General features: G+C 46.3%; 3 protein-coding genes and 1 long non-coding RNA gene across 4 annotated transcripts; 3 read left to right on the top strand and 1 right to left on the bottom strand.

The window, feature by feature from the left end:
* Window positions 1-5135: 5135 nt before the first annotated feature.
* On the top strand, window positions 5136-5900 carry LOC147967574 (uncharacterized). Its single transcript, XM_087523181.1, has one exon. The coding sequence runs from the start codon at window positions 5136-5138 to the stop codon at window positions 5898-5900; it is 765 nt and encodes a 254-aa protein (XP_087379307.1).
* Window positions 5901-8867: 2967 nt separating this feature from the next.
* On the top strand, window positions 8868-9846 carry LOC125507018 (alpha-amylase/trypsin inhibitor). The gene has a single exon (XM_048671719.2). The coding sequence runs from the start codon at window positions 8930-8932 to the stop codon at window positions 9635-9637; it is 708 nt and encodes a 235-aa protein (XP_048527676.1). The 5' UTR covers window positions 8868-8929; the 3' UTR covers window positions 9638-9846.
* Window positions 9847-23892: 14046 nt separating this feature from the next.
* On the bottom strand, window positions 23893-27217 carry LOC147967573 (uncharacterized). Its single transcript, XR_015603177.1, has 5 exons — window positions 26958-27217; window positions 26757-26884; window positions 26440-26541; window positions 25220-25430; window positions 23893-24349 (listed from the first exon to the last, which is right to left on the bottom strand). It is a non-coding gene; the product is annotated as an uncharacterized LOC147967573 (long non-coding RNA).
* Window positions 27218-27838: 621 nt separating this feature from the next.
* On the top strand, window positions 27839-28783 carry LOC125507020 (alpha-amylase/trypsin inhibitor). The gene has a single exon (XM_048671722.2). The coding sequence runs from the start codon at window positions 27939-27941 to the stop codon at window positions 28614-28616; it is 678 nt and encodes a 225-aa protein (XP_048527679.2). The 5' UTR covers window positions 27839-27938; the 3' UTR covers window positions 28617-28783.
* The last annotated feature ends 33595 nt before the right edge of the window (window positions 28784-62378 follow it).

Here is a 62378-nt window from a genome sequence, read left to right as displayed (position 1 = left end):
CGCGGGTGGCAAGGAAGTGCTTATTAAATCTGTTGCCCAGGCGATTCCTACATATTCCATGTCTTGTTTCAAATTGCCACGGGGCTTATGTCAGCATATCAATGGCTTGTTGAGGAAATTTTGGTGGGTATCAAAGAAAGGGGAAAGAAAGACTGTCTGGGTCTCCTGGGAGGTCATGTCACAACCAAAGTGTATGGGAGGTATGGGTTTCCGAGATATTGAGCTCTTCAACTTGGCGCTACTTGCCCGGCAAGCCTGGCGCCTCCTGACTCAGCCTGCCTCTCTCAGCGCTCGGATACTTAAAGCAGTATACTTCCCGTCCACATCAATCCTTGAAGCATAAGTGGGTAAGAACCCATCACAGGTCTGGCGTTCTATAATTGAAGGGCGTGATGCACTAAAGCTTGGCCTTGTGAAACGCATTGGATCGGAAGAAGACACCAACATCTGGCACGACAATTGGATTCCCCGTGATTTCAAGCTGCAACCGGTGTGCCCTAAATCTCCGGATCCTCCTCAACAGGTTTCAGAACTAATAAACCCTGTCACTTTTACTTGGGATCGCGCACTGCTTCAGGAACATCTATACCCGATGGATATCGAGGAAATCCTCAACATCCCGCTCAGCAGCAACATTGTAACGCCCTCGATGCGTCTATATCTCCTACGTGTCGAAGCACGACTTAGAGGCATAACCGCATTGAAAGCAATGTCGCAAGTTAGGCAATCTTCACAACATCCCATGTAATATAAATAATAAAAGGGGAAGGAACATAGTTGGCTTACACTCGCCACGTCAAACAAAGTACATAAATAGCATTACATCATTCAATCACTCATGGCCCGACTACGATGCCAAAATTAAAAGATCAACCCAACGTGCGACACGGTCCCGATCGCCCCAACTGGGCACCACTACTGATCATCAGGGAAAGACACATAGTAACGGCGTGAGTCCTCGTCGAACTCCCACTTGAGCTCAAGCGCGTCATCTGGAACGGAGTCATCAGGCCCTGCATCTGGTTTGGAAGTAATCTGTGAGCCACAGGGACTCGGCAATCTCGCACCCTCGCGATCAAGACTATTTAAGCTTATAGGTAAGGCAATGTAAATATGTGGAGCTGCAGCAAGCGACTAGCATATATGGTGGCTAACCTATTCGCAAATGAGAGCGAAAAGAGAAGGCAATGCACGATCGAATAACTAGAGAACAACCTGCGGCAAGCATTACTCCAACACCGTGTTCGCTTCCCGGACTCCGCCGAGAAGAGACCATCACGGTAACTCACACAGTTGATTCATTTTAATTAAGTTAAGGTTCAAGTTATCTACAACCGGACATTAACAAATTCCCATCTGCCCATAACCACGGGCACGGCTTTCGAAAGTTCAAATCCCTGCAGGGGAGTCCCAACTTAGCCCATGACAAGCTCTCATGGTCAACGAAGGATATACCTTCTCCCGAGACGTTCCGATCAGACTCGGTATCCCGGTTCTACAAGACAACCTGACAAGTTAAAACCAATCCAGCAACACCGCCCGAATGTGCTGATAAATCCCGATAGGAGCTGCACATATCTCGTTCTTAGGGCACACTCAGATGAGCGCTCCATACATCTAAAACCAAACCTCGAGTTTCCCCGAGGGGGCGCTGCACAGGACTCTAGTTTGGACCAACACTCAGAGGAGCACTGGCCCAGGGGGGTTAAATAAGATGACCCTCGGGCTCCGGAAACCCAAGGGAAAAAGAGGCTAGGTGGAAAACGGTAAAACCAAGGTTGGGAATTGCTGGAGAATTTTTATTCAAGGCGATTTGTCAAGGGGTTCCCATTGTTACCCAACCGCGTAAGGAACGCAAAATCCGGGAACATAACATCGATATGACGGAAACTAGGGCGGCAAGAGTGGAACAAAACACTAGGCGAGAGGCCGAGCCTTCCACCCTTTACCAACTATATAGATGCATTAAGATAACAAGATAATATAATGATATCCCAACAAGAAAATAATGTTCCAACAAGGAACGGTCTCCAATCTTCACCTGCAACTAGCAACGCTATAAGAGGGGCTGAGCAAAGCGGTAACATAGCCAGTCAACGGTTTGCTAGGACATGGTGGGTTAGAGGCTTGACATGGCAATTTTGGAGGCATGATAAGCAAGTGGTAGGCATCGTAGCAGAGGCATAGTAAAAGGGCGAGCATCTAGCAAAGCAAAGATAGAAGTGATTTCGAGGGTATGATCATCTTGCCTGCAAAGTTGTCAGAGTTGACCGGATCCTCGAAAGCAAACTCAACGGTCTCCTCGTTAGAGAACTCGTCTCCCGGCTCTACCCAAAAAAGACAAACAAGCAAACGGAACACAATCAACCACGTGCAAAGCTCAAACAACAAGATGCAAACATGGTATGCTATGCGGGATGCGATATGTGATGCATATGCAAGATTTGACAAGGAATGAATGAACCTGGCCTCAACTTGGAAATCCAAGTGTGCAACTGGAAAGGTGAGGTGATTTCGGTTGAAATCGATATAAAGAACGCCGGAATCGGATGCATGGTTTGGAAATGGCAAGCAATTCAAATATGGCAACGGTCTGCAATAAACAGCAAGTGGCCATCTAAATGCAACAAGGCAAACATGCTACAGCACCCAAACATGGCAACAAAATACATGGCAGGGATCCATTCATGATGCTTAACAAAAGATGAACACTGAGCTATGGCCAATTCATCCATTAACAGGTTCAAACAAGCATGGCAAAAGTGCAATTGGTAAACAGATTTCAGACTTAGTGAAATTAACACTTGTCTGGAATTTCAGATCAGGTAGCACACTTTGGAGCATGAAAACTAGATGCTACAGGAACTTAACATGGCTAAGAAAGGCATGGCATGGAGCTACTCAAAGAGCTTAACAAAAGTCCCTTAGTGACCTTGAGCCAAAAGGGATCAGAAAATACAATTGCAAGCATGTGAACATGGCAAAAACATAATCAGATCACAGACTTCGTGAAAAACTGGAGCATGCAAATCAGATATCAAGTAGGCATGTTTACGAACTCGATGCACTCACTACAGAGCATGTCATGACAATCTAAGCATACACCCATCAAGAATACACATTATACAAGCTAGACATGGCAAGAACAATAACATAGCATGCACGGATCAACTACAACATCCTCGGCAAAATCGCTAACAAGTAGACAATCTGCCCAGATTCATGAAATAGCAAAAGTAGAGCTTGATTGGCTCAAGCTAGGGTGCTCCATAATTACAAAAAAAAATACATGGATGGATAGAGCACTACAATATTAACAACTCATCCTTACTGATCATCCTCAAAAGAGGCACGGATCACTAGGAAACAACATGAACATATGGCATATTGATAAAGACAAACTAAGGACTTAGTGGAATTGCCAAGTCCCTGAAATTAGCAGTAACAAATGCACCACTTTGCAAGCTTGTGCTAGTCACCACCCACATCAAAAAAATACATGGATTGCACCTCTGGAGAGATGGCAAAGCATATAACAAAACATATGTAGAGCTCATGGGCATAGCATGCACACAATAATCATGGCAAAAATGACAAATAGCTATTTGGTGCAGCAGATCTGACAATTAACTCAAATAGCACTCTTCCAACAGCATTTCGGGCATCAAGATGAACTCAAATGAAACTGATTCAATGAGATGAAATGATGTGCTCTCTGAGGTGAACATTTTGATATGCTATATGCCCAAAACGGATCTACGGATGCAAAGTTACGGCAGATGAACATAGCAAAATAATTAGGGTTTGGGACAAAAAAGTCAACCCCGAGATTTCGGATCTCAGATCCAGATCGGGATCTCGCTGAGTTACTGTTCATGCGCGGAAGCCGAGGACATCGGAGCTTTGCCGGAGAAGAAGGAGACCGGCCGGAGGGGGTGCGGGCGTGGAGGAGGAGGCCGGAGTGGGGCGGTGCCGGACGTGGTTGGCGGCGGGGCGGCGGCGCTCGACGGCGCGGGACGGCGGCCGGCCCGGTGCGGCGGCGCTCGCCGGCGCGGGGAGGCGGCCGCTGAGGGAGGCCGGCTGCGTGGCGGAGCCGGCCGATGGCGGCGCACGGCCGAGCGAGGCGCGGGCCTCGGCGACGGCTTTGGGCCGGGGGGCCGGCGATGGGCTCTCCGGGCCCGGCGGATCCGGCGAAGTGGGCACCCGGGTGGACGAATAGGAGACCGCCACGTGGCGGCGGCGGGACGAAACGGACACGTCCAGCCCGAGCGGACGCGTCCGGCGGCGAGAGGTGGGAGACGACTAGGGTTTCGGGAGAGGAAAACGAGAATTTCGGAGGGGTCTTTAAATAGGCATAGGAGGAGCTAGGAGATTCCAAATGAGGTGCAGTTTTCGGCCACGCGATCGTGATCGAACGCTCTAGATGATGGAGAGGGTTTTGGGCCAAATTGGAAGGGTGTTGGGCTGCAACACACACGAGGCCTTTTCGGTCCCTCGGTTAACCGTTGGAGCATCAAACGAAGTCCAAATGGTACAAAACTTGACAGGCGGTCTACCGGTAGTAAACCAAGGCTGCTTGGTAAGTCTCGATCCAATCCGTAAATGTTTAATCCCCACAAACGAAAGAAAGGTAGAAATGACCACCGGAGGAGAACGGAGCGCCGGAATGCAAAACGGACAACGGGGAAAATGCCCGGATACAGGAGACGAACACGTATGCAAATGCAATGCACATGATGACATGATATGAGATGCATGACAACGACAACAACACAGGGAGACAAAAACCCGAACCCGAGAAAATAAAATAACTTAACGCCGGAAACGGCAAGAGTTGGATTACATATTAGGTAAATCATATCCGGGGTGTTACAAACATGCGGGAGGATTTTTGGTCGTGGCATTATGACCTTAAGGGGATTTTCACAGTGAGCTCAGCGTACAGGCTACTCGCCTCGACAAAGCAGCAGCGGACAGATTGGCTTGAACACAATGATGGGCACTCTAACGCCAAAGCAGACAGCCGTTCATGGGCTAAGTTATGGTGAACACATGTTCCCTCAAAGGTGCGGGTTTTTGCTTGGCGACTAGCGAAAACTTCGATTCCAACAAGGGCCGTTCGTAAGCACAGAAGCATGGCTGACTCTGCTGAATGCTCGCTATGCCATGCGGAGGTGGACACTTGGCGCCATTCTCTTTTTGATTGCCATATGGCGCGCTGCGTATGGGCACTTGTGGATGAGGAGATCACAGATACAATCATCTCCAACCGGACGGAGGACGCCAAGCTGTGGATGTTCTGGTTGGTTGATACCCTACCGACGGCAGCCCTCGCGCGTGTGCTCGTAACAATGTGGGCAATCTGGTGGGCGAGACGCCGAGCTATTCATGATGACCAGTTCCAGAGCCCGCTTAGTACCCATGTCTTTGTAAACAAATTTATGGCAGAGCTGGACCAAATCCCAGAGAGAGGGGCACGTACAAAGGATCTGCACACGCACTCAAGGGACTTGCATGCTATTCCCAGGGGCCTGCATGCAACGCCGAAGGACCAGCATGTAATTTCAGGACAAAAAGCGGGGCAGCTACCGCAGCCCGCATGGCTTTCGCCGGATGCTCACGACGCCAAGATAAATGCAGATGGCGGCCTGTCAAAAATTGGGGACAAGGGTGCCTCTGCTATAGTCTGTCGAGACAAGCGCGGAAACTATCTAGGGGCCTCTGCCATCATCTTTGAGGGCCTCTTAGACCCAGCAATTCTCAAGGCTCAAGCATGCAGCGAGGCACTAGCACTCGCCACAGATCTTCACATCCAGTCCGTATGTGTGGCCTCTGATTGTCTCGAAGTTGTAACAAGGATAGCTGACGATTCTCCATGCAGTTTCTACCCAATCCTGTAAGATATCAAGCAACAGCGGAAGAACTTTAGTGATGTTAAATTCATTCACGAGAATAGGAGACACAATGGGGAGGCTCATGCCTTAGCTAAGGCTGCTGCATCTCTCCCTCCCGGGCGCCATGTGTGGCTTTCCTCTTTGCCCAACATTATCTGTATTCCCATGTCTTTGAACGTCTAATAAAGGATACAGATTCCGCTCAAAAAAAAAGATGGACATGCCACGATGGCAAGTTAGTGGACAGAGACGGCAATTTTCTGTGAAAAATAAACTGAAGCACAAAGTTGTAATGCTGTCAACTAAAGTTGTCGTTCTCGCGTCAGTAAACTTGCAATCGAAAATGTTCTATTTGTCATGTGCTCGTACCTGACATTCAGGCGTTCTCAGATTCCTTAATGAATGATAGCCCCGTTAATCCACAGAAAACATTTTTTTTCTCAAGAGGTAAGTAGTTGCTAAGTTTCCAATGAGCCCTACCCTGACGGGTGGGCCACCCTTCGCTGGTCAAGGGCTCGCTAACATGTGCAATACTTGGACTCTATTGTCATGGAGTTTTAAGACCCGGTCAACTAAATAATGTTTCAACGACAGTCTAGTACTTGTGGTATGAGTGTCGTAAATGGAGACACGGAGAAGAAACACAACACGCTGCTCAAATTAATATGGCGGTAAGATATTTAGAAGCTAACTATATTATCGCATACAGTCCTAAAAGGCCAAAGTGAGATCAGACACTATGTTGAAACCAAGATATGGCTACGTTAAAGGTAAACATGTATGCGGCTTTTGATGTCGACATGCTCCAGGGGACAGTTGTAGCTGCAAATGACATGGTTGATCTTTGCTTTGACTCATTCACGACGGAGGCAGTTGAGTGACGTTTGGAATAAATTAACCTTGCACGTATGGTATGATGCAGTAAGATCAAAGTAAAGTCTGATAGTATAGAGATTATTGCTGCCCTAATTGATGGTTACTCTTCTTAAATTCTACTATCTTTGATGACTGTTATCTTATGTCGCTTCACTTTACTCATATCATCTATGATGATTGTAATAGAGAAAGGAAACAAGTAGCTCATGAGCTGGCTGGGATAACTAGATTTTCTTCTATAACCATCTAGATGGACACCGGCCCGGATGTGGTTATTCCTCCTATTGTAAGTGATGCTACTATCCTTGTGAGTGAATAAAGGAGGTGATAATTTTTTTTAAAAGTTTCTGGTAGTTTTTTTCTAAACGCTAATGTTTCAGGTAGTGATTCACTGATTCTGACCTTCTAGCACCTTACATTATAATCATATTAATTGCATGATGCAAACGCCGCCGTGGAAAATGTCTAACTACGCAAGCTGGCCTGGATTTCGACACGCCACCAAACCAGCATACAACAGGACGTCATCTACGTATATTATCATAACGGTTTGACCGATAAAGATCTTCGTACAATATGTACAAGCCAATATGGGCATCCAGATTCTGCTATTGGTTATTGACGGGAGAGGTGTCTCGGTCATGACTACATAGTTCTCGAACCCGTAGGGTCCGCACGCTTAACGTTCGTTGACGATATAGTGTTATCACTATATGCGTTACATGTTTTGATGACCGAATGTTGGTCGGAGTCCCGGATGAGACCACGGACATGACGAGGAGTCTCGAAATGGTCTAGAGGTAAAGATTGATATATAGGACGATGGTATTTAGACACCAAAAATGTTTCGGAATGTACCGGAAAGGAATCGGGTCACCGGAAGGGGTTACGGGCACCCCCCCCCCCCCCACCCCCCGGCAAGTTATGGGCGTTATGGGCCAAAGGAGGGGACAGACCAGCCCGTAAGGGGGCTGGTGCGCCTCCTGCCTTGTTTGGCCAGCCCTAGGGAATGAAAAGGGGAAGGGCTAGCCCCTCCTGCCTTTCCCTCTCATGGGAGAAAGGAAAGGGGGGGGGGGGGGGGCGACCCTCCACTGCCTTTCCCCGCACTCCAAATAAGAAAAGAGGGGCGCGGCTTGGGAGGGACCCCAAGTAGGATTCCTCCTACTTGGGCGCCTTCTTTGGCTGCTCCTCCCTCCCTCCCATCTATATATGTGTGTGTGGGGGGGGGGGGGGAGGCTCCTAGCACATATCAGATCAATTGTTAGCCGTGTGCGGCACCCCCTCCATCGTTTACACCCCTGGTCATAATTTTGTAGTGCTTAGGCGAAGCCCTGCGGAGATCACTTCATCATCACCGTCACCATACCGTCGTGCTGACAGAACTCATCTACTACCTCGACGTCTTGCTGGATCAAGAAGGCGAAGGATGTCACCGAACTGAACGTGCGTAGAGCGCGGAGGTGCCGTGCGTTCGGTACTTGATCGGTTGAAGCACGAAGAAATTCGACTACATCAATCGCGTTGAGAAACGCTTCCGCTTATGGTCTACGAGGGTATGTAGACACACTCTCCCCCTTTGTTGCTATGCATCTCCATCGATAGATCATTGCGTGTGCGTAGAATTTTTTTTGTTTTCCATGCAACATTTCCTAATAGTGGCATCATGAGCCAGGTCTATGCATAGATAATATGCACGAGTAAAATACAAAGAGTTGTGAACGGTGATAGTCATACTGCTTACCACTAATGTTTTATTTTGAATCGGCGGTATTGTGTGATGAAGCGACCTGGACCAACTTTACATGTCCACGCACATAAGACCGGTTCCACCGACTGACACACAATTTATTTTGCATAAAGATGGCTGGCGTGTGTCTGTTATGGGTGGCGTTTTTTTTTTCTAAACGCTATTGTTTCTGGTAGTGATTCACTGATTCTGGCCTTCTAGCACCTTACACTATAATACGTATCATATTATTTGCATGATGCAAATGCAGCCGTGGAAAATGTCAAGGCTAGCTGGCCTGGATTTGGACACGCCACCAAACCAGCCTATAGCAGCTTATGGACGCGCGGCAATAAATACCTCCATTGCCGCACACCGCCAAACCACCAGTCAGAATCGCCGCATCACGTAAACAACAACAACGGCAGCAGCCATGGCGTGCTCTCGCGTCGTCCACCTCGTCGCCCTCGTCCTCGCCGTCGTCGCCGCGGCCAACGCGACCACCATAACCGTGGTGAACCGGTGCTCGTACACGATATGGCCGGGCGCACTCCCAGGCGGCGGCGCGCGCCTCGACCCGGGCCAGTCGTGGCGGCTCAACATGCCCGCAGGCACCGCGGGCGCGAGGGTGTGGCCGCGCACAGGGTGCACCTTCGACGGCAGCGGCCGCGGCCACTGCATCACCGGAGACTGCGCGGGTGCGCTCTCCTGCCGCGTGTCCGGCGAGCAGCCCGCCACGCTAGCCGAGTACACGCTGGGGCAGGGCGGGAGCCAGGACTTCTTCGACCTGTCGGTCATCGACGGCTTCAATACGCCCATGAGCTTCCAGCCCGTCGGCGGCGCGCCGTGCCGTGCGGCGACCTGCGCCGTGGACATCACCAGAGAGTGCCTGCCGGAGCTGCAGGTGCCCGGAGGGTGCGCGAGCGCGTGCGGCAAGTTCGGCGGCGACACCTACTGCTGCCGGGGCCAGTTCGAGCACAACTGCCCGCCGACCAACTACTCGAGGTTCTTCAAGGGCAAGTGCCCCGACGCCTACAGCTACGCCAAGGACGACCAGACCAGCACCTTCACGTGCCCAGCCGGAACCAACTACCAGATCGTCCTCTGCCCCGCCCGAAATGATTTGCACATGGATCAGTAAGTAGAGGATGTATTACTCCTAGTAGTCTTCCTCTTACTTATTATGATCATCCATCATTCTGCGTGTGCCCATATTATATACTCCGTATATAATGTCACATATGTGCGTGCGTGCATGGCCGGTGCGTGCCATTCAGCGAATAAATGTATAAATAAAATGGAAGTGTAATTTCTACGGTTATGTGGAGTCAACTCTGTTTTATTTTCTTATCTTTTTATGCCATGAATATTGCTACATCTATATATGGAAAATTTCTTACGCACAGAATTCCCTGAATGAGGTGTTTGACTCATAGTGAAAGAGAAAAAAAACAATTTTAACATAGTCCCTCTTACATCCTCTTTGCTTACTCCTGTATCATAGGCATCGGGGTCAGTTGACCCAATGAATTTCGAAAATCTTTCCCTAATTCAGTGCTAGTCACTAACATTTATAGAAGGATGAACCCACTGCCATATACATGACCCCATCAAACATTTTTTCTAGCTTTATCCCTGCTCATTCCGTAGATCAAACCCATATATAATCATGCTCGTGCAAGTTTAGCATTTTCGTTGTGCCACCTTCCATCTTCATCTCTGGTATATCATGTCGTTTAGCCGCATATGCACCTACTATTACACTTAGTCTAGAGAGGTTTTTTAACATGCTCCTAGTCTAGACGAATCACAATATATCATGTCCTTAATTTAATCGCACTTCATCTCTTTTTATCCGGTTTGATCTACCTTTTGTGTATCTTTTGTAGCTAAGACAAAGAGGTAGCTGCACGTTGCTATCCTAGAATTAATTCTGCTCGCCGTCGTGCACGGTGCACCACAGACATCCACGATGGAGGCGGTCACCTAATTATCTTATCCACAATCAAGTTAATCAGCAATGTGCTTGCCTTTTCTCTCTCGACACAACTGAAGATCACGGTAGGTCCACTAACCTTGAACACTTGATGATAGAGCTCAAGAGTCATTAATAGCTAGGACCATGAAACAAGATGAGAATAGTCCACGGAACTTGATTATATAGCTGAAGTCATTATTAGGAGCACTTCAAGAGTGAGTCACAACATCTCCCCCCCCCCCCCCCCCCCCCCCCTTCTTGACAACCACATTGCTATGTCAACAGAAAACATTTAAGAAAATAAACAGCCAGGTGCCGACCAGTGAATGGCTACCTCTTTTAATGTGCTAGATTTAGGACCTGTTTGACAGCAAAGTATTTAAATTTTTTTACTACTACAGTTTAATTTACTATGAGGTGTTTGGCTACCATTAAAAACTTAGATATTAATTCCAGAGTATTTTCTCTGTCTAAAAAAAGAACCTTTGACCGGACACCGAGTACAGCCCGAGCTCAAATGAACTTAGATGAACAGTAAAAATGAAAACAATTAAAAAATATTTTTTATGACAAATGTTCTAAGAGCTTGCAAAATTTCATCATGGAATCACATTCCTGAAAGGCATGGCAAAAAAATTGATATGCTAACACGAGTTCCACAAATGTGACTCCATGATGAAATTTTGCAAGCTCTTAAAACATTTGTCAATGTTTATCATAAAAAACAGTTCTTTTGATTTTTTTTAAAAATTTGATTTATTGTTCACCTGAGCTCATTTGAGCTCAGGCTGAGAAAGGTGACTTTCCCCTTTGACCTCTTTTTCAGATGTCGAGCCGGTGAAAAGAACGAGCCATCAGGGCATGTGCATTGGTTTAGACACCTGCCGTCTATACTAAGCCTCCACATCACCTATAGACAGCCATGAAAACACCCTTTACAATAGGTTGTCTTTTAGGCTATCTGTAGCACCACAAATTGCTAAATTAAGCTGATCAATTAGTACAAATTACTCTTAAACTTAATCATCTCCGGCTGCACTGAACACGAGCGTCCGCCAGTCATCCACGATGAACACAACACCATTATGGCAAGCATACGTGAAGATCGATTGCTTCTGAACGCACAAGTTTTGATATGTACAACGTTCACGTAACGTAAGCTAGCTAGATAGATCACTATCGCTTGATCGATTTATGATTAATTGACGACCCGTAGTCTAGCACCTGCGCTGCTCGTCGGCTTGCAGAGTTGCGGTGGTTCCATGTCCATCCAAGCAGCGCGGCGGCCGGTACGGAGGATCGGAAGGCTAGATCCACCGGTAGAGGAGTTAGTTGCAGACTACCGCGATACAACGCTAGAAAGCTGTCGGTAACGACCGAAATTTTAGCGCTACACACGATCTGCAATTTTATCGACGGGCTTCCTCTCTCTCTCTTCGTTCTCTCTCTTCCACGTCATAAAAAGTCTGAATTGGCAGCTCTTATAGACAGCTGAGTCAGTACCGTTGTACATGCCCTCACACGTTATTATTTCTTTGTCAGTTACCGCAAAAATTCATGCCTCGCTTCCACGCCGCCACGGTTGCCGTAGTGTGCTCCCTAGAGATACCCCGTCCAGCGTAGCTCCGCCGCCTGGTGAGCCGCTGGCTATGCCCGTGTTGCAGAGCATCCTCATTGGCAAGCTACAAACCTTGAGCATCATATACATTGACCATGTGCCAAGAGGCACATGCTACAGTACCAAAAGTACCCTTTGGAGCTGGAGCTCAAATGAGCTCGGATGAATAGTAAAATAAGTAATGAAAAATAATTCAAAAAAATCTTTTTTTATTGTGGTAAACTTTGACAAATGTCCTAAGTGTCTGCAGATTTTCATCATGAGATCACATTCATGGAATGCGTGACAAAAAAACAAAATCAGTGCTCCAAAATGCTTCGGACGTTGAATTTTTGGAGCATCAATTTTGTTTTTTGTCACAACTTCCACAAATGTGATCTAATAATGAAAATTTGCAAGCACCTACAACATTTGTCAAAGTTTACCACCAAAAATATTCGGAATTTTTTATTTTACTGTTCATCCGAGCTCATTTGAGCTCGAGCTAGATACGTGTCCCTACAATTCTATCAGCGGCCTGCAGTTCAGCCGCATCAGCGCGAGTGGATGGACACGGGCGCAGGGTGGTTACGCTGTTTGGCATCATGGTGGCGTCTACGGTAGTTGGGCCTGACAAATCATTGCGTTGATCCCTCCTGAAGATGGGACGACTGAAGATGGCGATGGCAGATTCTAGAGCGTGTGAATGCGGTGCACGCTGAAGATCTGCTTGACAGGTTGGTGTTCTCGGCTCATCGTGGGACGGCTTGGCGAGGCCATCGGTTGAGATGGAGTGTGTTGGTGCAAGGTCATGCCACATCGTCAAGTTTATAGGTGTAGCGACATAGGTTGTCAGGAAGATGGCTTTGAGTTGATCAATGTATTTGTTTTGTTAAACTTTGTTGAATAATATAATAAAGGCGACTCTGAGGCCACGGATTTAACCTCATTTTTGAAGAAAAAACCCAGTTGTGCAATTGCCATTGCAATGAATTATTAGAATCCCCTTTGTCCACCCAAGTTTTTTCAATCCTTGTGTTCTGTTATCCACTTGTATCTACCTTTTGTCTATCTTTTGTAGCTAACTTGAAGAGACATATAGCTGCACGCAGAGAGGCGATATGGTGGACGAGCTCGCATACTCATCCTACGTGGACCAGTGAAAGAGCGCGATGTTGGAGGTGGCATTTACTGTTCGGTAACGGAGAGTTGACGAAGCCGTGAGTGAACATCTCTCGTGGGCTGCACATGCCGGGATGTATAGTACGGTGGACCCTCCTATTTTGTGGATTTCTTTTTCATGAGTAAAAAGGGCCAGCAACATATACTTCCTCTAAACCAGAAAAAGTTAGCTACCCACTTTGAAAATATGCTAGTGGAGTAAACACCCATTATTTTATTTTATTTCTTTTCTTTTCGGTTATCTTTAAATTTTATTTTCACTTTGCTATTCTTTTGGGTAAAATACACGAGCTAAAAATATTAATGTGTTCACGTAGATCAAAAAAATGTTCTGGGATATAGAAAAAGTTCATGTGTATTAGAAAAATACTATACATGTGTTCAAAAATATTCATCATGCTAAAAAATCATCACATATTTTTTAAAATTTGTAATTTGAAATCTTTTCTTTTGTGCACCAATTTTTCTTCATAGCGTAATTCAAACATGTTTATCGTGTAATATGGAATGTTCATAATGCGTAAACACTTTTTATAGTTACACATGGATTTTTTTTTAATTGTGTGAACACTTTTTAAAAAGTGTTCATCCTGTATTAAAAAAATGTTCATCAGAGAACTCAAAAATTGTTCCTCGTGTATTTAGAAAATTCGTTGTGTTTTTCAAAATTATCCGTAGTGTAATTCAATACATTTAACCATATATTGATAAGTGTTCATTCTGTATTAAAAATGTTCAACATATATTTAGAAAATATTCACCATGTATTAAAAATGTGCATTCTATATCTTTAAAAAACATAGTGTACTAAAATATACCTGTCATGCATTTAAAAAAAAGAATCATCATGGATTAAAAGTTTATTCATTGTGTACTATAATTTCATCATTTATGTATCATAAATTGTTTGTATTTTTTGGGAAAGAAAAATAATAATCATGTGTTTAAAAATGATCGTTATGTTTGTAAAAGAATTAAATATATATCAAACGAAATGTTCAATAAATTTTAAAAATGTTCATCATGCATTCAGAGTATCTTCGACGCGCTTAAAAGAAGTGTGTTCAAAACGTTTTCACAATGTATTTTAAAAATGTCGGCGTGTACTTTAGGAAATGATCAACACATTTTAAAAAAATATCCACCTTGTATTTAGAAAAAAAAATTGACATGTTTTTGAAAAATGTTCAATGTGTGTTTAAAAAATATCACTGTGTATTTTAAAAATGACAAGCAGTTCGGCGTGCAACCGTAGTTGCGCGTGACCACTTGACATGCAGTTGTGCGTCAGTACACGGACATGCAACTTCAGTTGCTCACGCTAGGCGACTTGTTGCACGGGTGTGGATAAAATCAAAAGATACTCAAAATGGAAAAAATAAAAAATAAATCAATCAAACGGGAAAAATTCTTATAAATCTTCACGTAGAATCAGATGGCATACGAGTTGCATAGACTTTGTTAATTCAGAGACCAACATGCAGCAAGGATAACGTGTGCAAGCGAGGACTTCGTAGCTGCACGTTGCTATTGTACAAATAATTCTCCTCGCCGTCGTGCGCCACGGACATCCAGGATGGAGATGGTCACCTAATTTTCTTATCTACAATGAAGTTATTAGTAGCTTGCTGTTCTTTTTCTCTCCACACAAGTCAAGATTAGTTAGCATGCACATCACGGTAGGCCAGCTAAACTTGAATACTTGATGACAGAGCTCAACATTCTTTACTAGCTAGGACCATCAAACAAGATGAGACTAGTCCACGGAGCTTGATGGTATTATTATGGCTATCAGTCACTACTAGGAGCACTAAGCAAAATGATACTTCCTCTGTAAACTAATATAAGAGTGTTTAAATCACTATTTTAGTATTCTAAACGCTCTTATATTAATTTACGGAGGGAGTACATCTCAAGAGTCATTGAGCCACAGTACCGCCCTTCCCTCCCCACTTGACATTCACACTGTTTTTCTTTTTTTAGATATGAAGGAGGACCCCAGGCCTCTGCATCTGGATGATGTATGCAGCCACTTTATTAATTATTCATATAAGACCTTACAAAGTCATACAATAGTAAGACTAAAGCCACCGTCTAAGCAACATCTGTCGTTACTCCTATCCAGTTGATGAATGGATGCTGATAGTCTGGGCCTAATACCAAACAGACCTCGCAGCCAAACCTAACATCTAAGACCTAAGGTCCCAACCAGGACGCCTGTCGGGTATGGGACACCACCAGTCCGGCGCACTCCTCAACCAGGACGCTTGCCGGGTATGAAGCCGCTGCAGTCACCTGCCACCAATCCATCTTCAGTGATGTACTGCTGCATCTACATTGCCCGTTTTAGCTGCCGTCGACGCCACCACGACGCCAGACAGCGTCACCCTCCTGCACGAGTCCATCATCGCATATCAGACGCCTAATCTCCAGAGCGCCAAGCCATCAAGATCTGTCACCATCAATGTGCATGATGAAGCACCGCTCCACCAAACACGTCGTCCGCCGGTCCCTCGAGCCCGCGTACACCTCCAAGAAAGACGCCCCCAAGGGGGAAACGACACAAACGTGCCGCCGTCTTCTGATCTATCGATTTAGGGTTTCCCCAGAGGTAGCAGATCATAGTCTAGAACTTCTCCACGGCGATGCCTTCAAGAAGGAAACGACACCGTAGAGCGCCGCCATCGCCGGCTTTGGCATCTAGCCAAGAGCAGGTTTTCATCCAGATCTGTTCGAAGAACTCCATCCGCTTCTTGTGTTCGGACCGCCGCCTTCTCTGTCGAAGACTAGACCAAGGGTCCAGCCGTCGCCGCCAGATCCATGTAGCCAACATCGGGAGATGATGACTATCTCCCTGTACCGGATCTAACACAAACCGAAGCAGATTGAGTCGGAGACGATGATGCCCCTAGATCTCCGGCAGACCAGCGAGCCGCCGGCCCAACCGCATCCAGATCGCCGTCCACGCCGGGCCGCCGCCACCCCCGCATCGTCTGGGTCGGAGAGGGAGTCGTCGACCGCGCACAGGGGCCGCCGCCGCCTGCACACGTCGAAGCGCCGCCGCGAGCCCAGCGCCCGCCACCACTTGCCGAGGCCCGCCGCCGCGCGCCCCACGCCCCGCCACCGCTCGCCGAGTGCGAGCAGGAACACCGCCAAGCTCCAGGGGCGCCGCCCCGGCATCCGGTCGCCGCGAGAACCGGTCGCTGCTCCCAGCCGCAGCTGCCAGCCTCCAGCATCGTTGAAGGTGACCCCGGCATGCGAGGTAAGGCACAGGACCACGCCCTGCTCCTAGGCCTGCACCGCCGACGTACACGCATCAGTTGCCGCCGATCGAGATCCGTCGAGGTGCGCGAGAGAAGACAGCACCGCCGCCGCCGCCGTGCGGGCTTTTGCCCGCGGCGCCCTATGGCAGTGGCGAGGTGGGGGAGGAGGCGGGAGGGAGCCGGCCGCGGCGACGTGCAGGTCCGCCCGAGCCGCTCCTGGGAGAGCGGCGCGGGGGCGAGATCGGCTCCCAAACAGTTCTAGGCTAGGTGCCAACATAAAACATGGGAAAAACCGGCAAGGTGCCGACTAGTCAATGCCTCACTGAAATGATATATCTCAGTGGACGTGCTAGGGTGGTTATGGGCATCCCTAGCCAGGTAGCTACCGATAGCCATTTATTTTGTTTGGTTGGGTTGGTGAGGTTAGCCCATATTTTGTTTGGTTCTAAGGATGAGAGATGGTTGCACATCGCCATTCAAGTGTTTGGTTTGAGAGATTAGTGATGGATAGGGTTTGTGGTGGCCTTTTTAACTAGTATACGTACTAGTAAAATTATTTAAGCATAAAAAAAGGTTCCTGCATTGACCATGAAGGATTTTAACCGAATAATTTCACATCATAGACCACCGCACAATACTTGGAGAGGAGCAGGCTGAGGTGGAGATAGAAGGTTGTCGCTGGAGAGAAAGCATGACGTAGTTTCAGACCAGCACGCGCCCCTTGGTTTGCTGGCCCCTCAGTCAACACCGCCCCGTCGCGCTACTGTAGTCGATGCATGCCCCTATAGCCTTTGCTGCCCCGAGCCTTAAGCCACCGCCGGCGGAACCCACGATCCGCACGGCCTCATTGCTTGAGGTACAGATCGAGGAAGCGCAAACCTGCTCGCCCTGTGGAGAGATGCACAAGCTTGAGAGGCGCGCGAGAGGCTTGATGAGCCTACATGTCATGCAGTCGTTATCCATCTGCCATCGCCGCCTTGTGCAACTGTCGCGCCATCTTCTTGTCCCCGCCGCCGACATGTCAGAGAAAATGTGATCCACTCCGCAGCTTCTGTTTCAGGGGAGAGTGCGATGTAGAGGAAAAACGATTCGGGAGCAAGGGTGGCTGACGATGTCCCTGACTTTTCGGCGTACGAGCGGAGCCAGAATTTTGGCGAATATTCTAGTAATCTGGTTATCCATATCCATGCCAGAAATTTGAGGCATATTATTTTTTCTGCAATTTTCCATTTGATTATAGTCTTTTGCGTTCATAATTTTGGCTACCCTATTATCTAACTAATAATTTATTGCTATAAGCATTTTAATTAAAAATACTTTAACAGACTGGGTTTGCCAAAGACATGCGCGGGCCCAAATGTCCAAAATTCAAAAGTGCTTGACAGCACATTTGGATTGAGAAGTAAATATACGTTCGTGTGTCTTTGTTCTTCTTATTTGAGGAATTAATTGTCAAAATGTCCACTAGTTGCACACACATAATGATGACAGCGAGTCACTTGGCCGGCCCAATTTTTAGCCCGTTATGTTGTATAGGTATTCTGGTTATGTGAATATTTTAGATCTTGTTTTAGGGTTTTAGAACCTTCTAGATGTTTTGTTTGGGTTCTTCTTTATCTATTAGTTTTCTTTATTGGCCTTTTCGGCTTTCTTTACACTTTTTACTTCCTTTTTTTATATTTTCATATTCTTTTTATTTTTCTATGTTTTCCTAAAAATTAGAAATGGTTCACTATCAGAAACACTGTAATTTCTAAATTGTTTGTGTTCTCTAAAAATCGTTCAAAAGTTACTATACTCACTCTTATTTCATAATTTATTTGGAAATTAAGAATTTTATTAAAATTTCAAAAAAATCAAAAAATATGTAGAATTTAAAATTTGTTCTGGAGATTTAAATTTAATTACTAGTTTTTTAAAATGTTCAAATTTCTAAGGATGTTCATAATTTTAAAATTGTTTTCTTATGATAAGAAACCAAGTTTTAAAATTAGTACTGTATTTTTGAAATGAATTCCTACTTTGTCAGAAAAAATGAAATTTTTTCGAGCCATAAAAAATGTTCAAAAATATATGGGAAACTAATAATTTTTCAAATATTGCTCAGATTTTGAAAAGAAAAGATTCACAATTTTTCAAAAAATGTGCACAAAATTTGAAAAATAATCATGATGTTCCCTACACCAAATAGAACCAAAAACTAGAAAAACAGCTGCTTAAGTAGTCATCCTGCTACATGGTAGGCTACCACCTACAATACACCCCTTGGTCAGTCCAGTCGTGCCGCAAAGAGTGCGGCACATAGGAACTCCCTGGGAAATCCTATCCGTCGTTTGTTGCAACAGATGGCGAATCATATTCCGCGCGTAGGTCGCTTCGTTCACACTTCGTGCGTGTGGTCCTCTTCTGGGCTGGCCTTTTCCGAGTTCTTCCCCATAGCGGTTTTGGGAAGGCTCTTGAACCTTCCTTGAACAAGATTTTGATTCTTCCAGTGTTTTCTTCCGCTTTTCTCTTTTTAGTTTTCTATTTTATTTTGCTTTTTCATGTTGCAAACATCTTTTAAAATTGGTGAACTTTTTTTTGAAATACATAAACAAAATTTTGAAATTGTCAATATTTTTCAAATTCATGACCATTTATCGAAATCGCAAACATTTTTTATGAAGCTGTGAACATTTCTTGAATTGAAAAATATTTTTAAATAATGAAAATTTTGCGAACTTATGTTTTTTGCAATTATGTGCATTTTTCTGTACCGATGACACTTTATTGAATTGATGAATAATTTTTCGAAACGGGAATTTTTTTTGACCCTGTGAGAATTTTTTGAATCCATGAACATTATTTTTGAAATTCACTATCTTTTTTTGCGAACATTTGCAAAAAATGGTGAGCATGTTTATAATTCGCATTTTTTTTTCAAATTGTGGAATATATTGCAATACACGAATATTTTTTTTACAATTTTAATGGTTTCGGGATCATTTTTCCAAAATTCATTATTTTAAAGTTTATAACTTTTTTGAAGTCTCAAATTATTTTAAAGTTGCAAAAATAAAATAAACGAAATGAAAGAAACAAGCTGGTTGTCCCCGTCCGCTAATGGACCGGCCCAATATGAATGCGCGGGAGGGGACAACTAGCCTGTTTTTTGTTTGGTTTACAAAAATGTTAGCGTTTTCCAATATTCACGTATTTAAAAAATGTTCGTGTAATCGAAATATGCTTGGGATTTTTAAATTTTTCTCCGTTACTAAATTTTGTTAATAATTTCAAAAATATTCATGTTCTTCTTTTTTCATAAATTCAAGAAATATTCTGAAACTTTGAAAAATGTTTGCATTTTCTCAATATTGTTCAGAACTTTAGTACAATTTCCTGCTTTCAGTTTTTGTTCGCAAATATAAAAAATGTTCAGGATTTTTTAAATTTCTTCACTTTTCATAAAATGTTTGTAAATTTTGAATGTTGTTCATAATTTCAAAAATGTATCTGCAACTTTGTAATTTGTTATTTGTGTGCAGGTGTTGTTTACGTAGTGTTGTTTGGTTCTTCTATTGGTTCGATAATCTTGGTCTCATCACTGAGGAAATACCTACCTTCGCTGTGCTGCATCATCCCTTTCTCTTTGGGGAAATACCGACGTAGTCTAGCAGACATCAATGAGTTCCAGCAGCATGATGGCATCGTGACAGTGATGGTGAAGTGATCTCCGTAGGGCTTCGCATAAACACTACAAAAATATGACCGGGGGTGTAAACGATGAAGGAAGCGCCGCACACGGCTAGGCAATTATCTGTTGTGTGCTAGGAGCAACCAAAGGAGGCGCCCAAGTAGGAGGAATCCTACTTGGGGTCCCTCCCAAGCCGCGCCCCATTTCCTTATTTGGAGTGCGGGAAACGCATGGGAGGGTGGCCGGCGCCCCCCTTTCCTTCTTCCCATGAGAGGGAAAGGCAGGAGGGGCTAGCCCTCTCCTTTTTCCTTCTCTAGGGCTGGCCAAACAAGGAAGGGGGCGCACCAGCCCCCTTGTGGGCTGGTCGGTCCCCTCCTTTGGCCCATAACTTGCCCGGGAGGGGGGAGGTGCCTGGAACCCCTTGCGGTGACCCGATTCCTTCCCGATACGTTCCAAAGCACTTTTGGTGTCTAAATACCATCATCCTATATATTAATCTTTACCTCTCGATCATTTTGAGACTCCTCGTAATGTCTGTGATCTCATCCGGGACTCCGAAAAACATTCCGTCACCAAAACATATAACTCATATAACACTATATCGTCAACGAACGTTAAGCGTGCGGACCCTACGGGTTCGAGAACTATGTATACATGACCGAGACACCTCTCCGGTCAATAACCAATAGCGGAATCTGGATGCCCATATTGGCTCCTACATATTCTACGAAGATCTTTATCGGTCGGACCGTTATGACAACATATGTAATTCCCTTTGTCCATCGGTATGTTACTTGCCCGAGATTCGATCAGTATGAGCCGGCCAGGACTCTGCAAGCCGCCGGGCATCTACCTGTATATAAAGGGGTGACCCGGCAGCGGGTTAACTCAAGAAACAACTCATCAAGAACTAGGTCAAGCGTATTCGCTCCCTGGTAATCGGAACCCAAGAAATACAACCTAAAGCATGAGTAGGCTTTTACCTCGTTGAGAGGGGCCGAACGTGGGTAAACTCTCTGTGTCCTTTGTCCCGTTTAATCCCTTCAAGCTGACCTAGCTGCAATGACTCCACACGTAAGTCCTTTCTCTAGGGCATCTGCCGTGTTAAGTCCACGACAGTTGGCGTCCACCGTGGGGCCAACACATGGTGGTTTCGAGTTCTTGAAAGGCAACTTCGCAGGGATCAAGGGATACGCCGTCGGCCGGATGACTAAAAGCCGCCGCGGTAAGCTCTAAATCGACGACACTGTCTGGGGCCCCGAGGCCGGCTCAATCGAGTACGGGTACCGGGTCCCCTTTGGTGGAACCCACGTCTTCATCGACAAGATCGGTGAGTCGGAGCCTGAGCTGGACATCTGCACCGACATCGTCAAGACGGCTCAGCGTGCACGACCCGCCAAGGTTCAAGCCGCCGTAAAGCACGTTTTTGTGGGTTTTACTCAAGGAGTGGATCTTGAGGAAGGATCTGCGTCCGGTGGAGAGGCGGTCATCTATTCTGGTGATGAGTCCTCAACCGACGAGACCGATTCCATATATCAATCGCAAGATGGTGTGCTTGGGGGCTGTTCCGATGGTGACAGTATTCCGGACCCCTACGAGCCGCTGAACAGAGTTGCAATCTTCATGGACGGCACACAACCAGTGCTCAACTCGACGACTGTTGCGGCTATGACCTCCAGTTCAACGTCCGCGGCGACAACTGGGGCTAGCGGCTCTGCGCGCCCGCCGGCTCAAGTGTTATCCGAGCTCTTGGAGGCTTTGGCGACCTTATTGACTGCAGAGGTGACACCAGAGAATCAAGCACAACATAAGGTGGATGTGGCGAAATTGCGAGATGAGGTGGCTCAAGCCAAGGAGGAATTTAATGCTGAGAATGCTAGGATGGCAACGGAGCGAGCTGCTTTGGACGCCGAGACACAACGGATTCAGGCAGAGTTGTTCCGGCTTACCTTGGAATAGAACGCTTCAAACGCCATTATGAGGAGGAGGCATCAGACCCGTCTACCCACAGAGTTTGAGGCTAGGAACCTCTTCAATACACCTAGGGCAGGAACCAGTGACCCGCCCATGGTAAACCGTGTTGCTGAGGCACCCGTGACCGGAGCGCCGGTTCAACCACGTGCTGTAGACCCACCTCGTTTGAATTTGACTCCGCCTCAACATGTTCCGACACTGCCGGGTCATTATTCTAACCCCCTGGATAATACGATTGCTGCTGCTATGCGATTGGCAGCTCTCCCAGTTGTAGGCGAGTCTCCAGCCGTGATGGAAATACGAAGGGTTGGAGAGCTTCTTCAGACATCGGTGGCTCAACAGGCGGCTTACTCATACAGTCGTGGAGCGCACGTGGGTGACTCTGTCATTATGTGTTTGCACATGGTTTGTGGTAATCACCTCCTTAATCTCCTTCACTTAGTCTCTCATTTTTTGCACAACCGTGCTTCAATTCGAGATAAGTTGTACACGAAAAAGATGTACCACAATATTCTGATTCCATTCAGATGATTAGATCGTGTTTCGTTCACTGTATATGCTTGAATTTGGTGTTCATATTTGGATCCTTTTTAGAAGAATTTCGATAAATTCGTGCCACACGGTCGGCCGCTTGAAGTTTCCTTTAATGAGTAGCTTCACCTTGTTGTGACACGACTTTCGGGTTCTGAATCATCGATGAGTAGATCTACATATGACCAGTGTACTGTAATATGCATGTCACCCACGTAATCTTTTTCACCTCTAATCCCGTTCACTAGTCTCTTCTAATCTATACAACCGTTCTTCAATTGGAGATAAGTTGTACATGAAAAGGATGCAAGGTGACATTGTGGTTCCATTCAGACGATTGGTTTGTGGTTTCATTGAATGTAGATGTTCAATTTTGTCTTTATGCTTGAAGCTAAATTTTGATAAATTCATCAAGCACAGTTCACAATGTGAGTTTCCTTTGACGAGTAGCTTCAGTTGTCCCTTACACTCGACTTCCGTGTTGTATGTATTCTATTTCAATGGCCGTAGACAAATATGTATACATCTCAGTAGTTCCTTCTAATTTCCCCAGTGTACGGTACACCGGTGCTTCGAACTTATGAGAGTGTTGTCACGCTGTGTGCTGTTCATTGCGAGCGCTTCTTTGCGAACGTGTGGGTGTGCTGGCACGTATGCGTGTGTTGTTCATGTAAATGTGTGTGTGTGTTGTCATGCGTGCATTCTAGTGTAATCTCTGTGTTCAAGTGTAGTTGTTAACTCCTAATCGCCATGCATATGTGCAACCAAACATCAACTGGAAATTGCTTCCACAATGCAGAGACGCCATATATAGTCAACCAAACAACATGCAAACGTCATATTTTGCCCTGTATCTTCTGGGGACAACTACTAGAAAACAGCCTTGTGATAGAAAAATAGAAAAATCCATCCTGGACCGTCAGATGGAAGATGGATGGCCCATATTCTAGTGGAGACATCCCAGTCCACTTCATGGACATTTTATGGAAACCCCCCTGCTAATATGTAGATATAAAACACATTTTTTACAATAATCACCTCAACTTTCTCATATTCAATCATTTTGTCCTCAATAAATAAGACTAATTTTCAAATCCTCTCAACGCTGAGGCCCCATCTTTGCACATATCTGTTGCATGTATACTGAGTACAAATAGTGGCTTCTACAAGCAAAAATTGAACATGTTGGCCCCTAAATTTTGCCAATATCCATCACAATATTTGTAAACATGTGAAATTTAAGCCATCTCATTCAAGTATATGTCAAACTGAACCAATCCCAGACACAAATAGTTGAGCACACGTCAAGTTAGACCATCCCAGGCATGAAGATCTGAGTACATGTGAAACTGGACCACCCCACACATAAATAGTTGAGCACACGTCTAGTTAGACCATCTCAGGCATAAAGATCTGAGTTCATGTGAAACCATCTCAGGCACAAATATTTTAGTACATGTCACTCTGGTCCATCTCACTCACTAATTCTGAGTACATTATCAATATCGAGCAGCAGAAGATACACACGAGACATGCAATACATAACATGGCATGAACATTTAATTCTAGTGTTGTGCTATCTTGAACGCAGAGAATATAAAAGTTGTAGCGCTTGCCTCCGGTGCTCGTGCTTCTTGCTGATCGAGGTTTATGTGCTGGAAAGATGACACCAAACATATAGGAATCAGTTTGAGCACAAGACGTCACACATCCGTACTTAAAATATTTGCTCCCGAGCTAATCTAATGAGTATGCATTAATAATATCATTTGACTAGCAGGAAGAGAACTGTACGCTGCATAGTCATTTGTACACTTCACTTAATTAATATCATCACTAAACTTGCAATAATAATTTGGTCAGGTATAAATTCTGCCAGGGGAGATGAAATTTCTCGAATATGTGAATGGAAAGATGATTCGAATGCAATATAACCATGCTAAATCATTTGGATATATTTACTATCTAGAATAAATATGACATGTATTCCTAGGCAATTCATTTCTGCAAGGGTCAAACTAACGTACAATTGGTACTAGACAAACTAGCTAGGATACTTGATCGGGATGCCTGATGTGGTAGTAGACATAGTTCGAGGGTTTAGAATGCATCAAAGAAAGAAAGGGGAAAATACCCATATTTTCATATAATATTTCTTCATCAAACAGAGACCATATAAATTGCTTCCTGAATTTGAGACTGCCAAACCATGATTATACATGTTAACTAGCATGGAGCCACATTTCATTTAATAATAAATCTGTGTTTGTTCAAGGTCTGATTATGTTGACTGATCTAACATATTTTAGGGCGGGAATCTCATATCGCAGGAAATTTTGTGAGCCTAGAGCAAAATGACATTGCTTATACAAGTCGAGATGTTCAATGAAGAGTGGTATGTTTGATGAGATCCCATTTCATTCTTACTCCAAAGTAATAGTTTCCCACATATAAATAACAAAGCAATAAACAGAATATTAGTTAATGACAAGATATTCTTGCCTTTTGGGACCATGTGTTCTTACCTGATAGTGTTGGTATACAGTTTGTGATTATTGGAACAGTCGGCTCTCCTAAAGGTGATGTTGCACTACTTCCCCCCATTTCAGATCGAGATGCACCAACAGAATGGTGGGGGCGAGTTTAGTACTAGTCAACAAACTCCGATCTATCCATCATACCAAAAGTAGACATTGTGTTCTATGCCAAATTCCAAACAACTGATTGTTTGGTCACCTTGAATATAACAAAATGAGAAATCAGCTCCAATTCCAAGACTGCAAAGTTAAGGTTGCAAACTAAAAAGATACACACAAAGAGCTTATTTTTTGCATACAAAAAGGTACAATTTTTGCAGTTTTTTTTACAATCAGAGTGTTATTACAACCAAATGAGGAAAGAGCAAAAAGCTAACAAAATTGTTTCACTCAAGCAAAACGATGCCCGACGACGACGGCGCACCACAGAAGGTAGCACCTCCTTGTCCCTCTGCTCACTCACCTCCTAATCTTCTCGCGGGGCTACTGCTAATCTTTGAATGGTTGCTGTTTGTTCGCTAGTTACACGGCTCACTGTTTTGCTAAGGGCCCATTAGGTAGAGGTAGCTAGATGTGCACGTGTTGGTGCTCATGGACTCGCTGCTTAGCATGTTGTGGGTTGATTTGGCAGAAAGAATTATTGTCCTTGTTTTGATTTCCTTGCTGTCAAGTTCATCCTTGAGTACTAATACTAGTACATCAGATTAACAGACGAAAATAAAGCCCAATCATCAAATTCCTCAAGCAATGGATCGGCAACATATTGTTTTACAACAACAACAACAATAATACATCGAACGATCTGACCTATTTACATGTTGAGGAACAAAGAGGATATATACTTGCTTCTGTTCTGTTGTTGGGGCAGGCACGCAACAAGTGATAGCAGAATATTTGAATGGCTGCTACACAAGCCAGGTGCTCTGCTGCTAGTTAAACTACAGAGGTCAGGGCTAGCTACAAACGGAGTCGACGAGTGTGGCGTTGGGGAGTGAGGCTGCGGTACAATCATTGTACTATCCTCGGCTACAGGCAATAGAAGAAAGAATATGCAGCAGCATTTTTTGGTTCAAGCAAACTGAAAATATTTTCTTTCTTTTTGTTCATGTATGATGAAAACTTAACACTCTCTCTCTCTCTCAGCAAAATATAGAAAGCTGTCTGGGAATAAGAAAAAATAACCATAGATCCAACTGGAAGATACTTACCATTGGGTGATCATTTATTCCCAAAAATGGTACTCCATTGTATTAGTTCTTACGCTCTTTTCATCTACATTCGATCACATGTGTGAGGGGTCTCCAGACGTCCTGAAAATAATGAAGTGTGATTCTCTCATCGCAACAACTAGAATGGGTCAGTAATAATGTTTTCTACAATTTCATATAATGGATCATGCTTAATAAGGTGGGGACCAACGCTCAAGATACTTATATGATGGAACAAGAAAAAAGGCAATGTGGCTGATTGTACTGTTTTCCTAATTTCATCTCAATTGAAATAACCATTTTGGCGCATGGGAAACCTGTATTCCTGAAGACTCGAGGTATGTTCTCTGCCGTCAGTAGATGTCCTAGCTAGGCATGGGGGTAGGGGGGCTACCTGTGGAGAATGGCCGGATGGGGCAAGAAAAATAGTAGATCGAGGAGCCACCTGTGGACATTGACTGGATGGGGTAAGACAAATGGTAGATCGAGGTTGTCCTCTAGACGCCGGAGAACGATACCTGGAGATTTGCTCGCCCAGCGTTGCAGTGCAGCACAGAAGAGGTCCGCCCGGGCAGCCCGACCGCCAACGACGAGACGACCTAGATTCGTCGGGGCGGAGATGGAACGGTGCCTACAGTGGCCAAGATCGCCGATCTAGGTACATGATCTACACCGCCGTTGTCATTGGCAAGCTAGAGGGAGATGGGCTCGCCATTAGGATTGGGGATTCTTTTCGAGCCTCGGCCGCCGCTGCTCGCATCAGAAGGAAGGAGAAGGAGATGACAGGTCAAAAGAAGAGAGCAGATCGAAGCAAAAAAGGCTAGAAATGAGGGACTATTCTGCAAAGAAGAGCCCATAGACCCACCACTAGAATATGAGCCATCCATGTTCGATCGGACGGTCCAGGACAGTTTTTTCTACTTTTCTACCACAAGGCTGTTTTCTATTGTAGTTGCTCCCGTATCTTCTCAATCTGGCTCCACTCAGTATGATCCCTTTTTTCATTCAACCTCTAAAAATCAATGCAGATAACCAAACACGCCCCAGGTAATTATGAAGCATAACAGATGACATCACCTGGGACTGATGCCGATCCAACGGCCAAAAACACTTGGCACACAGATCTTCATTTTGATCGTCCTTTCATTAGGCCTCTACTAGTAAGAAGTGATATAGCCGTTCAAACATTTGACTCACATCTGGTGCATTGTACACTGCTGCAAGCATACATGAGGTGGCACAATTTGGATTCTACTAGAATCATACATGCCATATTGCATGCTGCCAAACGCGACCGTGGAAAACGTCGAGCCAGCCAGCAGCTTTGGACTGAGCACGACGCGCATGCAACCTAACTTTATATACTAGCAACAGGCAGCATTGCGGCTATAAATACCTCCGCGCGGGCGAGAGCAGCAAGCCACAATTCACCACCGCGGTACGCACACAAGCTACCGTCACAAGTCGTACTCCCGGGAACAACAAGAGCGGCATCATCCATGGCGTCCACTCGCGTCCTCCACCTCATCGCCCTCGTCCTCGCCGTCGCCACCGCCGCAGATGCGGCCACCATCACCGTCGTCAACCGTTGCTCCTACACGGTGTGGCCGGGCGCGCTCCCAGGCGGCGGCGTGCGTCTCGACCCGGGCCAGTCTTGGGCGCTGAACATGCCCGCCGGCACCGCGGGCGCCAGGGTGTGGCCGCGCACCGGGTGCACCTTCGACGGCAGCGGCCGGGGCCGGTGCATCACGGGCGACTGCGGCGGCACGCTGGCCTGCAGGGTGTCCGGCCAGCAGCCCACCACGCTGGCCGAGTACACCCTGGGCCAGGGCGGGAACAAGGACTTCTTCGACCTGTCCGTCATCGACGGGTTCAACGTGCCCATGAACTTCGAGCCCGTCGGCGGTTCGTGCCGCGCCGCGCGCTGCGCCACGGACATCACCAAGGAGTGCCTCAAGGAGCTGCAGGTGCCCGGTGGGTGCGCGAGCGCGTGCGGCAAGTTCGGCGGCGACACCTACTGCTGCCGGGGCCAGTTCGAGCACAACTGCCCGCCGACCAACTACTCGAAGTTCTTCAAGGGGAAGTGCCCAGACGCCTACAGCTACGCCAAGGACGACCAGACCAGCACCTTCACATGCCCAGCCGGAACCAACTACCAGATCGTCCTCTGCCCTTAGATTAGGACGCGTTGAAGGATCAAAAGTATAATAACTGGGATCAATAAGGAACAAGGACTACTCTTACTAGTCTACTTGGATGTATGTGCCATGTCACATATATGCATATGAATGACTGTGCCTTGTATGTTGACCAATAATAAATAAATGGTTGAATGTTATAAGTATGTCTCGTGGTGTTTTTTGTGGGTGCTGAAAACCAATTCAAATTTTTTCCAGTGCACCACTACCCTCCATCTTCATCTCCGAGCTGTGAGTTAACCGGTGACGTTCTATTGAGGCAGCTATGGTTTGATGAACCTCTTGCCGTCACCTCTTCCTAATACCAACTTACTACTATAACAATCATCTTCTCAACCTTTGTTGAGCGGATTTTAAATTTTCCATTATGAGATGCGGCGAACATTGGTGACCATGCAGAATGGTAACGAGATTAGGAGGGTGGGATCGAGGATCGTCTTGTGAGAAACCAGGGATATGAATGTCTCATGGTGGCACTCAAGGGATTAGAGGATTTAAACCTTCATTTGTTCGGTTTTTGAGTTGGTTGGATTTGACAAGTTTGTAAAAAATAAGTGTTTGAAAATTCAACATGCACACTCCCTCCATTTTTATATACAAGGCCACAAACTTAGATTGTAGGTATCAAGGTAAAATTTAATGCATATTTTGCAAGTTAACTTTTTTTCGTTTAATGGGATCATTAATACGCAACATGCATGTAAGGAAACTGAGTGGAGGAAGTAGCTAGTGTCATTATGATAGCATGTATACAAGTATTAAACATGTTACTACTACGAGAAAATATCATTAATTCTTTCCTCGATCACTGTTGTTGGCCTTGTATAGATGCAAAACGTATATCCCACAGTAACCTTGTATAAATAAATGGAGGGAGTACAATCAATTGTTGATTGAAGTTAGGATTTCTCCTATCCCGTTGCCGACCAGTCAAACATTTTGACTAGTCTCATGCAAAAAAAAAACATATTTTCCAACCTGTCAAGTAGTATTAAGTACAAGTAGTCTCATAGTCGGGCTGTTAGATAAAACTAGTTCATAGTTCGACTTTGAATAATAAAAATGATTGTAGTAGTAGCAGCAACAACAACAACATCGCTAATTCAATTCGGTGCGTGGGCACATCTGCACCCCAAGAACCCTAAAATAAAATAGGACAACAGATTCTTTTTTTAAAGCTGATTTTTTTGTCATTCAAGATGCACAAATCGGTGGTGCCCGTGCAAAATTTCAGGTTGAGATGTTGTATTATTGGATTTGGCATAAAATTATGGGAATCAGGTTAGACGCAATTAATGTGCACCACATGGCATATGTGGGGAACAACCAAACTTTCATTGCCAACTTTCATAAGAACAATGAAGACAGTTAATGTGCATATCTGAAATATCCTGTATAGCTAGTTGTGGGAAAGGGGCCATATTTCACGTTCTTGATGTATATCTATCCATGCGTACGCACACGTTCGCTTGCTTGTGCAAGTTTTCTTCTAGCCTTGACTGGCGCTCTTTCTTTCTTAGACAAGACTTCCACATGCATGATCCTCACGTGACAGACTTGCCAGCTTGCTACACGATCGAGGCGTCACGTCACACACACACAACGTACGGTGTACGCCGAACTTTTCCTTGATCGGTCTTGACTATACGTCGACGTAATGTGCTAGCCATCATATTTTGGGAGCCACTATTGCAGAGGAAGACGAAATAAAATATTGTCTCATGTGCAAGTTCTTGGAAGATGATTATGGTACTATATAGACGTGTGGATGGATGGAGACGAAGGGCAGACCTCTGGCGTTGCATTGATTTGTAGTGAGGAAACTGGCAAGAAATTCTTGGCTGGCCTTGTAGAAAATGTGGGAGGCGACGAAAGGAACCGAAGTGGGAGACGCTAGCTAGCTCATCCCATTGCATGCCACATGATCGGTACCTCCGTTCTATGCGGCGTCCATCACGCATCACACTCGGCTGTATACGTGCACGTGTCCGTTCTTTTGGAACACCCAAATATTGTTCTGACTTACGGGTTCTCTGATTTTTTGACAAGTTCTTTCATAATTGCGAACCAACCTGTGGTTCGTTGGTTAGGAGGACAGTGGTCCCTAGCCCATCAGGATTCAAGTCCTGGTGCTCGTATTTATTTTTAAATTTATTTCAGAATTCTGGCGATACGCTTACAGTGAGAGGAGACATTGTAAATCTCAAGATGATATGCCGGCTCAATTTCTTGGAGGTGCTTATAGGGTAGGGTGTGCGTGTTAGTGTTCATAGGGGTGAGCATATGCGCGTATATATGCGCGCTTGTGTCTATACTGTGTTAAAAAAAGAGAATTTCTTCCATAATTTGGGGGCAATTATTTGTAACTTTCCTTCAATTTTCTTTTTGCCATCGGTCGAATATCTTGCTCCTTCAAGGCAATACTGCATGCGCCTCGTTGCTCCGCCCTGCCTAAGCTGCCACCTCTATGAGAGCATTTCTAACCAATCCCTTATAATTTAGAGTAGCAAGAGACGGGAAAACCGCAGCTCGAAACCTCAAAGAACCAAGGAAAAATGGAGAAGAAGGGTGAAAAAAGGGGCAAAAATGATGGAGAAAAACTCAGTTTAGTCAGTTAGAAGCCAGATAATCTGGGAAGCAAGCCGGATGTCCGGGCGGTGGTTGGATTGTCCAGGTTGATGTCTGGAGGATCCGAGCATGCAACCTCATGGAGAAACAGCTCGGTGTGAACTGGAAATTTTAGGAAGAAATTTTTTGGGGCGGATTACGGCCTCTTATCCATTAACTCCTTATATTTGGACCGCCAAATAAAATTGGTTTCTAGCCGATCCCTAGACTTAACTCCGTAAAAACAAATTTAACAAAAAGTGATTATCGATAGCTCAATTTGACTCAAACTACGTTGCAAACACGAGTATAACCATACATAAAGTAATTAAGTTCAACCTAATTGCATTGAACAAAAAACAAAAAAACTTTTCATTCCCCTTTCTCCGCCTCTATTTCGGCCTCAATTTTCAATTGTCACCACCAATAGAAAACAAACTCGCTCGTAAGATAGTTAATTCTAAAGATGGACATAAACTCAAACATATAGAAAATAATTTCAAATTCACAACTTTGTGAGGTTCATGAGAAATACAGATAATAGTATCATCCACATACTGGAGCACATCCACCCCATTTTCAATTAAATTAGGTGCTACGCCATTCATGAGTTAATTTTTTGGGCTTTCAAAATCATCTTAAGTAAAAACTCGACTCCCATATTAAAAAGGAAAAGTGAGAAGGTGTCTCCTCTCTCATCACTTTTGCACTTTCAACGTTGGCTCCCACCCTGTCATTGACTATGGCAGAGATAGTACCATTATACAAAATTTGTTTAACCCAATTGCACTATTTTTCATTAAAGCCTCTGACTTGGCGACGTCTAATGAGGAAGTACCAGTTTAGTTAGGATTTTTCTAAACCCTAAACCCTGACATGGAAATGCTGCATGCTTTTGTCTAAAGAAATAATGTCATCAATAATGTTCCTTTTCCCTCTAAAAAAACAATGCTCCTCTTTTCATGAAGGCATTTTCTTGCACACTAATTTTTTTATCCACATAGGGACCATCTCTTAGATCCATGGTTTTAGCCATCCATTTTTATGAACACTTCAACAAACATTTGTGTGTGTGTGTGTGTGCGCGCGCGCGCGAATAACAAACATCTAGGCTTATATTGTTGTAGCTTATTAGCTTCACTAATCTTCATTATGGAGTAAAGTAATAACACCATGCACTCGTGGAAAAACCATTATATGCCGAGCATGGAGGGTGCTCGGCGAAGGAAGAAATATACTCGGCATTGTGTATGTCGGGTACTACGTACAGTTGGCAAAGTCGGCTCCACATACACCTGGCCGACATCCCTATGTATAGGCCATCTCAACGTACTCTATGAGCACATTCTTATTAACAAAAAAGGTGTGCAAGAGTTTGACGTCACCAATGGCAAAATTCTTTTGGAGCAGCTCCATTGACAAAAATGCTCTACATTAGGTGTCCTGGAAGAATCTGGCTACACCAAAGTGCCAGGTGGTATGGGATTTCGTGATCCCCAACAGTTTAACATTGCGTTACTCGGGAAGCATGGGTGGCGGTTTATGACGAACCCTAATTCTCTGTGCGCAAGGGTAATGAAAGGCCGCTATTTTCATGACATAGATTTCTTGCATGCTACTGTTCCCAAATCAGCGTCCGCTACTTGGCGAGCTATTATTGCTGGCAGGAAAGCTTTACAAGCGGGACTTGTTATGAGAGTGGGATACGGGAGCTCCATTGATGTATGGACGGACAAGTGGATTCCCGGAACTATCTCCATGAAACCTTTGTTGAGACCTCCTAACACTAATGTTCAGACAGTTTCGGATCTCATTGACACCGAAAATTGGTCATGGAGGCAAGATCTCATAAGGACAACTTTTATCGCCCTAGATGCTGATGCTATTCTCAATATACCAATCAGGAGGGGGGGAGGACAGGATTTCTATGCTTGGGCCTTTGAACGATCAGGTAACTACACTGTTAAATCAGCGTACCGTGCTCTAGTGAATCAAAACGAGCGTATAGCTCTAGAAGAAGGGACGGCTACCGGTGCTTCAATGGATGATAAACAGATGTGGGCAGCCCTGTGGAAACTCAAAGTGATCCCAAAGGTACGAGTGTTTTGGTGGAGGGTTTTGCGGGGGATTCTACCTGATGAATGTACCCTCAAGCACCGCCACATCTGTTGGGTATTTCAGCTGCGCAAAAATAATGCTAGGTGTTAGTTTTCTTCAGGTTTCTTCAGTAGTTTCAGAAACATTCGGACTTTTTTTCCCGTTTTTCAGTTAGCGCATGAGGGCACGTCTCGTTGTGTGCTCCGTGCGGATAGGGAGTAGGCCAGCTGCACGACTTCGCCCGTGGGATGGCGCGGGCACGATGGAGTTTGTTGCGAGCATTACGGCACCACTAGGATTGCTGAATAAAGGGATCAAAGAAACCGAAAAGCAGCAGAACTTGCGCTGCACAAAAACTGCCTGTCTCTGTTCTTCTTCGCTTGAGATTCAGAGAGTGAGAGAACGAGAGAAAGAGAGAAGAGGGAGGTGTTCCGGCGAGCATCTCCGGCCACACTTGGCATCAGAGCCAGGTCATCTTCGGGATCATGTCGTCCGGTGGCGACGGCTCGAACGCCCGGCAGGGTTCGGAGACTCCTCCGTGCAGGAGAGCAGTGTTGCCAGCCCGGGGCAGGAGCAGGACTCGCCGCACCGGCGAGATGGTGGTGCACCAACAGGTGATCCGGGAGACGAGCTCCGCCGGAGTCTACCCTACGTTGACGCGCACCAACTATGCAGAATGGGCTCTGCTCATGAAGGTAAACCTGCAGGCCGAGGGCTGGTGGGCTGCCGTGGAAACCGGCGATGCACCTTTCCGTGACGAGCGCAAGGCCATGGCCGCGATCTTGCGCGGTCTCCCGCCGGACATGGTGAGTCCGATCGGCGCCAAGGCCAACGCCAAGGAGGCGTGGGAGGCGATCGCGTCCTAGCGCATGGGAGCCTCTCGGGTGCGAGAGGCAAACGCACAGCGACTGCGGCGCGAGTTCGAGAGCATCTCGTTCCGCTCCGGGGAGACGATCGACGACTTCTCGATGCGCATCTCCACCCTCGCCGCGAACCTGCGCTCCCTCGGCGATAACGTCCAGGAGTCCAGCGTGGTTGCCAAGTTCCTGCGCGTTGTCCCTCAACAGTACGCGCAGGTCGCCATCGCGATCGAGACTCTCCTCGACGTGAGCACCCTGTCCCTGGACGAGGTCACTGGTCGCCTCCGCGTCATGCAAGACCGGATCAGCGAAAACGCCGCCGAGTCTCAATCCGGCGGCCGCCTGCTTCTCACCGAGGAGGAGTGGGACGCACGAAAGCGCTCGGCTCAGGGGGACGGTGGATCGTCCTCCGGCGGGCGAGGAAACAACCGACGCGGTGGCCGGTGTGGCCGCGGTGGACGCCGCGGCGGCGGCCGCAAAGGTCCGCAGGGCGGGCGCGGTGCTGACAACGTCGACAAGAGCGGCGGAGACAAGGACACGTGCCGCTACTGCGGCATCAAAGGGCACTGGGCCCGTGACTGCAGGAATAAGAAGCGCGAGGAAGCTCACCTCGTGCAGGCGGACGAGGACGCGGACCCGGCGTTCCTCCTGATGGAGATGGTGGGGATCACCACGGCGGAGGCCTCTGCGGTCACGGCAGCGGGCCTCGACTCTCCTACACCAGGCCCTGTCTCCACCGCCATGGCAGGGGCCTTGGCCACGGGGGAGGCAAGGGCCTCGCTCCCCGTCTTCCTCAACGAGCAGCAGGCGGAGATCACTCCCGGCGTCGTCGACGCGCCGCGGGAGACCACCTGGTTCTTGGACACGGGTGCCTCGAACCATATGAACGGGGATCGCAACATCTTCGCCGAGCTGGATGAGAGAGTCACCGGCACTGTGTGTTTCGGCGACGGCTCGGTGGTGCACATCCGAGGACGCGGGACGATCGCGTTCAAGGTGGATGGCGGCGTGCAGCGCGCCCTCACTGACGTCTACTACATCCCACACCTGAAGAGCAGCGTGGTGAACCTGGGGCAGCTGGACGAGCTCGGCTGCGACATCCGTCTCCGCGGCGGGAACATGACGATCTTCGATCCACGCCAGAAGCTCCTGGTAAAGGTACACCGTGCGTCCAATCGCTTGTACAAATTGGACATGACCCCTGTACCTCCTGCGTGTCTGTCGCTGCGTCATGACGGCGAGGCCTGGAAGTGGCATGGCCGCCTGGGTCACCTGCACTTCGAGGCGATCCAACGGATGGCGCGTGGCGGACTGGTTCGTGGCCTTCCTCTCATAGAGCACACTGGCGAGCTCTGCGAAGCGTGCCTCGCCGGCAAGCAGCGGCGCATCCCATTCCCCCAGAAGGCCAAGTACAGAGCTGAGAAGCAGCTCGAGCTAGTACATGGTGACCTGTGCGGTCCCATCGCGCCGGCGACTCCCAGCGGCCGGCGTCATTTTCTCCTACTGGTCGATGACTGCAGCCGCTACATGTGGCTGGTCCTCCTCACCTCGAAGGACGAGACAGCGGCTGCTCTGAAGCGCTTCCAAGCTAGCGCTGAGGGGGAGGCAAGCCGCAAGCTGCGCACGCTGCGCACCGATCGCGGCGGCGAGTTCACGTCCAACGCTCTCGCCGCGCACTTCGCCGACCACGGCGTCCAGCGCCACCTGACGGCGCCCTACACACCACAACAGAATGGTGTGGTGGAGCATCGCAACCAGACGGTGGTGGCGATGGCTCGGAGCATGATGAAGGCCAAGAACATGCCGGCGTTCTTCTGGGGGGAGGCGGTGACCACGGCGGTGTTCGTGCTAAACCGCAGCTTCACCCGCAGCATCGCGGCATGACACCTTTCGAGGCCTGGTTCGGTAGGAAACCAGACGTGCATTTCCTTCGTGTATTTGGATGCATTGCTCATGTCAAAACAGCACGGCCTCATCTGAAGAAGTTGGAGGACCGAAGCACTCCCATGGTGTTCATCGGGTATGAACAGGGCAGCAAGGCGTACCGCGTTTACGACCCTATGTCGAAGCGCGTCCACGTGAGCCGCGACATCGTTTTCAACGAGGAGGCGAGCTGGGACTGGAGCAAAGAGCCTGCAGGCGCGTCGGCTGGCTCTTTCGTTGTGCACTACCCTGTGTACGAGGGGGCCAGCGACAGCGCGCCGGTGGACACGACTGGGGCGTCGGGCATGCGAGCCGCGTCCCCAGGATTGGCTGACACGGACACGACCAGCGCATCCGGAGGAGGCTCGAGGACTCCTTCTCCGGCCACCATGGCGGGCGACACTAGTGGGACTCCTGCTACTCCGAATGGCGGCCCGGTGTTCGTGTCGCTGCCGGCAGAGCGCCCTGACCTCTTCGACAACGACGACGACCCAGACGCACCGCACCGCTACCGGATGATGGATGAGATCCTTGGTACGCGTGGGGGGGTGCCACTGCAACCTGACGAGGACCGTGATGAGGAGGTGCTGCACCTCATGGCCGGCGAAGAGCCCGGAAACTTCGCCGAGGCGGCTCCACATGAGCAGTGGCGGCGCGCCATGATGGATGAGCTGGAGGCGATTCACGACAACAATACCTGGATGCTCGTGGATCTTCCTCCCGGAGAGAAGCCCATTGGTTTAAAATGGGTGTTTAAGCTGAAGAAGGACGCCGCCGGCACTGTTGTCAAGTACAAGGCCAGACTGGTGGCGAAAGGGTACGTCCAGTGGCCCGGCGTGGATTTTGAAGAGGTTTTCGCGCCGGTTGCACGCCTGGAGTCCGTGCGCGTACTCCTGGCCATTGCCGCACACCGAGGATGGGAAGTGCACCATATGGACGTGAAATCGGCTTTCCTGAACGGCACTCTTGAAGAGGTGGTGTATGTGGCGCAGCCCCCTGGTTTTGCACGGCGGGGCGAGGAGGAGAAGGTGTACAAGCTAGAGAAGGCGCTCTATGGTCTCCGGCAAGCTCCGCGGGCATGGAACTCCAAACTGGACAGCAGCCTCGCATCATTGGGCTTCACTCGCAGCAGGACTGAGCATGCTGTGTACATGCGCGGCACCGGAGCATCTCAGCTGCTCGTCGGTGTCTATGTGGATGATTTGGTCATCACCGGAGCAAACCTACAGGAGCTGCGTCGTTTCAAGGAAGAAATGAAGCACCTGTTCGAGATGAGTGACCTTGGACTGTTGAGATACTACCTCGGCCTCGAGGTGCACCAGAGCACGCTCGGCATCACTATCAACCAGGCGTCTTACGCTGAGAAGCTGCTGGACAAGGCGGGCATGGCCGGCTGCAATACGAGCCATGTGCCGCTTGAACCAAACTGCAAGTTGAGCAAGGCGAGCTCAGCGCCACTCGCCGACACCATGCTCTACAGGAGCATCATCGGCAGCCTTCGGTACCTGGTACACACACGCCCTGACATAACCTATGCAGTTGGCCTCACAAGCCGTTTCATGGAGGCGCCGACTTCAGAGCATTTCGCCGCCGTGAAGCACATCCTCCGGTACATCGCTGGGACGCTCACTGTGGGCTGCACCTATCGCCGCGGTGATCGCCTAGAGCTCGAGGGTTTCAGCGACTCTGACATGGCCGGCGATCTGGACGACAGGAAGAGCACTTCTGGAGCAATCTTCTTCCTCGGTGGCAGTCCAATCAGTTGGCAATCACAGAAACAAAGAGTGGTGGCGCCCTCCTCTTGCAAGGCAGAATACATTGCTGGTTCAACCGCGGCCTGCCAAGGAATTTGGCTGGCGCGCATGCTTGGAGAACTGCTGAACCAAGGTACGAAGGCAGTTAAAATTTTCATTGACAACAAATCAGCTATCTCGCTTGGGAAGAACCCTGTTTTGCACGACAGGAGCAAACACATTGACCTCAGATACCACTTCATTCGTGATCATATCGAGAAGGGTACTGTGGTGGTCGAGTTCGTCCGATCTAGCGATCAGAAGGCCGACATCTTGACCAAGGCACTTGGGCGGACTCGTTTCCAGGAGTTGTGCAAGAAGATCGGCATCCTCGACGTCAGGGGGCGCACCTGAATTAGGGGGAGATTGTTGGGTATTTCAGCTGCGCGAAAATAATGCTAGGTGTTAGTTTTCTTCAGGTTTCTTCAGTAATTTCAGAAACATTCAGACTTTTTTTCCGTTTTTCAGTTAGCGCATGAGGGCACGTCTCGTTGTGTGCTCCGTGCGGATAGGGAGTAGGCCAGCTGCACAACTTCGCCCGTGGGATGGCGCGGGCACGATGGAGTTTGTTGCGAGCATTACGACACCACTAGGATCGCTGAATAAAGGGATCAAAGAAACCGAAAAGCAGCAGAACTTGCGCTGCACAAAAACTACCTGTCTCTGTTCTTCTTCGCTTGAGATTCAGAGAGTGAGAGAACGAGACAAAGAGAGAAGAGGGAGGTGTTCCGGCGAGCATCTCCGGCCACAACATCTCAGTTCAAGACACTTGTAAAGTGTGCATGGCAAGAGAGGAGGATCTCATGCATGCCCTAATACAATGCTCACACGCACGAACGTTTCTGGAGCGAAGCTAGTGCTTGGTTTGATCTCATACTCCCTCATTTACACCCACGCTCGTGGGCCAGAGATATACTGTGTGGCGATCGGATCAGGGATGAAGATCGCGCAAAGATCATCACCATCATGTGGACGATCTGGCACTCCCGCAACCGGATCAAACATGGGGAAGAGGGGAGAGACCCAACAGCCGCCATTAGGTCTACCCGGGAGGCCCTAGCGCTGCTGGAGCTACCCCGCAATGAAGCGACTGTGTTACCCGGTCATGGATGGAGACCGCCCGAATCAGGTATGACCAAGATATCTTGCGATGGAGCACTCAATGTGGCAGAGGGTCGAGGAGGAGCGGGTGGCATTGCCCGGTCCACGTCCACGCTACTAGGAGCTTGGTGCAAGCCATTCGGTGCTATATCCGATCCTCTAATAATGGAAGCCCTATCAATGCGAGAAGGAACGCTATTTGCAAAACTTCGAGGCCTATCGCATGTGATAATAGAGACTGACTGTCATGAGTTAGTGCAACTCTGGCATACACGCCACAATTCATGTTCAATTGTGGCTTCTATCATAGATGAAATAGAAGAGCTTAGTAGTGATTTTTCTGTTTTTGAGATTCAACATGTAAACAGGTCAGCAAACTTACCGGCATATCTATGTGCAAAACGTGCATGCACATTGAATGTGACCGAGTGTTGGCTCGAGGAGACCCCTAGTTTTTTGGTAACCAGCCTTTTGGCTGATTGCCCGGGGAACACTTTTGTTGAATAAAGCTCTCTGATTTGCCTGGAAAAAAAAATACACCTGGCCGACATAGCGGTGTATGAAGGTTGCTTTTTTCACACGTGCTCGACAAATACTATGCCGAGTACAAAACATGTATTCGACTGGTGTGTTGATCCAAGTTAGTTTTGTCGCCTTCTGCCTTCGCCGAACGCTGCTAGTTCACTGCCAACTAGTGGCGTCTGCCTTCCCCAAATGCTGCTGGTGTTTCGAGGCAGAATACCTTCCTTGGTGTATAACGCTAGTAGCGTTTATTTCTCCAGAACGCTGCTAGATCTAAACCAGTAGAAGCACCCATTATTTTCCTGGACGCCGCTAGTAGTTGGTCGAACTAGCAGCCACGTCTTTTTTAGACGAACACTGCTACTGGCAAGATCCTATAAGGGGTTTCCCTACTAGTGATAATAAAGTAAACGACAAAAACGGTGTTGCCACATCCCACTGGAGTATGCGAGTACTATGCCTGGCATAACTATCATGTATACCAAGTATTGTACTCAACATAGTCCTGGGCTACGAGCTACCATATCATGCCACGTGGCATGTATGCCGAGCACTACTCAACATATTCCTAGGTTATGAGCTACCATCTCAGTGAGTTCTTTGGTAGGAACTATACTAAGACCACTGCCTAAGTGTCAATCTCAAACACTCTAGACTTGGAGTTATAGTTGAGGGGGCATTTGGTGCTTTGAAGAATATACTTACTATCACGAGGAAAACAAAGCCAGAATTCTCTTTTCCTCTTTTCCTCCCGCGACGCTCCCGAAGGCGTCCGGGGGGCCTAACCCTAGCGCCGCCGCCGGTCGCTCCCTCCCCCACTCCCTCCTCCCTCGCCGCCGGCGGAGGGCGCGAGCGGGCAAAGCCCGCCCGTCGCAGGCGGCGGCGGGGCTCTCTCGTCTCCGCGCTCGAGGGGTACGGCGCGGGCCGGATGCCTCAGCCCGGATGCGGCGCTTGGCGCTGGGCGCAGTAGCTCGACGGCGCTCCGGCGTGGGCCGGCGACGGGGCGTGGCGGCGATGCGACGGGCAGCGCGGAGGTGGTGCGGGCTGGAGGTCGGTGGTGGCGGCGGCTGCATCCGGCGGCGCGCCCAGATCCGCCTCCGGAGCCGCGGGTCGCGGGCGACCTGGGTCGCGGTCGGCCTCTCCTGCAATGGCTCGTGGGCGGGGGGCGGCGGCGCGGCAGCTGGTGGATGTGTGCGCCGCTGCCCGGTCGGGCCCTTGCGGCTGGTCGGCGTCGTACGGCACGGGAGATCCCTCCGGTGGTCATCCATGAGCGTGGCGGCGAGCGCTCTGCTTCCTCTGCTCCGGCCATGGGCCACTGCCGTGGTCTCGCGCGGAGCCGGACCTATGGCAGGGTGGGGCGAAACCGGTGGTTTCGGGGCGGGGAGCTGGTTGGAGGGACGGGAGCTCCATTGCGGAGCTTCCGTCGCCGGCCCAAGTGGTTGCCGGTCGTGGCCGTGGGCCATTCCTTCCCCTCCCCCCTTCCCCATCCTCATGTGCTCTCGGTTCCGGCGTTGCTCGAGGCGGAGGTGGTTGGCCGGCGGTCTCGGAGGCAGTTTGGATGCGGATTGCTCAAAGTCTCGGCCTTTGGTGATCATCAGGGTGGTCTGGAGGCAGAGCGGCTGCTCTGGCGGCGGGAGGCACGTTGGTCGTGGGCTGACCGCGCGGCTCGGGTGCGGGCGGGCAGCCACGGTCGCTTGGGCGGCATGGCTGCGGGTGGTTGGCGGAGCGGGGTTGCGACGGAGAGGTTGGAGCACCGGGGTTCACCACTTGACCAGTCCTGGTACTGGCCGACGGAGGCGGCGTCCGCGGACGTCGTTCCCCTCCCTGCAGGCTTCGCCGTGGTGCTCCCACCTCCTACGCGTCACTCCGGGTGAAAACTTGATCCTCTGGATCAGACGATGACGGCTTTCTAAGGTCGTATCCTTCTTGAGGGCGTCGTCTTGGAGTCCCCGCTTTGGTCGTGTCCGGCTCATCGCTCCTCGATTGATTGTTCATCTTCATGGTGGTTTTCGGCTTATCATTAGGGTGCTTAGTCGTTCGTTGGGGTGTTGTGTTCGGTGCTCGGCACCTTTGTATCTCGCCTTGGGTGCGTGCGTTGAGTGTGGTGGTGGAGTGTGTTTGTATGTTACTCGCTTGTGTTGGTGATGGTGCTTTATCTATAAAGCGGGGGAAACCCTTTTTCGTATATATTTACTATCCTTGGTCAGAAGGAATTTCATGCTTTCCCCACCAAATTTAAAATTGTTCTTGCATGTTGCACTCTCCATAACTGGATCTTCTAAGAATGGAGTCTTGATGAGTATGTGCCGGAGGAGTACGACGTGTTGCCTAATGATATTCGTTCTGACCATATATAGTATGGAGGCACATGACAATGAATCTTGAAAGAGCAAAAGGTTGGAGTGGGCTGACACAATTTGGGTTAACAGAGATAGCACAATGATTTGAAAAAGAAAAAGAAGAGGAAGAATAGAACGAACTGACATTTGTTTAGTAGTTAGGACTAAAATAATGTTAATTTTGTACTACCTGTGTAGTGTATTTTGTGCTATTTACGCCACAAATGAGAAGGGGTGACTGCAAAATTAGGCTTCGAGCAAACAAATGGCAAGTAATTGTGTCTTCACAACAAGAACCCTCAACTGCTGCTAACCAGACGCCATGTATCAAACAACCTCCTGATGGAATGTGAGCAGGCAAACAAAGTGCAGGACATGGTTTAGAGGCTATCTTTTCCTAGCCAAACTCTACAGGGCAGCATACGCAAGGGGGCCAAAATCCATGCAGAGAACTAATCATACCCTACATGATCTCACGGATGGGCCCAAGCCCATTGGCATGTTGTGTCATGCAGATGTCCCACACGAGTGTGATGTTTTCTGTTTTTGACTTCTACATCTAGTTTGTTTTTCTCCTATTTTCATGCCAGTTTTTTCATTCGCTGCGATTTTTGCACTACGAGCTCTCAAAACAAAAATTGTATAAACCAACTTAATACATCATAATATTGATATAATGGATTGCAAATTGGATTTGTAATCTTCATCCCAAATCTTTAAATGATTTTAACTACTTTCCTGGCAATATCAATATGATTGCATTATTGATTGCAGGGAAAATGCATCCATTATTTTAGATTCTATCGACCTATGTAGTCATGTAACCGATTTGCAGGCCCGTAGGTTTTTAGGTCTTTGCGTTTCTCCTCCAATTGCCACAATATACAAAAATTTCCAACAAATCAGTGTAGCAAGAGCATGTATATATGTTTAATTTTTTTCCTTTTTGAATCTCTAGAATATGTAAATGCTTATTTTCATCGTTTAGGTAGATCAAAATAGCAATGTTAACCTACATTTTTGTTAGATAAACATGATTCTTTGTACTTGTTCTTTTAATTTTGAGCAAACTATAATTTGCAACTAATCAATTGTTTATTTGTTTTCAGAAACTTGTCAACTTCTGCATGTAGCGAGGACATTGTGGGTAATATATAGGTTCTAGACTATCACTTTAGCTTTTAACCTTTTCTATTTATCGCAATTACAACACACACCCACACACACAGAGGTTGGCCGGGACAAGAAGGACAATAAGCGGCGATACGAGTGGGACATGTTGAAATAGACAACGTTGATGTGTCTCTGTGCGGGGGTGGGGGTGTACCTTCATGTATAGGGTTAAGGCCATACAATGTTTGTCTTCTCCCGTTGCAAAGCACGGGCATGATTGCTAGTAGTAGATAAGGACAATACTGGTTACAATCATAATACAGGATCTCAAATCACAAACTCAGAAAGACCTAGGAAGAAATTACAAGTTTACAACCAAGACTATTAAGGATCAATTATTTTTTCGTGAAGCTACCGCTGTACTCGTCTTCATTTCTCCACCATAACTCTTGCGGGTGAGTACAGAATGCATACATGCATGTTTAAACCTTTGGATCAAGATTTGACAATCATCGTTTCTAAGTCTTTTTCTAGTGGCGCTTCTAAGTCACTTTGTATGCTTAAAGAGAGAAACTTGATGGTAACACTTTATTAAGGCATACAGAATATACTTTAAAAGTAGAAATTGGCGTGCAATTTTATGTAATTAAGAGTAAAAAAGCAAGTGAGATGAAAATTTTGGGAAAAGCGGCAGGTTAATGCAAATTTCATGTTAGTTCAAGTCAGCACGGAATTCTTTCGTTGAGTCCACCGCTGAACTTGCTTTGTGTAGGTGCTTAGTTCGCGGTTTCACGAAGTTGGGTCCGTGCCTCACGAAGGCCCATGTAGATACAAAACATGGGCCGGACATAGGGCGAATAGTTGCTGCATTTATTTGATAAATAATATGTTCACTCCCTAAAAAATGAAGTATATTTTACCCCGATAACTGTCAAAAGCAAAATTTAGTTTGATTTACAACTCAAATATAGAATGCTGATAAATCACCTTCTTAGCTAGTTCTTGAGCTGGAGTTGCATATATGTAGATGGTATTGAGCCAAGTAAAAGCTGGTTAGGACTTTGATCTTGCTGAGAGTGCCATATGATCCCCAATTTGCGGCGGTTGGAGGTGTGCTTATATTTGAGCATTCCGGTGAACGGTATCATGCAGCCAACAATGGGGAACTCGAGGTGTCGAGGAGAGAGGCAGTGGGTGCAAGGCCATTGTGCTCATACTCCTCATAGTTGAACACTTTGCGGGTAGTGGAGACCGGGAATCCACCGTCAACATCACCTCTAGCAGCACCTAGCACTTGCCTAGTATATCGAAGAAATGGTTGAAATTGAAATGTAGACCATAATTTCCGCTACAAAATAATGTTCAAAATAGCAAGGACCAGAAAAGAGGATTATAATTTAAATTGCAATGCTAGAATTGTAACTTCTGAAGACAGACTAAGCAATGGAGTGGACCAAGAAAAACAAGGATAATGATGGCAACTGTTACTAGAAGCTCCCACGAATCGCATACTTGCCCTCCGGCACAACAACAGGTGTCCAGAACTCTAAGTATGACAACCAAGCTGCAGCCAAGAAAGGAAAAAACTGGTTGGTTGAGTAAGCCGTTCACACACATCACACATTCTTCAAGTGGTCTACGAAATGGAGCATGGCGAAGGCATTAGACAGGGCCTCTTATTTCATGATATTTTGACAACTAAGGGTAGGGTTTTATGCCTCTCATTCCTAGATAGTTTAAATGTGATTGAGCATCAGATGAGGATATTATAACAGAACGTACATCATCTCATTCCTGGCTAGCTAGTTGTGCGACTGAGATGCAGGTCGAGGAGCAAGACTATTATATCGACGAGGGAAGTGGCTGATTTTGTTAGGTATTATTTGCTAGGTCTTCCCGTGACGTGGTTCTGAGTGTGTTTAAATTGTTGTTTTTTGTGCAGCAGTGGCGCCCGCTATGTGGCTGGCGAGACAGTGACTGGCTAGCTAGGTGGCAGGCTGGATGGTCTTCAGATGGTCGACCGTCATGTTTTTGCACTCCCTAGCAGCTGGCACCTCTCCTTGGCAGTGTCTTATACCTTTGTTGTTTCTCTTTTGGGCATGTTTGTGTTATTGCCTCATCATACTTTTTATTTACTCTTCGCGTATGTGAATAACTTGTTGTATTGATTTGGTTGGTGCTTTATCTATAAAGCGGGGCGAAAGCCTATTTCGAGAGGATATCCACTATGGGAGAGGCTGATTTTGTGAGGATATATTGTGTGCATAGCCGAACATGGTTGGTGGAAATCTTATCTCTGTTCAATGAAAGATGCACACTACATCAGAGAATTGAGCGAATCAACTGCAAGAAAGATTATTTTGCGGGAACAACTAAATGAAAGAGAACTAGCACTCCGATGGAAAATGACATGGTTGAAAGATGCATACATGTGTGCCAAACAAGTAGGCAAGAGCGAGTGAGATAGTTTTTTTTTACAGAATGAGGAGCAAGCGTAGGAATTTTTCATTAATGAATTTAGATCATCTTCCACACCTACCGTTTCCATTTCGACCAGCTAATACTTCAAATACCACAGTTATATCTTGGCAAATGCTCCCTTCTCCTCTTATCTATATATGTCCTCAAGCTATCTTCAACGATGATCAGCTGGATGTCTAGCTAGGAATATGATTAAGAAATATCTTTGTCTTCATTTACCTAGTCTTGTCTCACTCCTCTGCCGCTCAAACTTACATTTACGCGTAGGAATGGGAGGTGGTAGGAATATATCTTAACAACTGCGGGGGTGTACAGCTCTGCAAGTTAACTAGCCTGAATCATTACATACTTTGTGGTGGCAACGCTTCACATTACTAGTATGTTTCAGATGTTAACACAACAACAGAGCAATTTCAATGTATGCACAGTATGATCAGCTAGCACAGTGACGACCATAAATATGTAGTGCCTCGAAGCCCCTTTCATGCCAAAGATTGTCCATGGTATGTACTGTCTCGGAACACATTGCACATCGAGAACCGACAGTATAGTTCTGTCGATAGTTCATGGAAAATTCATGGATGAAGCGCAGTAGTGGGTTTCTTATCCAACCGTAAGACAAAGAAACCTCGACAAAGTGTGCAAACTCACGTGTCCAGCAAAACTTTGGTACCATAGGTTCATCCTTCCACGCATGTATGTAACTATGCCTCCATTTAGCTTTCCAAAGAAATTGAAGTTCGACATTTAGGAGGTCAGGTTCATGGTGATCTTTGATGCAGAGGCCGAGGGAGTTTCCCTATCTTTTAAAAAAGGTTCATGTTGATCAAGTTTCAACTCTAGACTCCACTCTCCCCTCTCCTAGACTAATGGCTCCTCCCGCCAAATCGGGAGTTGATAACACGTTCGGCAACTTACTCTACTCCAAACATGGTCAGCCTGGAGAAGGAGAAGGGTATAGTTCTAGACGGAAGGGGAACAACACTGGTGGGTGGCAGCGGCATGGCCCTAGTGTTCCATGGTTGATGAGTCACTACACGAGACATAGAAATTAGGATCATGCGGGAGATCACATGGAGCGCGGAGCTTGGTTTTAGCCACTCCGTCGGATTGAGCTACATCCAGCTCCACTCCAATCTTCCTACTCCGAGGTGCTGTAGGGTCCGGCGCCACTCCACCCAGTCTGGGTGTGGAGTGAATCCGAACTGGCTTTTAATGGTAAAGACTATGTAACTGCAGAGGAATCATTTGGATCTTGCAACTGCCGAAACTAGTTTACCTAAGTAACCCCATTAAGGTGAAGGAAATATGCCCTAGAGGCAATAATAAAGTTGTTATCTTATATTTCCTTATTTATGATAAAGGTTTATTATTCATGCTAGAATTGTATTGATCGGAAACCTAGATACATGTGTGAATACATAAACAAACACCGTGTCCCTAGTGAGCCTCTACTTGACTAGCTCGTTGATCAAAGATGGTTAAGGTTTCCTAACCATGGACACGAGTTGTCATTTGATAACGGGATCACATGATTAGGAGAATGATGTGATGGACAAGACCCATCCGTTAGCTTAGCATAATGATCGTTCAGTTTTATTGCTATTGCTTTCTTCATGTCAAATACATATTCCTTCGACTATGAGATTATGCAACTCCCGGATACCGGAGGAATGCCTTGTGTGCTACAAACGTCACAACATAACTGGGTGATTATAAAGATGCTCTATAGGTAACTCCGAAGGTGTTTGTTGAGTTGGCATAGATCGAGATTAGGATTTGTCACTCCGAGTATCGGAGAGGTATCTCAGGGACCTCTCGGTAATACACACGATAGGCTTGCAAGAAAACGACTAAAGATTTAGTCACGAGGTGATGTATTATGGAACGAGTAAAGAGACTTGCCAGTAACGAGATTGAAATAGGTATGAAGATACCGACGATCGAATCTCGGGCAAGTAACATACCGATGGACAAAGGGAATTACGTATGTTGTCATAACGGTTCGACCGATAAAGATCTTCGTAGAATATGTAGGAGCCAACATGGGCATCCAGGTTCCGTTATTGTTTATTGACTGGAGAGGTGTCTCGGTCATATCTACATAGTTCTCGAACCCGTAGGGTCCGCACACTTAACATTCGATGACGATATAATATAATATGAGTTATGTGATTTGGTGACCGAATGTTGTTTGGAATACCGGATGAGATCACAGACATGACGAGGAGTCTCGAAATGGTCGAGAGATAAAGATTGATATATAGGACGATGGTATTCGGAAACCGAAGTGTTCCGGAGGGTACCGGGTACTTATTGGATCACCGGAAAGGAGTTTCGGGCACCCCCAGCAAAGATATGGGCCTTATGGGCCAAATGAGGGAACACACCAGCCCTGGTGCATCCCTATAGAGGCCAGCCCAATGAGAAGGAGAAGGAAAGAGGGGAGGGCAAGGAAAGTGTGGATTATGATTCCTACTTCCTTCCCTCTCCCCCCTCTTTCCTTCCACCTCGGTTATATATGACAGGGGGGGAGGAGGGGCTTGGGAGGGACTCCAAGTAGGATTCCTCCTACTTGGGTGCCTCCTATGGCTACTCCTTCCTCTCTCCCACCTATATATATGGCAGGGGGGGGGGGGGGGCTAGCACATACCAGACAATTTCCTAGCCATGTACGATGCCTCCCTTCACATATTACTCCCTCGGTCATATTCTCATAGTGCTTAGGCGAAGCCCTGCGTGGATCACATCAACATCACCATCACCACACCGTCGTGCTGACGAAACTCATCTACTTCCCCGACACTTTGCTGGATTAAGAGTTCGAGGGACGTCAGCGAGCTGAACGTGTGCAGAACTCGGAGGTGTCGTACATTCGGTGCTTGATCAGTCGAAACGAGAAGAAGTTCGACTACATCAACCGCGTTGTCAAACGCTTCCGCTTTCGGTCTATGAGGGTACGTAGACACACTCTCCCCCTCTCGTTGCTATGCATCTCCTAGATAGATCTTGCGTGAGTGTAGGATTTTTTTTGAAATTGCATGCTACGTTTCCCAACATATGGCAATGCCACACCCTCTATACACATGTCATGAGCATTTCACGTTGTGATGTATCCACCCGTTCCAATCGATCTAGTGTGTACTCCAGGCCATTATTTCCCAACAAACATTTTCTTCGGCGACATGCAGATCCAAGGCATTGTAGCCTACAGAGCGAGAACTTTTTTCTTCTAAAAAGAGGGATAACACCCACGACCTCTACATCTATTGATTCATGCAGTCTTTAATTAAATTATTATAGTGTTTACGAGATCCAACATCTTATAAGGTGATACAAGAAAAAGGCCCATATATAGATCAATTGAAGATAGCGGGAAGCGAGAAGACATAAGATATACTATGATACTTCATGCATCAAAAGTCCTATTAACACCCACATCGCTAGAATTTATGCTAAGAAACCGTCTTGCGTAATGAGCCCGAGCTAGCTACCGGATATAGAATAGTTTACAAAAATATTGGCATGTATTCCGATTGGCAACTCAAAATAAGTATCATGTAGCTACTGCAACAGATATTTCTGCCATAGGTTGCATTTGGGTTATCACTTTGTTCTTGATTCCTTCCATTCCTAGATATATTTGTGGAATAGTGAAGAGATGCTGATGGAGAACATGGTGCTGGTAAAATTGGACAATTCTTTGACAAATCTGAGAGGAGGCCAACAACATATTTGAGTATTGCTGTGTGCATCAAGAGATGAAGAGGCCGGGGCTATTCCTCCATTTTGAAAAAAAAACTCCATAATTTAGAAAATGTGGCTTAGTTGAAGACTAAAGGAGGAATGGTACCATAAGAGTAAGGAGGAATGATATGTCTAATGCAAGGGAGGGAAACCATGAAGGTTTCCAGTTGTATAGTATGAGAAGGCGTCCATACCGAGGCTATGATGGGCACTAGCTAGAATTGCTTTTATAAGGAAAAAAGGGTCAAAATAATAATAAAATCAAGTGATATGACAAAAGTGATAAGATGAAAGGTGTGCCCCATCTATGCCTAATAATAGATGGAACTGAGTCTCTCAATTTTTCGTCCTTTTGTCATGGGACCCACCTGCCTTTTTTTCCATCCACATGTGACCCATCCGATTTTTTGGTCCATCCTGATTCTCTTGATCACGTCTCGTGTGGCTGACAAGTCCCGATTGGGTCTCAGCTAGTTCATCGCCCGCAGCCTGCATCATGGCCTAACGAATCCTTAAAAAAATGGTTGTAGCCGTGAGGGGTCGAACTCCCATCCAACCATCCCGTCCATAAGGTTGTGCTTAACTAATCAACATCATACTTTCGTAAAGTAGAGGAGAGCGTTCTTATACATAGTTCCACCTTGCTCCCTTATGCATAGTTTCTATTCGGGGCATGAGCTCAAAAAAGAATTTGTTTTCTCAACTTCAGTTTTAATGAAGTTTGAATATACTTTGATTGAACTTATAGTTGTCAACAATGCGATGCGCATGCAAGATTACTAGTACAGTAGAAACAGTCCTACTTCTATATGAAGAGGTCTCTGCAGATTGATCTTTCCACATATTGCCTTCAGGGGTGGTGCCGATGTAAGCTGGGGAGACCATGCATCATTTAGGACAGAAGATTGGCTCGTGCATAGCACGTGCTTGCTTCAGTTTAGGCGATCCAACGGGCTGATTTAGCTCAGAGATCCAGCACTTGCCTGGGAGGCTTTGTGCTAGGAGTTGCATTGGAAGCTGCAGCCCCCTCCTTACATATAGCCACTTTAGAATCAGCATGGGTTTCCTTAGGTGTTCTGTCAGAATTGATAGAAGAATTCCAGCTTAATTCTATCCCATTCTGGAGATAGGATCGACTAGTTACAACCCTGGAATTCCCAGACCCCAACCCAGGAATCGCAAACTCACGCTCTGGCCCATAAGCCACTGGCTTTGACGTAGTGCTGAACAAGTCGAACACTACAAAGGCACCATTTTTTGTGTCCATGTCCCTCGATATCAAAATCAAGCCCCACCAACGAACAAAGCAAAACAGCTGGGTAATCTGGTCACCTTAAGCGCACAAAACACATTCTTCAAGTGAACTATGAAATGGAGCATGTGGACGACATGAGATGTGGCCCCTAATTTCTAGATATTCTGACACATAAGGGAAGGTTCTGATCCTGACACCTCCCATTTCTAGATAATTTAAATGTGATTGATCATCAGATGAGGAGATTAAAATGGAACAAAGATCACCTCATTCCAAGCTAGCTTGTTGTGCAAGTGAGAATCAGATCAAGGAGGAGGATAGTAATTTCGATGAGAGGAGAGGCTGATCTTGTTGAAATTATATAGGTAGTGTGGAATTGAACATTGGTAGGTGGGATATGAATGAAAGCTGCACATTACATGAGAGAATTAAGAGCACCAAGTAAATGAAAAATGACTACTACCATTCAGATGGGAAATGACATGGTTGATGGCACATACATATCCAGTGGGCCAGATACTCATCTATCTTCTCTAGAATTATTCTTCTTTGTCCAACAAAAGCTCTTACAAGATGCTAGAATAAAAATGATCACTATATCTAAACCAATGAGTGATGGCGTTGGTTTAAAACAAATCATGAAAAGCTAATTAGTACCTGAAAAAGTTTTGCCATAATCAAAATGTAAGGATTTAGGAAATTGTATATCTTACTCTTTCTTTACATGGAGGAAACTGAAGGAAATATGCCCTAGAGGCAATAATAATGCTATTTGTATTTCCTTATATCATGATAAATGTTTATTATTCATGATAGTATTGTATTAATCGGAAACTTAGTACATGTGTGAATACAGAGACAAACAGAATGTCACTAGTATGCCTCTACTTGACTAGCTCGTTGAATCAATGATGGTTATGTTTCCTAACCATAGACATGAGTTGTTATTTGATTAACGGGATCACATCATTAGAGAATGATGTGATTGACTTGACCCATCCGTTAGCTTAGCACGATGATCGTTTAGTTTGTTGCTATTGCTTTCTTCATGACTTATACATGTTCCTATGACTATGAGATTATGCAACTCCAGTTTACCGGAGGAACACTTTGTGTGCTACCAAACGTCACAACGCAACTGGGTGATTATAAAGGTGCTCTACAGGTGTCTCCGATGGTGCTTGTTGAGTTGGCATAGATTGAGATTAGGATTTGTCACTCCGATTGTCGAAGAGGTATCTCTGGGTCCTCTCGGTAATGCACATCACTATAAGCCTTGCAAGCATTGTGACTAATGAGTTAGTTACAAGATGATGCATTACGGAACGACTAAAGAGACTTGCCGGTAAAGAGATTTAGCTAGGTATTGAGATACCGACGATCGAATCTCGTGCAAGTAACATACCGATGACAAAGGGAACAACGTATGCTGTTATGCGGTTTGACCGATAAAGATCTTCATAGAATATGTGGGAGCCAATATGAACATCCAGGTTCCGCTATTGGTTATTGACCGGAGACGTGTCTCGGTCATGTCTACATAGTTCTTGAACCCGTAGGGTCCGCATGCTTAAAGTTCGGTGACGATCGGTATTATGAGTTTTTGTGTTTTGATGTACCGAAGGTAGTTCGGAGTCCCGGATATGATCACAGACATGACGAGGAGTCTCGAAATGGTCGAGACAAAAAGATCGATATATTGGACGACTATATTCGGACACCGGAAGTGTTCCAGATGATTTCGGAGAAAACCGGAGTGCCGGAGGGTTACCGGACCCCTCCCCCCCGGAGAAATAATGGGCCTTATGGGCTTTAGTGGAGAGAGAGAGGGCTGGCCTAGGGCAGGCCGCATGCCGCTCCCCCTCTGGTCCGAATTGGACTAGGAGAGAGGGGGCAGCGCCCCCTTTCCTTCCCCCTCTCCCCTTTCCTTTCCCCCTCCTAGTAGGAGTAGGAAAGAGGGGAGTCCTACTCCTACTAGGAGGAGGACTCCTCCTCTTGGCGCGCCATAGAGGGCCGGCCGGCCTCCCCTCCTTGCTCCTTTATATACGGGGCAGGGGGCACCTCTAGACACACAAGTTGATCATTGATCCCTTAGCCGTGTGCGGTGCCCCCTCCACCATAATCCACCTCGATCATATCGTAGCGGTGCTTAGGCGAAGCCTTGCGTCGGTAGCAACATCATCACCGTCATCACGCCGTCGTGCCGACGGAACTCTCCCGTGAAGCTCTGCTGATCGGAGTTCGTGGGACGTCATCGAGCTGAACGTGTGCTGAACTCAGATGTGCCGTGCGTTCGGTACTTGGATCGGTCGGATCGTGAAGACGTTCGACTACATCAACCGCGTTCTCATAACGCTTCCGCTTACGGTCTACGAGGGTACGTGGAAGATACTCTTCCCTCTCGTTGCTATGCATCACCATGATCATGCGTGTGCGTAGGAAAATTTTGAAATTACTGCGTTCCCCAACAGAAACTATATATCCGTATGATATAATCACAACACAATATTAGATGCGAAGTCTTTGTGGTAGGACCTAATAGTATAATTTCCTGCTTGCACGGGCTTGATTAGAGTATTTGCCAAAAATATATAAATGATGAAACCCATGTACACACAAGCATTAGCGTTCCATGTACACACAAACATTAGCTGATGGTTCCGGAAAAAGCTTAGCTCACAGCAGGACAAATGCATTCACAGACAACATATGACTCAGTGATCGATGCAGTCGTCTGGATCTGGATGCAGGGGCTGTGGGCCGGGGGAGACGCGGGTGGCGGGCGGCTGCCCGTGCCGTGGCCCTCTGCTAGCGGGGGTGGTGGTGCCACAGTTGGTGGGCTCCCTCTTCCTCCTCTTAATGGCAGCTGAGCGGGGCAAGGGGCACAGTGGTGGGTGCCCGATGAGACCGGCCAGACCCTCCTGGGACTGGCATGGCCGCCGGTGGGCAGCTTGGGGTGATGGCTGCGGTATCGCCGGCGTGCTGGTGGGGCGGTGGTTGGGTGAGTCACCGCGTGGGGTGGGTTGCAACGGCGGGGTGGCGGCTGACTGTGTTGTGCGGTCCATGGCGCAGCGGCGGCTGGGCTTCTCTGGCGTCAGCTCGTCTGCATGCGGTCCTTGTGGATGCTCCTGGCTCTCTCTGTTGTTGCAGGTTGTGGCTGGTCTGGCTACTCGCGCCGTAGGGCGGGTGGCCGATTTGTGCCAGGTGTGCATACAAGCATCGGGGCCCAGGTTGGGCGTCAGGGGTGACATTTGGAGAGGTGGTGGGTGAGATGGGTGGCACAGATGCCGTCGGGACACCTATCACCGACAGGGGTGCCGAGCGTCGACGTAGTCTGCACCTGCCCCGCCTCTTCTCCGACCTGGTTGGTCCCTGATCGACTTGGCCCTTCCGGTCGCTGGCGGCCTTGTCGGCGGTCGGAGCATGCCGGGCACTTCAACGCCCACAACCATGGAGGACCTTTGGGACGTCTCAGTTCCTGGGCGGCGGCTTGGGTGGTGGGAGCCGCGATGCTCGTGGGCTGAGCCCGCGGCTCAGGTGCGGGCGACTAGCGGACATTTTCGCGTGGGTGGTGTGGTGGCTGGCGTATCGATGTTCTGTGGGGGTGTTCTGCTTGGATCCTTGTGCCCGGCCACACCGATGAAATCCTGTTGGGCTTTGGCCAGACTGACGGAGGCGGTGTCTCTGGCCTCGGGCATCGATGAAATCCTTGTGCCATGATCTATTTTGCATCGTCGGTTCTGTAGTGATGCTTGTTGTCTTATCTTGTAGTATACATGCAGTCTTTCGGTGTGTTGTTGTTGTTCTAGCCCTTTAGCACCAATGTATTTGGCCCTGGGTGTGTGTGGGCTTTGTGTGGCGTGGTGTGGGTTTTATTTGCTTAGTTTGTTGCTGGTTGTTGCTTTATATTTATAAATAAAGCATGGCGATAGCCTTTTTCCATATAGTGGCTTTTCATCAAATATATAAAACAACTAAGCTCTATACATGCCGACCAACGGGTTTCATGTGGCAGACATATATGTCATCAGAAAACAAAGGGCGGCTAGGCATGTGACCCGAACAAATAGAACTGCAGTTTGGTAGCCATCCTTGCAGTCCACACCAGCAGTGTGACACAAAATAAGACCCCATAATACAGATTAAAGCCTGCTAAAAATATGAATGTGAACCACTGTTCTTAGATCCAATACAGTACAGGACATATGATTTTTTTTATAACTCGTAGAAAGTAAATATGTTGAGTGTACAATTTGGTTCAAGTGCTTAAGTACATGAATGTGCAAAATTGCACGAACATTTTCAAATTGTTCAACAAATACTCGCGTGATTTCAGTTCAGGAGACGACATTCCACTGGGTCTAAGTGTCACAAGGACAACTGAAAGTACAAATAACTGTCAGAACTAACAATCCGTTGGTTGCCATTTGAAACAAAACAATTTTTTACCTAAGTTTAACATGCGGCATTGTCAGTGATGGGAAGTCCTAATTGTGCAAGATCAACATAACACAGATCATCGTCATTTCTCCTTTAATCCCACCAAACATCATAAACTAGGTCACTTTAACAAATCACAACACCAAAATTCAAATTTAGAATGCTAACCCAAGTTGTGGGCCTTCATAGTGCAGTTTTTTGTAGCTCCAGCTCCACGGTACCCCATATCCTAGCTGTTAAGTATTGCTTTTGTTACATAGAGATGCGTGCATAGTGTTGAAAAACTGTAGATGTGTTAGGTGCTTTATTCTTATGTCCGTGACCACCATTTCCCCTCTCTCTTGCACCCATGTGACACTCTGACAACATCTCGATCTATATGCATGCAGTCTCTCTCTCACTTTCAGACAAACCTTTTCACTTAGACTGGCCATAGTGGGAGTAACTTAAAGAGTAACATAAGCTCAAACTCAGCAAAATTGCCTATATGGTGAGTAACTTAGCAAATTACCATAGCATCACATATTCCAATACAATATGAGGCTATAACCTAATAACTGAAGGTTTGCATGACACCGCACTTATGTTACTACCCTCTATGAAGGTAGTAAAATAGTTTAGGATAATGTGTATGTTACTCTTGAAGTTACACTCCACTATGGCTAGTCTTTAGTAATATGTGCTTGCTTCCTTCCATATTATGACACCCTCCACGCGCTCTCTCTCTCTCTCTCTCTCTCTCTCTCTCTCTCTCCTGCCTTCTCTTTTCTCTCTTTTGATTCCTACTCTCTCAAATGGAGAATTCTCCCTTGTTCAGAAAAGAGGAGAGACTATCTCTTCTTTCTCACACACAAAACAAAATTCTTGTTCAATCTCCACACATTTTTCCTCTCTCCTTCCGCTCATAGTCTCCAATTTCCTCTCTCTCCCTCCTCTCCATTTCTGCTATCCCATTTTTCCTCTTCTCGGTTCTCTCCCAACTTCTCTCTCACAGACATGTCCGTAAGCACCAAGTAGCATCACATTTTATTTCTCTGGGTCAGCTGCAGCAAGGCACACTGCTTGTCTATTCCGTCTTTTTTAAGCGCTGGCAAACAGGACTCAGCAGGTACAGTGGTGCATCTGAGACGACAAAGGCGACCAACTACTGCCTAGAAACCTAGCATGTAGGACCAGATACTTTGGATTATTGTTTCGACATGACATCTCCTCCTAATGACATTAGAGCTGCACATATCACGAGGACATCGAACTGTCCAGATAGGAGGTACCCAGAGCTCGTCCTAGGCAAGAACTTGGGATTCAACTAGAGCATAGAAAAGAAAGGTAGTACAAGATTTCGAAACATCAACTTATGGTGCGATCATCAGCTAGGGTTTACAGATTGATTGAAGGAGTGTTCCAAATCCAGAAAACCACAATCAATATGACAAAACCATAGCATCAACGCTCGATCCCCACCAGTCGTGCAAGCATAGAATGCGCCACCACCCTAAACCCCCGCCCCTTTAACTGATATTTGGAATGACAAGACTTTCACCCTAGAGTTGCCCCCAAAATGCATAAATACAGAAGCTTGGCCGTGCAATTACATGTGGCTATTGCTTGAAGTAGAGGGAAGAGGAGAGGTTGGGGAGGAGGAACGAGATCGGAGAGGGGGCGAGGCCTGCGATGGCCAGGAAGCAAGGTCCGCCAGATGGGTAGTTTTACTGTGGCAAGGTAGGGATGACTGCGACGGCAATGGCGGCGTTGGCGATGTTGGCGAGGTGTGGAAGCATCTTTCAGAAAGCATCTTTTTGGGGTTCTATTGGGGCACTAAAATGTAAAACCCATGGACAAAGTTGCGGATGCGAGGTGCATAGTGTACTGTTGTGTTGTGTTGTGTAAGCTCTCTTCGCCCCAGATTCCATAGGCAGCAGTTGGACCAAAAACCCGCTAGTTGGGCCCAGCCCAGCCCAACCCAGCCCGGTAGTTACCAACAGGCCATGTTATGTAGTGTATTGTTGCTCCAAAACAAGAATGTAATGAAATGTACCTAGAATGCATATACGGGAGCTCCTATTCAGCGTTGCAAACGCCGGTTCGCGCTGCTGGCGCTCATGCGCGCACAGCGGGCCGGTCCACCAACCTCCAGAAAAATCAAAACGCGAAGGAACAATGTTCAGGTTTATTCAGCCGGAGTGGCACTTGAACTCCGGACGCCAAACTCAATGCCACGCAAGTTAACTACTAGAACAAGCTCAGTTTGTTAATTACTAGAGGAAACAACGCTATTTGATCTTCTTTCACAACAAACATTAAGCATATAGCAGTATTAGATACCCGTTGTAAATTATTTGAATAAAGAAAACATAAATTTGAAAAAGCATTCACAGAAACCACGAATTGAAGGAAATCAAAATTTTTAAAAGGTTTGTACCAATTGAAAAAAGTTCGCAAAATTGAATTGTTTGTGAATTTGAAGAAATTTCATCGAATTTGAAGACATTTTTATCAAATTTAATAAAAGTTCATCAAAATTGAAATAGATTGTCGAATCTGAAAGAAGTTCATCGAATTAAAAAAATATCATTTTTTAAAAGATCTTCTATTCTGAAAAATGTTAATCAATTTGGAAAAAAAGTTCACTGATTTTCGAAAAGAGTTCATTGAATTTGAAAAAAGCAATCATCAAATTTGAAAAAAGTACATCGAGTTTAAAAAAAGTTCATCAATTTAGAACAAAGTTATTTTATTCCTACAAAAGTTCATCGATTTCGAAAAAAGTTCATCAATGTTGAAAAGAATTCATCTATATTCAAAGTTAATCGATTTTTAAAAATAGTTTATCTATTTTGAAAAAAGTTCATCGATCTTGAAAAAAAATCACAGATTTGAAGAAAAAGTTCACACATTTACCAAAAATAAAAGGAAATAAAAAACTGAAGAAAATCGCTCCTAGAAAGATGTAAAAAATAAAAGAAAAGAAAAGGAAAAAGTTCCGTGCAAAGAAGAGGATAAAAGGAAGGAAGATGTGAGTTGGCGCAACAGTTCGAGATGGCGTAGTTGTTACTATGCTATTCTCTCAACCTAGAGTTCTCTAGGTAGAACCCGGTTGTCGCTCCTATTTTTGAAGTCTTACAGAGAAAGAAAGAAAAAGTTAACGGGGCGGACCGGTTCGTAGGAGGGGGTGTGCTGCATGCGCCCGTTTGCAAAATGGCCTGTAACGGGCGCCTGAAGCGCTAAATAGTAGATGCCTGCATGGATCTTTGTGTATCCCTATGGAGAAGTGGTCAAACGGACTGGTTCAATTCTTGGGCATTGAGTAGGAGCACGAGCAGCAATGGATTTGGGTGATTCTCCAAGTTCTGAAATGAAGTTGTTAACAAATAAATTTGTTGTTAGCGGACTCTGAAACACCCCCTCATGTATTTCCTTCTGTATTGCCAACCACGTAGTCTACAGGGTCACTGCCATCCTTATAAACGCTTCATGAGACATTAGCTCTATCACCGTGAAACATCTAATGCTTCGCACTAGGCTCGGTCATTGATATCATATGTTCTGCAAGATCTTCGTCAACCAACGCCCAAATGCAACGACACATCTAGCAATCAATTAATGAGAGGCTCCAAGAAACCATCGCTCCATAAAGTCCGCAAGCACTGGTCTCGGCGACACTCATGTGACATCGAACGGCATTTGTATGCAGCGAATTGTTGGCTAGGCGGCATAGAAACATTTTTATCTTGCCCGGGACTTGTGTCTTCCACAGTGATTTCCATGATGAATTGATGATTCATGCTGCCGTAAATTAGAAGATCCCAGAGTTTCATTCATCCAAGTTTCTTTTCTAAACCTGATTGCTACCATTCATTTCTTTGACAAGCATTTTCTGACAAAAAAAAACACATGCTAGAATTTTTTTTAGACAAAAATACATGCTAGGTGAACTCTCGAAACTCCATGTGACGTGAGTTTTTTTTTTGAGGGGTTCATGTGACGTGAGGTATTCCACATGTCACGTACTGGGCCTGGCCTATTTACGCGAGCGATCCCTCGCCTCCAAAAGATAGTCCTGACCAGGAAGAAAGAAAGTTCCTCTCTTTTCCCATCGCGTCGCCGGGAGGAAATCTCCAAAACCCCAGCCGATGCCGCGCGGACGTAGCCGACGCCCTCCCCCTCCACCACCAGAATCAGATGCATCACCCCTTCCCGTGCCCTCCCCTCCCCCACCAGCTACAGCGTCGCCATCAGCTGCATCGTCCAGGTCCTCGGCCACCTCCCCTCCACCACCGGCCGCTGCAGCCTCGACAGGCCGCTCCCCTCCACCACCAGCCGCAGCCTGCACAAGCCGATCTTCTCCCCCACTCTGGACTCCACTGCCTGCTGCAGCCTCCACAAGCCGATCCCCTACAGTCGGCCACAGCCTCCACCGTATGTATGACTTTGTCGCCATCCCTTCACTCTCCTCTCTATTTTTAATGGCTTGGAACATCTAATAGTGATAGCTGCATGTTTTACATTGGTCGTTCGTATATATAAATGCAGAATGTAATCTCTCTTAAACCTGTACCTATTCAATGAGGGCTAGTCCATTTGCATTATCCATGAGACAACTATCTTTATATTCTTTGATTTATTCTCTCTCAGAGCATCCTTCATAATAGAGCATTGCCTTGTCACTTAGAGTTGGTCTAATAACCCACCCAACTGTAGTTAGCAAAATATATATACTACTACATTAATACATGGCTCGCCTATAACGAAAGCTTCTTCAAGCTTACATGATGTTATTTGCCCTCGTTCGCAAGGTTGTCCAGCTCCTATTCTTGTTCCCACCGACTTTTTGTCCAAGAATCGCTAGATCATTAGAAAAAGAGCTATTTATCGAAGCTATTAGTGGTCAGATTGAATTATTCTGTTCAAGAGCATGAAGCTTTGTAAAAAGTCCTCTATTGACCACTATCACGACCAAATGTCTTTGATTCTAAAAAATCTGCATTGGTTTTTGGAGTGCTTCGTTTTTAGTTAATAACAACTACTTAGTTTTAAGAAAGGTTAGTTTTTCTTTTGAGATAAGAGGTCAGGTTAACTAGTTTTTTTAGAAACACCTATAGTTTTATTCACGCTCCCAACCATTACAGATAAAATGATTTTGATCCATTATCAAAGAAATTGCAAAGTAACTCCTACAACTATGAATTACAGTGAGATCTCTTGGAGACATCTTGTCCTTGGTATCAATTTTTTCCAAAATAAATAAATATATTCCACAAACTTATTATCTTTTGCCTTTTCAGCTGTGAGGACACTGAGCAGGCAGTGCGTATTGAGGCCCCACCATCGCCAAACCACTTTCCACCTGTTTCGGCATTGATGCCAAAAGGATTACTAATTAAGTATTTTCTGAGGGTTGATACTGGTGGACTCTTCAACACATATCCTCATCGAGGTGGTCCATTTAAGAGCTTACAAGAAGCTCAGGATGCTATAGACTCCTATCACATTAATCTGTGTAAATTCAAGTAAATCTTCTCTCAACTTTGTTTCTATTTGTAAGTGTTGGAAAATGCTCATATTTATATGCTATGTCCTATGCTAGCACCTTATATGCAAGTATATTTCTCTTTAGCTCACTCCTAACTTATAGTTAGGCCACTATTAGCTTGGAACACCCGAGGGTGATAGGTCGAAGTTTGAATGAAGTGGACAGAATAGTATTGTGACAAAAGATCAATTTCTTAAAGTCAGTGTATCTAAAGATCAATCATCCAAGCTTGTACTTTTTCTCAGCTATGTGACTGTGTCTTCAGATTCCTGCCCCAGTGTTGTCTTGCAGTTCGGGACTTAATGGCCTCTTGTTGGTGATCACGGTGGACCATTGCTGCTGTGATATAAGAGCAAACCGTTGAGATCTCCTTTGGTTTACAGGAATTTTGTACGAATTCTAAAAGAGAGGAATTTTGTAGGAAAATTACTTTGAGGCCCTTTGGTTTGTTGGAATGGATATCCTATTCCTATGTAGGCTAGGAATGAATCCTTCACGTTTCAAAAGAAAAAAAACATTAGCCTAGACCAAATGGAAAAGTTCCTATCCTATGAATCAAATGTGCAGCCTTTAATGAATCCTTATTTTTGGGCTCTTTTGATCAGCGTAGCCAGAGCATCAGAAGCAATGTTAAAAAGTAAAAGAGAGAATTTGTCTCCTTGCCTGAGTCCCTTCCTAGTAACAATGTAATTACCTATCATGTCATTCCGAGTATTAGCAACATGCCATTGCAGACAACAGCTTTAGTCCACCACGCAAACTTCCTAGGGAAACCTTTCATTTCTAGAACTGCAAACATAAATTCCAAATTGATTTTGCCGTATGCCTTCTCAAAATCTACTTTAAGAAAAACAACAGGTATTTTGCTCTTATGTAAAGAATGTTAAGTCTCAATGTAGCATTACTACACTATCTAAAGTATATGGCCGTTACATTCTCTGTAATCAGCATAGCCCTACTTGGCAATCAGGGTCTTGGTAAAAAAAAATTAAATGCCACAGTAAGCATTTGGATCTTGTCAGCCCCCTACCCCTTGCCAATCAGGGTGACAATTCCATAGTATAATTCTTTAAAATCACAAGCTTTGTGCTTGCACTTCAAAATCCCTGACCCTCGCATATCGTGTTGTTTATCTAAACTAGGTACTTGGGTGGGCTTTCCAAAGAGGACAGGTATGTTTGGCATACACTATATTGGCGTAATGGCACAAGGAAGAACTCGAAAGAAGCTTTGGATGCAATGATGAACTATAACCCCACTCGGGAAGTAGTTAAAGCTTTACTGGACAAGCACAACGAGGACCATCTTTTGGAGGTTTGCTATCTCCCTTGCTCTCTCTTGCCGTTTTCTTGATTGCCGCTCTCCCTCACTGTCTTTCTTATGTTTTAGGATCTTGCATATGAAATCAAGAAAGTTGTGAGTTACAAAGCTCACTTCCCAAGAAAAGGTTCTCAGCATGAATGCAGGTCCTTCTCACATTTAAATGTGCTTGTAGAAAGAGGACCTAATGCCATCGAAGATCTTCTCTTCATCGAAACGACCTGCACAACAGATGGTGAATTGGAGGAATACACGCTTAGTTGCATTTGTGTGGTTTCATCCGAAGATGATGGTATGTTTGCATTTTCGTTATTTAGCTATTCAATTCTTCCATTCAGCATTATCAGTATGCAAGTCAGTAAAATTTTGCATCTATTCATACTCCCTCCATTTTTGTATACAAGGCCACAAATTCGAATTACAGGTACCAATGTAAAATTTAATGCCTACTTTACAAGTCAACTTTTCTTCTTGTTTACTGGGATCATTAATACTCCGCATGCATGCAAAGAAACTGAGTGGAGGAAGTAGCTGATTGTCATTATGGCTTCATGCGTGGAAGTATTAAACAAGTTGTTAGTACGAGAAAATATCATTCACTTTGCCTCGATTA

This window comes from Triticum urartu, chromosome 5A (genome assembly GCF_056163025.1).
Source record: "Triticum urartu cultivar PI428250 chromosome 5A, HENAU_Tu73, whole genome shotgun sequence".
Lineage (NCBI taxonomy): Eukaryota > Viridiplantae > Streptophyta > Magnoliopsida > Poales > Poaceae > Triticum > Triticum urartu.
Note: the sequence above shows the minus strand (reverse complement) of the source record. Positions and strands in the feature narration are given on the sequence as shown.

What these genes read in the sequence shown, in the direction of transcription:
- LOC125507020 (XM_048671722.2), top strand. Translation starts at nt 27,939, where the DNA reads ATGGCGTCCACTCGCGTCCTCCACCTCATCGCCCTCGTCCTCGCCGTC.
- LOC125507018 (XM_048671719.2), top strand. Translation starts at nt 8,930, where the DNA reads ATGGCGTGCTCTCGCGTCGTCCACCTCGTCGCCCTCGTCCTCGCCGTC.
- LOC147967574 (XM_087523181.1), top strand. Translation starts at nt 5,136, where the DNA reads ATGGCTGACTCTGCTGAATGCTCGCTATGCCATGCGGAGGTGGACACT.